Here is a 72,089-nt window from a genome sequence, read left to right on the forward strand (position 1 = left end):
TTTAATGATTTGGAATATATTTTAAATATTTATTTGAACAATTGTTTATTGGTTTTTAAAGGGACTTGGACACGATTTGATCTATAATTTTCAAATTTTATTTTTCCATTTTCAATGTTTATACTGATAAATATTGAAGTGTTTAATGCTATGTCAAAATTTGAAAGTCAAATATCAAGTTCTAAGCAAGATACAGAGTTCAAAATTCTTTGTTTTGTAAACAAAGCTCGAATATTTTCACTTTTTACATATGTGTTGTATTGGTGTAGATTTTAATCAATTGTATCTTTCTTTTGTTGATACTAGTATTTATGAAGATGTTGAGTTAGTTTAAAATGTTTTTTACATGTCATTTTGTCTAAGAAATGGTAAATCTCTACATTACATATTTTGCCAATAACTATAAGACTCGAGGTTTGTTTACATAACAACCAATTCTTACCTCTGTATCTCGCTTGTAACTTGACTTTAACATTCAATATTTTGGTCAATAATTTAAAATGTATCAGTAAACCATTTTATACATAAAGAATAAAAATCAAATTTTTGATCTCAAATCGTGTCCAAGTCCCTTTAAGTAGGAGTTGATTTTATTTCTGGAGTTGCATTGAAAAGATATATTGTTTTTTCTCTTGTGCTGATATTTGGAGCTATTTGCCCTTTATCATACAAAAAATTCAATATAAGCCTTCTTAAAGTAGTAAAAATCATAAATGTTGTTATCTATTCAAGCAGTTAACCTATTCATTAATGAAACATATGTAAAAACAAAATTCCATGCTATTATTATTTGTTAAGACTCATTTGATAGAGTTTTCTTGCTTGGAGTTTTCTGTCCTTTGCAAAAAAATGTATAGAAACAATTCTTATAAAGCCAAAATAAATTATCCTGATACATTGAATTCAAAGATTTTGAAATATTTAATCAATTTTTCATATATTTAATCAGAAAGGCATTGTTAAAGGAGATTTATGATCAAGTTATTGTAAAAAAAATATTTTATAAAAAATTTTGAGGGGATGGGAAGGTGTTAAATTAACAAAATTTGGAAGTAAAATTAACAAAAACGAAAAAGATACCCGCTCTTGTTTTTACAAATAATATTTTATATAAATATGATGTTTTATATTTTACAATTGATTTTTTTTTCTTTGAAGGCAATTTTTGAGAGACTTTCAAAAATACAGGGTGAAGTTTGAAATATCAAAATTTAGAAGTTTTGGCCATCTTTGGCCACCTTTAAAATGATTAAGGATATTACGATTTTTTTCACTTGCATCATGTACATCTATATTTGCACTATGTATATCAATTGTGAAATATTTTGAAAATGTATAAATAACCCTGTCCTGTGACTGTGAGTTTACCTTATTTCCCAACTTGAAAACTGTGTATTGGGGTCCTAAATGAATGAAATTGGTTACAGCTAGCGACTCTGCCATCGATCGGTTACCCGAGTCTCGTAATGCATCTAAATATAGAGAGGGACACAGTTTTGAAACAAACAACTAAAATAAGGTCAAATAGCTTCATCTTTATGAAATGAAAATGTACATATGAATAAAAACATTTGGGAATTCTATGTGGAATCATCATTACGCACTGCATGTATCAGTTAGTGCAAGAAGCTCTTTCATAACTTCCTACACATGCACACTCCCACAAAAATTGACCGAACTGCAACAATTGTTTCTGTAAATACTGACTATAAATTACGAAACCATCAAATTGAATACTTCGAAATGATTCGGAATTAAATACTTCACAACTTTGCCTTAATAATGCATTAGAAAGTTTTATTTTTATTCCTTTACAAGTTATTGACAAAAACTTTTTGACGCCTCAAACTCCCTTTTTCTGTATACCGAATGAAATGTGGTCTTAGTCAGACCAAAAGCTTTTAAAATACATCTTATAACAAATATTATCAGGTAGAAAACTATAACGGAAAATACGTGATTTTTTTTCATTTTTTTTCATACCTTTGTTTCAACACCTATACAACTTTTTTATTTGCATTTAAATATTCAATGTATCAGCTTCCAAACCAGCAAATCTTTGAGACTCTGCAAGTCATCGTTAAAGCTACACCCTCCGGACAAAAGAAGTCGTAAAATTTTACTAAAAGGGGAATAATTCACAACCGGATGGAGATTTTCATCCAGTAAATTATGAAACGACAACATCGCACGGCATGTTACACTACTGGCTCTAAAAACCCCTGTCCGTATGAAAATCCCCTGTCTTCCCCTGTCACCCCCTGTGTTTTCACTGTCATCCCCTGTACATCCCCTGTGTGCCACTGTACAGAGCCCCTGTATACCCTGTCATCCCCTGTGCGCTCCTGTACACAACCCCTGTGTGCCACTGTAAGCCCCTGTCACCCCCTGTACGCCCCTGTCATCCCCTGTAAGCCACTGTATACCCCTGTGCATGCCCCTGACATCCCCTATACGGCTTTTGACTGGGTTTTTTTTTCAATATCACTTTCTTAATTCAACTATTGAAATCACATGTGTTATATTTTGAGCTATTAGTCAATATATGCACTCAACAGCGCCGAATCACAAAACACACTGTTATCGTAATTTTAGAAATCACATGTTTTAGTTGATAATTTATTGATACTTCAAAAATCATGCTAACAACTAAAGGTTTGAGATTCACCGGGTGGTAAACCTCAGGTGAGGGCGGGAATTATGTTTTATATTAGGTGTGCAAGCCCTCAGAGCATGTAGTCCTTTGGAGCTCGGGAACATCGCTACTCCCTAATATTTGAAAAACAGACATAAAAATACAACATAGAGTGAATTACTCAGTTTTTAAAATTGTCTACAGATGTATGTACATTTTACTTATGAATATCTTAAGCCTGTGAATCATATGATTCTTGGTAATAAGCAACACACTAGAAACTAAGATCAAGCGCGGCACATGGTTTTGTATATATCTAAACATATAGGAGCGCACTAAAACCAATAAATCAATCAGAATATAGAATTTATAATCAGTTATGTAACGATAGAGTACACCTTTCTTCTTTTTTCTAACCAAGTTCTTGGTTTTACCTTTATTAATTTCCCGTGAATAGCAAAATAAAGCTTCAATAGCTTATATATGTTTGTCTAAGAAATATTTTAGTATGTTTGTTCAATACGTTTCTGACCGGCCTATTAGACTCTTGAATTGAATTTAACTGATGTTTTAATCTCATAATCAATTTCATTAATTTCCAAAATATAATTGTCATATCTCTTTTTACTGCAAAGTGGAAGATATCAAAGATAATTAAATTAATTGCCAGTGAACAGAAATCTGCCGCAAAGGTCAGAAAATGTAAATGTGTTTTCTATACATGTAGGAGGTTTTATAGATATTGAGATATTTTTAAAAAACCCTGATTAGTCATGAGAGAGAGAGAGAGAGAGAGAGAGAGAGAGAGAAGGAGAGAGAGTTTGCATTGACTTTGAATTAAATTTATTAATTATATAGTTTACCCGGGAATTAATTTCCTAATAAGTAAACATGCAATCCTAATTTTTATTACCTTTTCTTTATCATTCCGCAGCCCTGGTCAGAACATACACAACATAAATGTAAATGTAGAACTAGTTTTTTTTTTTCTATACATGTAGCCTATGGAGTTTATACAGAGAGAGAGAGAGAGAGAGAGAGAGAGAGAGAGAGAAAGAGAGAGGGAGAGAGAGAGATATTGCATTGATTTTTAAGTAAATGTTACTAATAGTTTAACCGGGAATTATTTTCTTATTAAGGAAACATGCAATCCTTATTAACTTTCAAAACCAATTTTCTATACTTATTTAGATTAACTTAGAGCTGTCAAATTGATTTTTAATTCATCAATGTTTTATACTACTCCAGAACAATTGATCAAAAAACTTGAAGACACATAATTAACAACTAGCTGATTGAAGCTACAGTTTTCAAAGGAGATGATGTTGACATTATTTCACTCGGTCAGTGATTATATAATAGCTACTGTACACAGCCCTTCTTGACAATTTGCAGTTCACGGTAGCAAGATAGGGAAAAAGAGATGATAGACACACATGTACACATATATATACACACACTTTCTCAGATCTGAAAGGTCGGTCAGTGATTATATAATAGCTATATACTGTATACAGCCCTTCTTGACAATTTGCAGTGCACGGCAGCGAGACTGGGAACAATGAGGTGACAGACACACGTGTACTTGTATATACACACACGTCCTCAGGTCTGGATGCTCGGTAATGCTACACAATAATGCAATATGTTGTTTAAACACCCCTTATGACCTTTTCCCCAGTCTGTCAAGTAAAGAAAACAAGAAATTGAAAATTTGAATTTTTCAGTTCTGAGAATTTCAAACATGAAAAGATTAAAGCGCTTTAAATTCAGAACATTATTTAGCACAGTGATATGAATTAAAACTGTACATTGCTCTTTTATATTTTTCCAATGAAATAAAATTTGAGTAAATGCCTGATATTGTTCTGATCCGAAATCCGGACCATTGTTTAATATAATGCATGTGTGTATAATTAAATGGTACCCCGTTACCGGCATTTGCATACAGTCATGCATTAAATCATTTATTAACGGTATCATTGCTCTACAGTGTATATGCATGTGGACAATTCTATACAATAATGCATACAAATAACTCAATGGACCGGTCTAACCCCCCTTTCCGAAAAAAATCAACTCTCTCTCTCTCTCTCTCTCTCTCTCTCTCTCTCTCTCTCTCTCTCATGATTTATAAGAAAAACAATACTGACAGCAATTATCAGCGATTTACATGAACTTCATAAAGGCTGTTTAATTTTGTGCATCATTACACTGGTCAAAACAGTCAAAATATAGGTGATCATTTCATCATTTCGATCGGTGTGTGGTTATCTGCACGTGCTGACCAACTTGCGTTATTATGCTTTATCTCAGTCAGGTTACATTTACAAATTACAGAAAATGGTCATTTGTTTAAATGCATGTAATAAAATAAGCGGTTTATCGGTATTCAAGTTTATCTTGATTTGTGTCAATGTTATGTCAAAATTATTCACGCTTGTTATGATATATGCAAAGAAAACAAGCACCGTCTAAAACATGAATGCTATATATAAATTTTTAAAAATCCGAATTAATTAAAAGCAATTTATTTACTTAGCGAGCAGTTAACGACCGTACAGGGGATATCAGGGGCATGGACAGAGACAGACAGTGGCTTACAGGGGATGACAGGGGCGTACAGGGGGTGACAGGGGCTTACAGTGGCACACAGGGGTTGTGTACAGGGGCGCACAGGGGATGACAGGGTATACAGGGGCTCTGTACAGTGGCACACAGGGGATGTACAGGGGATGACAGTGAAAACACAGGGGGTGACAGGGGAAGACAGGGTATTTTCATACGGTCAGGGGTTTTTAGAGCCAGTAGTGTTATCAGACCTGAAAATTTCAAATCAATGAGTGAACAAACGAGCGTTATATTAAGGATCAAAGTTGGCGTCTAAAAGAAAAAAAAATAAGAAGAAATCTGAAAAATTTTCAAAATAATAGTAAGGTCTTCCGGATCCGAGCGGGAGACCTCAATTATGACACTTGAAATAACTTTACAACAGTAAAATAATGTATATTCTTTAAAGAAATTCATCAAATCATTTGTTCACCCGATTTGTTCTTGTTTATCCTCACATTGATATTGTACATAGTACAAATATTTAAATATATCATTTTTGTTCAGGTACTTCATGAAACATTGATGGTTTGGAGCGAAATAAACTGAATTGTTCCTCAATCAAACTTTCAACATGATGCAACGATTAAATGTTCATTTGCTTTCTATCCTACTTTCGTTTTATGAAGTACCTAAACACATGCATCCATTAACATTTAAAAACTAATGATTTACCTGCCTTTGCTGTTTACGATTTGTTCTTGAGATCGATATATTGTTTTGTCGTTAAACGAAAACCGATATCAACAAGTATGAATCCACAATGTGTCAAGATCACAACTTCAGAGAATGGATTTTTTTATCACCTCGACCCACAACTACGCAAATTTTAAATATATGGGGAGCCAGTGACGGTATTTGGAGCAGAATATCTAACCTACTTTTAACGATAATGTAGAAAACGTTCGACAACTGCAGTTAAACCGGAAGGATCTTAAACATTAGCCACTGTTTGAGCTTAATCATTTTCTAATTGATAGAGTGGGAAAAGACACATTACTCTTTGCCTATAATACTATATTATTTAAACAAACCTTAATTTTCTCTGTGTAAGGGGTTGTATCAAGCTCTAAACAAGCCAAAAGCTATAAGATCAACCCCTAATGATACAAACATTTCTATCACTAAGCAATGCAATCGCACTGTTAATGATATAATAATATATCGGTATGTAGAAATCTGACCATTTTTTTTTAATATCTAGGAAAGAAAGACAATGATGGATAACAGGACAAATAGACATACAGAAGGAAGAAAGTTTCTTTCAAAATTCGCCTGTAAATTAAAAAGTTGTTTCAATCTCATGAAAATACACATATACTATCTTAAATACTTATGTATAATACACAAGAAGTAGCACGTTAAACACTTTTACTTGGTTTCAGGCAATAATTAAGACTTTGACAATTTAGGATATTTTAAATATTTAGTCAAAAGTGATGAACAATGGCGCATTTTCTCGTTGTTGTTTTTTTTAAAGATGAAAGTGTGCCTGCAGCCGTCGCCCACAACAAAATCAATATGTTTTAATGTGACATCACATAATAAAGTTATAATGTGAGTTTCATCGTTGGCAACAGCTGCGGACACCGTTTTCTATTCAAAAACAAATACAAAAAAGAAAAACAAAACAAGAGGTCCAATGGGCCACATCGCTCACCTGAGCAACACTGGCTTTATATTGTCGTTCAAGGGATATTGTGCCATGTGGCTCCTCGGTAGATTAACCAAAAATTATTATTCGAGTTTTACACTTATTTTAGCATATACTTAATCTCTGACATATTCACCTTTATGGAATATCATGTTAACCGAAAATAATATTATATGCAATATAATTAACTAGATTTTCAGTTGGTGTTCACGGTTAACTTCCAGCATAAAGATACATTTTCTCCCTCCACTATTTACTAGTTATTGTATTTTATTTTTATATAGAATTACTTGAAAATGTGCTCAATTCCTCCAACTAAAACACTGAAAAATTTAATTGGCCTTCTCCATTATAAACGATTGTCATTTACCAGGAATGACAATAAATTTATTTCGTATGACGTTTCATATCCTTACTCACTTCATTGAAAAATAAAATTAACTGAAAAATGATGTCACATATTTTAATTATAAAAGATCTATTATGTAAATCAATGTATTGGTAGGTATGTCGCTCTATTGTACCAAGGTCCACTCATTATTTTCATCTTTATTAAAAAACAACTATATAAGATTCAAGCCTAAAGAATCTGGGATGGTGTCTAACACATGTCAAAAGAGGTTAAGAGACAACTTTGCTCTTAGAAGACATCGTCAATCATACAAAGGCACATTCACTATGGAAATGTGCACAAAATGAAATGGCGTTTTTTAGCATTTGAAATGTCATTCCATTAACCGTAAAGCCAATAAAGCAAAAGAATCATTTGCAACGTTTCATTTTCAGAGAAAAAATCTATGCACATAAAAAGGAAGCACACTACAACTACATTGTACCCATCGTGGTTGTGGAAAAAGCTTTTTGTACCAATATTCCTTTGGGAGACATTCAAAAGCGAACTACAAAAACGCGGAAAAGATGGTCTAATAATAAGTTATCTTCCTGGTGGTACTTTTTGCTATATCAAGAAGATATTAATTTTTCATAGATTTACATTTAGATAATTTAAATTCGTATTTGTTGATCAATCTCAGCGAGAGATTTATAACTGTTGAGTTGCTAGTTTCAAATGTATATCATATGCATTCAGTATACTGAAACATGTATTATGTATACATTTTATGAGGATGTCACCTATGTTAAAGCATGAGTAATTGTTTTATTTTCGTCATGTTTCATTTATTATGACGCCTCAAACTCCCTTTTTCTGTATACCGAATGAAATGTGGTCTTAATCAGACCAAAAGCTTTTAAAATACATCTTATAACAAATATTATCAGGTAGAAAATTATAACGGAAAATACGTTTTTTTTCCAATTTTTTCATACCTTTGTTTCAACACCTATACAACTTTTTTATTTGCATTTAAATATTCAATGTATCAGCTTCCAAACCAGCAAATCTTTGAGACTCTGCAAGTCATCGTTAAAGCTACACCCTCCGGACAAAAGAAGTCGTAAAATTTTACTAAAAGGGGAATAATTCACAACCGGATGGAGATTTTCATCCAGTAAATTATGAAACGACAACATCGCACGGCATGTTATCAGACCTGAAAATTTCAAATCAATGAGTGAACAAACGAGCGTTATATTAAGGATCAAAGTTGGCGTCTAAAAGAAAAAAATAAGAAGAAATCTGAAATTTTTTCAAAATAATAGTAAGGTCTTCCGGATCCGAGCGGGAGACCTCAATTATGACACTTGAAATAACTTTACAACAGTAAAATAATGTATATTCTTTAAAGAAATTCATCAAATCATTTGTTCACCCGATTTGTTCTTGTTTATCCTCACATTGATATTGTACATAGTACACATATTTAAATATATCATTTTTGTTCAGGTACTTCATGAAACATTGATGGTTTGGAGCGAAATAAACTGAATTGTTCCTCAATCAAACTTTCAACATGATGCAACGATTAAATGTTCATTTGCTTTCTATCCTACTTTCGTTTTATGAAGTACCTAAACACATGCATCCATTAACATTTAAAAACTAATGATTTACCTGCCTTTGTTGTTTACGATTTGTTCTTGAGATCGATATATTGTTTTGTCGTTAAACGAAAACCGATATCAACAAGTATGAATCCACAATGTATCAAGATCACAACTTCAGAGAATGGATTTTTTTATCACCTCGACCCACAACTACGCAAATTTTAAATATATGGGGAGCCAGTGACGGTATTTGGAGCAGAATATCTAACCTACTTTTAACGATAATGTAGAAAACGTTCGACAACTGCAGTTAAACCGGAAGGATCTTAAACATTAGCCACTGTTTGAGCTTAATCATTTTCTAATTGATAGAGTGGGAAAAGACACATTACTCTTTGCCTATAATACTATATTATTTAAACAAACCTTAATTTTCTCTGTGTAAGGGGTTGTATCAAGCTCTAAACAAGCCAAAAGCTATAAGATCAACCCCTAATGATACAAACATTTCTATCACTAAGCAATGCAATCGCACTGTTAATGATATAATAATATATCGGTATGTAGAAATCTGACCATTTTTTTTAATATCTAGGAAAGAAAGACAATGATGGATAACAGGACAAATAGACATACAGAAGGAAGAAAGTTTCTTTCAAAATTCGCCTGTAAATTAAAAAGTTGTTTCAATCTCATGAAAATACACATATACTATCTTAAATACTTATGTATAATACACAAGAAGTAGCACGTTAAACACTTTTACTTGGTTTCAAGCAATAATTAAGATTTTGACAATTTAGGATATTTTGAATATTTAGTCAAAAGTGATGAACAATGGCGCATTTTCTCGTTGTTTTTTTTTTTAAAGATGAAAGTGTGCCTGCAGCCGTCGCCCACAACAAAATCAATATGTTTTAATGTGACATCACATAATAAAGTTATAATGTGAGTTTCATCGTTGGCAACAGCTGTGGACACCGTTTTTTATTCAAAAACAAATACAAAAAAGAAAAACAAAACAAGAGGCCCAATGGGCCACATCGCTCACCTAAGCAACACTGGCTTTATATTGTCGTTCAAGGGATATTGTGCCATGTGGCTCCTCGGTAGATTAACCAAAAATTATTTTTCGAGTTTTACACTTATTTTAGCATATACTTAATCTTTGACATATTCACCTTTATGGAATATCATGTTAACCGAAAATAATATTATATGCAATATAATTAACTAGATTTTCAGTTGGTGTTCACGGTTAACTTCCAGCATAAAGATACATTTTCTCCCTCCACTATTTACTAGTTATTGTATTTTATTTTCAGATAGAATTACTTGAAAATGTGCTCAATTCCTCCAACTAAAAACATTGAAAAATTTAATTGGCCTTCTCCATTATAAACGATTGTCATTTACCAGGAATGACAATGAATTTATTTCGTATGACGTTTCATATCCTTACTCACTTCATTGAAAAATAAAATTAACTGAAAAATGATGTCACATATTTTAATTATAAAAGATCTATTATGTAAATCAATGTATTGGTAGGTATGTCGCTCTATTGTACCAAGGTCCACTCATTATTTTCATCTTTATTAAAAAACAACTATATAAGATTCAAGCCTAAAGAATCTGGGATGGTGTCTAACACATGTCAAAAGAGGTTAAGAGACAACTTTGCTCTTAGAAGACATCGTCAATCATACAAAGGCACATTCACTATGGAAATGTGCACAAAATGAAATGGCGTTTTTTAGCATTTGAAATGTCATTCCATTAACCGTAAAGCCAATAAAGCAAAAGAATCATTTGCAACGTTTCATTTTCAGAGAAAAAATCTATGCACATAAAAAGGAAGCACACTACAACTACATTGTACCCATCGTGGTTGTGGAAAAAGCTTTTTGTACCAATATTCCTTTGGGAGACATTCAAAAGCGAACTACAAAAACGCGGAAAAGATGGTCTAATAATAAGTTATCTTCCTGGTGGTACTTTTTGCTATATCAAGAAAATATTAATTTTTCATAGATTTACATTTAGATAATTTAAATTCGTATTTGTTGATCAATGTATATCATATGCATTCAGTATACTGAAACATGTATTATGTATACATTTTATGAGGATGTCACCTATGTTAAAGCATGAGTTATTGTTTTATTTTCGTCATGTTTCATTTATTATGACGCCTCAAACTCCCTTTTTCTGTATACCGAATGAAATGTGGTCTTAATCAGACCAAAAGCTTTTAAAATACATCTTATAACAAATATTATCAGGTAGAAAATTATAACGGAAAATACGTGATTTTTTTCCATTTTTTTCATACCTTTGTTTCAACACCTATACAACTTTTTTATTTGCATTTAAATATTCAATGTATCAGCTTCCAAACCAGCAAATCTTTGAGACTCTGCAAGTCATCGTTAAAGCTACACCTTCCGGACAAAAGAAGTCGTAAAATTTTACTAAAAGGGAAATAATTCACAACCGGATGGAGACTTTCATCCAGTAAATTATGAAACGACAACATCGCACGGCATGTTATCAGACCTGAAAATTTCAAATCAATGAGTGAACAAACGAGCGTTATATTAAGGATCAAAGTTGGCGTCTAAAAGAAAAAAAATAAGAAGAAATCTGAAATTTTTTCAAAATAATAGTAAGGTCTTCCGGATCCGAGCGGGAGACCTCAATTATGACACTTGAAATAACTTTACAACAGTAAAATAATGTATATTCTTTAAAGAAATTCATCAAATCATTTGTTCACCCGATTTGTTCTTGTTTATCCTCACATTGATATTGTACATAGTACACATATTTAAATATATCATTTTTGTTCAGGTACTTCATGAAACATTGATGGTTTGGAGCGAAATAAACTGAATTGTTCCTCAATCAAACTTTCAACATGATGCAACGATTAAATGTTCATTTGCTTTCTATCCTACTTTCGTTTTATGAAGTACCTAAACACATGCATCCATTAACATTTAAAAACTAATGATTTACCTGCCTTTGTTGTTTACGATTTGTTCTTGAGATCGATATATTGTTTTGTCGTTAAACGAAAACCGATATCAACAAGTATGAATCCACAATGTATCAAGATCACAACTTCAGAGAATGGATTTTTTTATCACCTCGACCCACAACTACGCAAATTTTAAATATATGGGGAGCCAGTGACGGTATTTGGAGCAGAATATCTAACCTACTTTTAACGATAATGTAGAAAACGTTCGACAACTGCAGTTAAACCGGAAGGATCTTAAACATTAGCCACTGTTTGAGCTTAATCATTTTCTAATTGATAGAGTGGGAAAAGACACATTACTCTTTGCCTATAATACTATATTATTTAAACAAACCTTAATTTTCTCTGTGTAAGGGGTTGTATCAAGCTCTAAACAAGCCAAAAGCTATAAAATCAACCCCTAATGATACAAACATTTCTATCACTAAGCAATGCAATCGCACTGTTAATGATATAATAATATATCGGTATGTAGAAATCTGACCATTTTTTTTAATATCTAGGAAAGAAAGACAATGATGGATAACAGGACAAATAGACATACAGAAGGAAGAAAGTTTCTTTCAAAATTCGCCTGTAAATTAAAAAGTTGTTTCAATCTCATGAAAATACACATATACTATCTTAAATACTTATGTATAATACACAAGAAGTAGCACGTTAAACACTTTTACTTGGTTTCAAGCAATAATTAAGACTTTGACAATTTAGGATATTTTAAATATTTAGTCAAAAGTGATGAACAATGGCGCATTTTCTCGTTGTTGTTTTTTTTAAAGATGAAAGTGTGCCTGCAGCCGTCGCCCACAACAAAATCAATATGTTTTAATGTGACATCACATAATAAAGTTATAATGTGAGTTTCATCGTTGGCAACAGCTGTGGACACCGTTTTCTATTCAAAAACAAATACAAAAAAGAAAAACAAAACAAGAGGCCCAATGGGCCACATCGCTCACCTAAGCAACACTGGCTTTATATTGTCGTTCAAGGGATATTGTGCCATGTGGCTCCTCGGTAGATTAACCAAAAATTATTATTCGAGTTTTACACTTATTTTAGCATATACTTAATCTTTGACATATTCACCTTTATGGAATATCATGTTAACCGAAAATAATATTATATGCAATATAATTAACTAGATTTTCAGTTGGTGTTCACGGTTAACTTCCAGCATAAAGATACATTTTCTCCCTCCACTATTTACTAGTTATTGTATTTTATTTTTAGATAGAATTACTTGAAAATGTGCTCAATTCCTCCAACTAAAAACATTGAAAAATTTAATTGGCCTTCTCCATTATAAACGATTGTCATTTACCAGGAATGACAATGAATTTATTTCGTATGACGTTTCATATCCTTACTCACTTCATTGAAAAATAAAATTAACTGAAAAATGATGTCACATATTTTAATTATAAAAGATCTATTATGTAAATCAATGTATTGGTAGGTATGTCGCTCTATTGTACCAAGGTCCACTCATTATTTTCATCTTTATTAAAAAACAACTATATAAGATTCAAGCCTAAAGAATCTGGGATGGTGTCTAACACATGTCAAAAGAGGTTAAGAGACAACTTTGCTCTTAGAAGACATCGTCAATCATACAAAGGCACATTCACTATGGAAATGTGCACAAAATGAAATGGCGTTTTTTAGCATTTGAAATGTCATTCCATTAACCGTAAAGCCAATAAAGCAAAAGAATCATTTGCAACGTTTCATTTTCAGAGAAAAAATCTATGCACATAAAAAGGAAGCACACTACAACTACATTGTACCTATCGTGGTTGTGGAAAAAGCTTTTTGTACCAATATTCCTTTGGGAGACATTCAAAAGCGAACTACAAAAACGCGGAAAAGATGGTCTAATAATAAGTTATCTTCCTGGTGGTACTTTTTGCTATATCAAGAAGATATTAATTTTTCATAGATTTACATTTAGATAATTTAAATTCGTATTTGTTGATCAATCTCAGCGAGAGATTTATAACTGTTGAGTTGCTAGTTTCAAATGTATATCATATGCATTCAGTATACTGAAACATGTATTATGTATACATTTTATGAGGATGTCAACTATGTTAAAGCATGAGTTATTGTTTTATTTTCGTCATGTTTCATTTATTATGACAATTTTTTTTTTATTTCAGGAATGTTTGAAAACAAAAAATTACATTAAAATTGTACAAATGGTCTTTTTTTCAAGTTTACAAAGATTGTATTGAGTCTTAGATATTAATATCAACTCTTTTTGTGGCTAGGATGTTTGTCTTTTCAGTGCCACTGTCGTAGGACAGATCTAGAGCTCCCCTGGATGGCGCCATTGGTTCCAAAATATTACCAAACTTGAATTTTCGTTTCACTGGTTGGCGTCCACAGTCAAATTTATGATCTCTACAAAAGATTAAGAACATTTTAACGTTTGATTTTTGTGCATACATAAAACCTTGTCCTAAAAGTCGGACATAGCCAAACTAGAATAGCCGCGTTTCGAGTTCATCCGGTACAACGTTTTATTCGTTGTTTAATCACGCCAGGTCAAAAATGTTCAGCAAGTAAACTTCCGGTTTTACGGCGTCTCATAACTATGACAGAACGAATTCATATTTACGGGTTTCAAGTACCAGATCTAAAGAAGTATCTGCAAGACAGGGGTATAAGTTGCAGTATAGGCAAGAACATAGACCTTGTGCGCTTGTGTGAGTTTGCAGAGGAACTTCGTCTTGAGGTATTAATAAATCGTTCGTTCACTGAACTGACTGAAGCCTGATTAAAAGCTATAATTTTGACATTCGTAGTCAGAGCGACGAAAATAATAGTACCTATCATACGTTTTATAAATAATTCAAATTTATATTTTTCATGGATGTTTTGTGGTGTAGTATAACCGGGTTAAACACATAATTATTCTGTGCAATGATGGCTTTAGGTTTTGACATGTACAAATGACGAAGAAGAGTACTTTGTGTTTGATGCAAGGCGCAGGACGGTGGCAGTGGGGAACGACAAAATTATTTTAGACCCTGTAAATGCCGTGACCGAGTAGTTAGACTTTCATTTTCACATTTTTTATAAAATTGTTTCTATTGACCATGTTGACAAAGCTTTTTAGTATTTATACATCAAACTAAACAAAATGGGGTTAACACACACTTAAACCCGCTTTAGTTTTCACAAAGTGAACTGAGCATTTTCATAGCATTGGAAATTTAAATACTATCTATATAGTGTATACTGCTTTTGCAGGAGTATGGATTTGGCCAGTGTACCAGACTTTGAATCATGTGATGTGCTGGTATACTTAATGAGATGGTGTGGGTGGACTCACGAACGACTAAGACTTTATAAGCAGGATGATGGGTATCGCTTACACATGGCTTGCCATGTTGATGGTGTCAAGGCTGCCTATCATCTCCATCAGGAATATATATACTTGAGGGCAACCTGCATGCCTGAGACCAGACAAAATGCCCAGCCTAATGATGTCTGGATATTGGCAAACAAGACAACTGGGGAAATTTTGTCAGGCGGATGCACTTGTGTGGCGTAAGTATATTCCAGATTGAGGTAACCTTATGTTACAGGGTTGTCTCTAAGACCCATGGAATTTCCTTCCCTATACTGACATAATACCCCAATTATTCTGGTATTCCCATTCACCCTCCTGCAAGGTGAGGAGCCCCAGACACCCTTCTAGGCTTCTACTTTTTTAAATGTTCCCTGCCATTTCAATTGTTAAGGGACAACCCTGCATTTCATTCATGGTATTCTCTGTTTCCATGAAAGCATAATCTCACAAAACTGATACAGTATAGAGAGGAATTTGTAGTTACATTCTTATTATTGAATAATTCAGGTTCATATCGCATGTATTAGTAATAAGTTATAAATGAAAAATAATTTAATTCTGATATTTTTTTTTTCAGGGACAATGGAACTTGCAAGCACTGTGTTGCTTTTATATTCTCCCTATCAAGTTTTTGTAAGAGACACAGAGACCGAGGAACAGAAGTAGGCACCGACATGCAGTGTATCTGGGATAAACCTAGGAAAAAATCCAATCCCCAGAAGATCTCGGACATTGATATGAGGGTGGACCAGACGCAATCCCAACCAACATCCGCAACTACCTACTCATACAACCCAATCGTTCCCATTCAAGGTCCCATGGCCAACCATGAGAGGTGCAAGTGCAAGTGTTGTGGTGAAGGATTACTTGAGATAAAATGTTCCTTCTTGTATCAAAATAAAATGCCCAAAGATGCTTGTATTGATGACCATTATCATGTTGTCTTAGACGAAAATGAAAATATAAGACTAAAATTTAATTCTCCTTGCTATGTACAAATTCAAGGCCAGCTAGGTGTGGCCCAAAAACAGTGGTGTGATTTTGTATTTTACACAAAAAAGGGCTTTATTGTTGATCGTATCTTTTTTGATGAACTCGTCTTTCAGAGAATTGTTGAAAAATCTCAGATGTTTTTTGAGAAATACCTCTTTAGAGCACTAAGAAAATTGTAAAAATAATTATATCTCAGCAGGAATGTGTTTTTAATGTCTTGCACATAAGTTTTCAACTCTTGTAAGAATGAGACATGTACAATTTTCTTAGATTTTATTTGATTATCATTCAAGAAATGTATGTTACGTGTTACATTGAAGTTCTATTACAAGTATTTTATATACAAAGTGAACACAATAAAAAATATTTCTGAACACAGATGTCATCTATAAGTAAAGTAAATCATTCCACCATGGAACATCAATTCCTTACTTTTTAATCAAAGGCTTTTGAAGATTACAAAGAAATGCACATATGACAAGCATTTGATCAGCAAGGGGTTTTAAATTTGTAGGCATGGTATTGGACAGCATATGAAATGTTTTTAATCTTCCTATAGCCCTCTCTACATGGATGCGGAATTTTGCAATGTTTCTTGTTTTTAGAATTTCAGAGGCAGACAGATATTTACCTTTACCCCAGGAACACTTCCTTGTGAATGGGGGTATTATAAGTTTAGCTCTGCGATGACGCAAAAGATCCCTGATCAAAATCCCCCTGTCTGCCATTATCTCATCTCCAGGTTGTATGTTGTCCAGGCAGGAATCCACTTTTCTTAGTGATGTACCCATCAGAAACATTGCCTCCCCACAAATTTGATATAAATGAAAATGCACCAGAAGGTGACACACCAACCAATGCTTTATAAGTATTATGTTGTTTATAAGAGCTAAATGTCTGAGACTGAGCAGTTGGATTTCTTGGTTTCTTAATGAAAAATAATTCAGTACAGTCAATAATACAATTTACATTTGGAAACTTAGCTCTGAAAGATGAAGGCATGGATTTTTCAATACATTTCTGGAAAGCCATTTTAATAAAGGTTTGAAGATTGTAAACATGAAATTGATCCAAGTGGTGAAGACTTGAGAAACGCTGGAGGTGGATACGCCAAATAAATCTGCCATGACAAATGTAGTCAAAGCTAGTCGCAATCTAACTAGAGTTAAAACAAACTCCTGAAACATGCTGAGCTTCCTTTTTGGGCCTGACTTTGCATTTAGACTGTCTTTCTGATATTTTTTCTTTGCAGCACTCCCTTGTCCTGACCAATACTTCAATGTTGGTGAAGCCTTTTCCAAGATATCTTAATATAGAGGAAAATTATTTATAAGAAAATGTTACCTTATCATAGAACATTAGATTATGATTAAGTTTTGTGCTATATTAAATAATAAACTACGATCAACTTTTTTTTCATGTTGTAAAAATAAAATAAAAATAAGTATTAACATTTTTAATATCACTGAATTTATTGTGCACCAGTCCATACCATATACACCATTTAGGATTGTCTTCGATGGTAGTCCAGTATACATTCGTACATATTTGTCATCTTTCACAACTTTGTTGACAAACAGTTCTCTCATGAGTTTCTCAGGATCCTCAAGTTTGGTTGATTTCTCCTCCAGAACCTTGATATCTGCAGTAGTGGGTGTTGTTTAGATTCCTATATCTCTGGTTGACATGTCATTACTGCAAAAGCTGCCACTGATGTAACAGTGGTCCATTTCTACATGAGTACCTACAGTATATTTTCAATGGAAGTTTTTGTGTAATAAGCTTACCTCTATTTAAAAAGCCAGAGTCTAAAAAAAAATGTTATTTTTTCAAATCAAAATGTTCACCTGTGACAGAAAGAGATGCAACTGTTGGACACTCATGAACAGTCACTTCAATTTCTTGATTAACTGGCCAACTTCCATTCAATTCTCCACTGACTCCAGCAACAAACAATGAATTATCATTATTGATCAGTGATTGCTGAAAAACAATGATACTTTAATGAAAAAATATATGAAATCATGCTTTCAAAAGTACATTTTATATAATCAGAAATACTAGTATTTTCATTGATCTACAATGAAAAATATTTGTGCACAAGTTTTTCTACTTAATTTATATCAGCAAATAATCTTACATACAAGTACACTTTCACTGGCAGCCAGGGAATTCACTGGGGGAGGAACTGAGATATCAAACTGAGTGTCTGTTACCATACACACTGGATGAAAAATCAAGTTTCAGCAAAACTGAAACTATATGGAAACCTTGCTGAAACTTGAAGTTGAAGTTTCATGTATAGTTTCCGCAATGCGGAAACCATTATATCGATTCAGCAAGTATCCGTTAGGTTTCAGTCAGCAGAAACTTTAGTCTAAGATTCCTGATGGTTTCCGCAATGCGGAAACTTAATTTGAACCGTGTGAATAGTTGTGTAAATTATTATGGAAATATCAATCAGTTTCAGAACATTTCCACTAGGTTTCAGTCAGCAGAAACTTTAAGTTAAGATTCCTCATGGTTTCCGCAATGCGGAAACTAAATTTGAATCATGTGAAAAGTTATGTAAATTATTATGGAAATATCAATCAGTTTCAGAACATTTCCGCTAGGTTTCAGAATGCTGAAACTTTAAGTTAAGATTCCAAATTGTTTATGCATTGCTGAAACTATTACTAAAATTGATTTGAGTTTAATAGTGATATCATTTATTTTCAACAGGTTTAAGTTTAATTCTAGCCTAATGATAATGAATCCGTACATACTTAAATGTATAGTAAGGTTTCAGCGTGACTGAAACTATATGTATACATGTAACTATCTTCAAATGTGGCAAATAAGGCGATTAAGAACCTTACTAAGTAATAAATTGAATTTGAAAAGAAGAACTGATGTCTGATCTTGTTTAATGCATATGATGAAATCATTAATCCTAGGTACTCGGGCACGTGTATACATGTGTATACATTCTTTGTCCAGGTGACCTCCTCTGTGATTTTCCTGTATATTCTGTGGGGATTGCAGGGTTTTTTCTGTCAGGAGTGAACAAAAGACTGTTACATAACATATATACAGTACGAAGCGTGAGTTTATAACTGGAGCCCGGCGGGAATTTTTTTTCAATTTGTGTGTACCTGAGTTAGTAAAATAGATAAGTAAATTATAATTATTTAGTAAAATAAATTAATATACCTATTTTGTAAGACTCCTTCTTAAATCATTTAGTTATCATTTGAATGAACCTTGAGGTACAGTAACTAATTAAGCAAACAAATTAAGGTAATGTCGTTGTAAATTTTTACAAATCGTACCAAATATTCGTACAACCTGAAGTTTAGAGCTAATTCATTTCTTTTTTAATAGCACGCCAACACATGTACACAGGAATTGTTTTTTTAAAAATTCTACAGTTGATAATAACAAGTAAAACCCACTTGAAGTTTGAGTCTAATATCATAATTGTTTAATTATTTACATGCATTTCAGATTTTACTGCATGTATGACTGTATCATGATTCACTGGCGTCGGTCGCAAATTGAAAGTGGGGGGGGGGGGGGGGGCTAGACTAATCCTCAGAAATATTGAGGAAAAACCCTAAAAAACCCTAATTCCCAAAATCATGAAAATCCTAATCCGTGGAGAGGGGGGTGGGGGGTATACCTATACTATATACTTCCGAAAATAAATTTCCCTACCCAATTTTTTTCCCCCCAAAATCATGAAATTCCTAATCCGTGTCGGGGGGGGGGGGGGGGGGGTGCTAGTATGCCTATTACTCCAACTTCTCAATCTTTCAAGGTAAATTTAGGAACAATTACATTTCCGGCGAGAAAAAGTGGGCGGGGGGGGGGCTATATGCCTATTGGTTATGTCTAACTTTGCACTAAGACCCACCCCCCCCCCCCCCCCGGTTCAACGCCTATGTGATTCGTGCATTTCTTTACTTTGTATTTACTTTCTGTACTGTAAACACAGATATTGATACATGTTTATGAAACATGCACATGTTTCTGATATAAGATATAATAAGCATTATTTATAATTTTACTGAAGTTATACGTTATATTACAAAATCAGTTTAAAATCCAGCACTAGCCATGTGGTGCACGTGATTTTAATCCCATTTTTAAAATTTGATTATACATTCGTATACATTTGATGTAGAAAGTATACCAAATAATTAAAATTATATTTTGTTTATATATCAGTCCGACGTGTACGTCTTACTTCCCGGCATGTTTAACGCGTTTGTATTTTAATTTCATAAGTATTCTTAACGTACTGTTCATCGCAAGACCAATCAGTGCACATGTGTAACTGTAAAATAATTGCTATCAATTCATCGTAGTTGTAAATTCACCGTACGAGTGAACGCTGTAAACCGGACCCCGTTAATTGATCGGCATCTAATTATATTTGTGATTTCTGTGTGTTCATGCAGAACCTGATCTGTGATGAACATAATATTTTCACACCTCTATATTTTGAATAAGAATATGACCGTGCTTAGAATCGCGGTGAAAATTGGACAAGTCAATACTAACTTGTCAGTAAACTATATATGGCTCTATCATATTTAGTTTGGCAAAATCATCAGTACATGTATTAAAGACAAAATCTGATACATATGTCTCATGAAAACTTGTTTAATTTCATTAGACATTTGTAAACAAACGGTCGGCCATTTTTTTTTTGGTTAATCACGTGTTACAAATACAATTGTAACAAACACACACCAATACTTTGTCGTATTTAACCAGGAAATACTGACTCCGACAGTTCTTATTTAAAATAAGTATACATGTAAAAAGTATACTATTCGGTAAAAAATGATAATTTTGATTAAACATTATTTTAAACTATCCCAAGATGCACTTTTCAAAGATTTAGCGGGTTCTGATTGGTCAGTATTGGCGCACTTTATGATTCCGAGCGAAGGTTAAAATGGACAAGAAGGTGCTGTTATAAAATGGAGAATTGAGAAGCATTAAAAGCCTCTACAACAAGGAGATAATGCAGGAACGAAGGACTCATGTCAAGGTAACTTAATGCACAATATAGATACTCCCAATAACATTTTCAAGGCTCTAAATTTATCTCTCATTTGTAAACGAGATCTCGCGCCATCAACTCAAGATGGCGTCATTTTTTCAAACTTGGTTCGGCGTTTTGATTTTTAATACCGTATCTCTTTTGAATATACGTTTTGACCAAGATAACCATTAACCAACTTTATATGCATGATAATCAAGATTATCCACAGGGGCTCGTCACGAAGTTTTTTCAACCTTTTATATATACCACCTCTATACTATAAAATACACAAGGGAGGAATCAAAACTCGAAAAAATCGCTACCTCCCGATTTCGGTCGCCTCGTATTAATTCTTCTCGGACGTTAAACCCTGCACTCTAGGTATCATTAGATCGGGAAAGGACCATAGTTTTTAGGAATACCTGCAAAATTTAAACATCGGCAACAATTTTAGAAGTTTTCAAGCATTTTCTTCCAGTTTACTCTCCGGTGACACTTTCTTCGGCTAAGACGAGCCCCTGTGATTCGGGTGAATGTTTTGACCAGCTGTACGATGTGAACGCAAGGTATTGCTTTGAAATTGATTATTTTCACCATTAACTTATACATGTGTTGGGTTTTTATAATTTACTGTAGTAATTTTTGGGAAATCCAGGTCTAAGTTCTTGAAAAGGAGGTTGATGGGGGGAGGGGGGGGGAGGTGAAACACACTTATTGTTGATAAGTTTTTCCATTGTACAACAAACAATAATTGAATCAAAATGAAAATAACATAGCTTCAAACATAAAATGAAACATTTTAGACCAGATACTACTGTAGTCATTATATGACATAGTTTAAACAGCAACTGGCAACTGCATAGTAGCTTCTGTATTCAGAATTTTATTCAGAATGCTTTTATTACATGTTAGGCTGAATGACTTATGTTTATTGTTTAAAAATCTAAATGAAACTTTAGTATTCATGTTTAAGATAAATAGAACAGACATAAAGTACAGCCCAGTGAAAGGAACAAGTTCATCGCAAGAAGAAGAATTTTAATGCTACCACTGTCCAGAACTACTAAGTCTGCTGTAGCCATGATGTGATCATATGAGTGCTTCACCGGTCTGGACAATGCTCGAAAGTCCCCCAAAAAGGCCTATTTCCATAAACTACAACTCGGGTTACATCAACAACAGCCAAGGACACTCCTTATTGATTCGAATGGACACATCTCTACGACCCGACTAAACCTCTGCAGAACAAGACTTTTTAACTGTAAAGTATTCTCAATTCAAAAAACCTATAAACTATAAAAGTACTTTTTTATATGATCAAATACCAGTATATTACAATGTCTGTCTGTAAGCTAGAGTCTTAGAAAATCACATGGTTTTGACTTATTAAATGATTGAATAGACCTTGCAGATATTAACTTTCATTTTCTTTAATAATTTGTTATATTTGCAAATATTGCATAAAATATTAGACTCCATGTAACATATATCCTCACACCTCCAAGTTGATAAGTGTTAACTACTTTTTTTCCCATTTTCTTTGTTTAAACATTTATTGATAACTTAGTTTTTATTTGCAGCAATATATGAAAAATTAAGAAACCAATCTTAAATGTAAAAACACTGCATTAGGAGATGAATGCATGGGTCATAGAAATGATAAAATACACCAAACAATATTCAATTATGTCGTATATGAAAATATATAAAGACAACATATACCCCCATGTATTACAATTTTTATATAACAAAATTACTTGGATGGAAAGTTGTTTCCATGTGGGTTTCATTTTAATCTGTGTTATATAACTAATATATAATTGGAATTAGCTTTTATATCATAAGTAAAATACTGGTATTGATGAGAATTGTAAGGTTAATGATCTGTGTGATACTTTGTATTTTATACATTCATGCTACAAAAAGCAAGTACATGTACATGTAGTAATACTTGTCGTATATAAACAATGTATATTTTACTTCATGTCTTGGATTTAAAAATATTTATGTAGGTAAAGTAGTGAAATGTAGGTAGGTAAACCGTGTGTAAAGAAGAATATTCATCAGGAATGAAGTTTGTTGCAATCAGCATAATTAATTAAATGTGTACATCATATTTTTGCACATGATTTGACAGACTGCTCCATTGTTAGCTTTTTATCAGAAATACTAGTATTTTCATTGATCTACAATGAAAAATATTTGTGCACAAGTTTTTCTACTTAATTTATATCAGCAAATAATCTTACATACAAGTACACTTTCACTGGCAGCCAGGGAATTCACTGGGGGAGGAACTGAGATATCAAACTGAGTGTCTGTTACCATACACACTGGATGAAAAATCAAGTTTCAGCAAAACTGAAACTATATGGAAACCTTGCTGAAACTTGAAGTTGAAGTTTCATGTATAGTTTCCGCAATGCGGAAACCATTATATCGATTCAGCAAGTATCCGTTAGGTTTCAGTCAGCAGAAACTTTAGTCTAAGATTCCTGATGGTTTCCGCAATGCGGAAACTTAATTTGAATCGTGTGAATAGTTGTGTAAATTATTATGGAAATATCAATCAGTTTCAGAACATTTCCACTAGGTTTCAGTCAGCAGAAACTTTAAGTTAAGATTCCTCATGGTTTCCGCAATGCGGAAACTAAATTTGAATCATGTGAAAAGTTGTGTAAATTATTATGGAAATATCAATCAGTTTCAGAACATTTCCGCTAGGTTTCAGTATGCTGAAACTTTAAGTTAAGATTCCAAATGGTTTACGCATTGCTGAAACTATTACTAAAATTGATTTGAGTTTAATAGTGATATTATTTATTTTCAACAGGTTTAAGTTTAATTCTAGCCTAATGATAATGAATCCGTACATACTAAAATGTATAGTAAGGTTTCAGCGTGACTGAAACTATATGTATACATGTAACTATCTTCAAATGTGGCAAATAAGGCGATTAAGAACCTTACTAAGTAATTAATTGAATTTGAAAAGAAGAACTGATGTCTGATCTTGTTTAATGCATATGATGAAATCATTAATCCTAGGTACTCGGGCACGTGTATACATGTGTATACATTCTTTGTCCAGGTGACCTCCTCTGAGGGGGGGGGGGGGGGTATACCTATACTATATACTTCCGAAAATAAATTTCCCTACCCAATTTTTTTCCCCCAAAATCATGAAATTCCTAATCCGTGTCGGGGGGGGGGGGGGGTGCTAGTATGCCTATTACTCCAACTTCTCAATCTTTCAAGGTAAATTTAGGAACAATTACATTTCCGGCGAGAAAAAGTGGGGGGGGGGCTATATGCCTATTGGTTATTTCTAACTTTGCACTAAGCCCCCCCCCACCCCCCGGTTCAACGCCTATGTGATTCGTGCATTTCTTTACTTGCATTACTTTCTGTACTGTAAACACAGATATTGATACATGTTTATGAAACATGCACATGTTTCTGTTAAAAGATATAATAAGCATTATTTATAATTTTACTGAAGTTATACGTTATATTACAAGTTCAGTTTAAAATCTAGCACTAGCCATGTGGTGCACGTGATTTTAATCCCATTTTTGAAATTTGATAATACATTCGTATACATTTGATGTACAAAGTATACCAAATAATTAAAATTATATTTTGTTTATATATCAGTCCGACGTGTACGTCTTACTTCCCGGCTTATTTAACGCGTTTGTATTTTAATTTCATAAGTATTCTTAACGTACTGTTCATAGCAAGACCAATCAGTGCACATGTGTAACTGTAAAATAATTGCTATCAATTCATTGTAGTTGTAAATTCACCGTACGAGTGAACGCTGTAAACCGGACCCCGTTAATTGATCGGCATCTAATTATATTTGTGATTTCTGTGTGTTCATGCAGAACCTGATCTGTGATGAACATAATATTTTCACACCTCTATATTTTGAATAAGAATATGACCGTGCTTAGAATCGCGGTGAAAATTGGACAAGTCAATACTAACTTGTCAGTAAACTATATATGGCTCTATCATATTTAGTTTGGCAAAATCATCAGTACATGTAAATAAAATAAATATAGTTAAAGACGAAATCTGATACATATGTCTCATTAAAACTTGTTTAATTTCATTAGACATTTGTAAACAAACGGTCGGCCATGTTGTTTTTGGTTAATCACGTGTTACAAATACAATTGTAACAAACACACACCAATACTTTGTCGTATTTAACCAGGAAATACTGACTCCGACAGTTCTTATTTAAAATAAATATACATGTAAAAAGTATACTATTCGGTAAAAAATATAATTTTGATTAAACATTATTTTAAACTATCCCAAGATGCACTTTTCCAAGATTTAGCGGGTTCTGATTGGTCAGTATTGGCGCACTTTATGATTCCGAGCGAAGGTTAAAATGGACAAGAAGGTGCTGTTATAAAATGGAGAATTGAGAAGCATTAAAAGCCTCTACAACAAGGAGATAATGCAGGAACGAAGGACTCATGTCAAGGTAACTTAATGCACAATATAGATACTCCCAATAACATTTTCAAGGCTCTAAATTTATCTCTCATTTGTAAACGAGATCTCGCGCCATTAAATCAAGATGGCGTCATTTTTTCAAACTTGGTTCGGCGTTTTGATTTTTATTACCATATCTCTTTTAAATATACGTTTTGACCAAGATAACCATTAACCAACTTTATATGCATGATAATCAAGATTATCCACAGGGGCTAGTCACGAAGTTTTTTTAACCTTTTATATATACCACCTCTATACTATAAAATACACAAGGGAGGAATCAAAACTCGAAAAAATCGCTACCTCCCGATTTCGGTCGCCTCGTATTAATTCTTCTCGGACGTTAAACCCTGCACTCTAGGTATCATTAGATCGGGAAAGGACCATAGTTTTTAGGAATACCTGCAAAATTTAAACATCGGCAACAATTTTAGAAGTTTTCAAGCATTTTCTTCCAGTTTACTCTCCGGTGACACTTTCTTCGATCAGATGTCGCGCACCAAATTTATTCATGCGCTCTCATTGGTTAATTTTGTTGATCAAGATAAATTGTAGGTTGACTCGTATTTTAGAGGGATATTCAAATGATGAGTGAAGAAGTTCTTATTACGTGGTGAGTATATGTATTAATTTTCATATTTTTGTAGAAATATTTTAACCATACCTCGGACATTCGGTAGGACGTGACTATGTATTTCTTGCATCAAAGCAAGTTTGAATATCGTTTGAAAATCCCTATAAAATACAAGACCGCGTACGAGTTATCTTGAGCAACATTGAATTGACCAATGAGAGCGCGACATCTGATCGAGCCCCTGTGATTCGGGTGAATGTTTTGACCAGCTGGACGATGTGAACGCAAGGTATTGCTTTGAAATTGATTATTTTCACCATTAACTTATACATGTGTTGGATGTTTATAATTTACTGTAGTACTTTTTGGGAAATCCAGGTCTAAGTTCTTGAAAAGGAGGTTGATGGGGGGGGGGGGGGGGGGGTGGGGGGGAGGTGAAACACACTTATTGTTGATAAGTTTTTCCATTGTACAACAAACAATAATTGAATCAAAATGAAAATAACATAGCTTAAAACATAAAATGAAACATTTTAGACCAGATACTACTGTAGTCATTATATGACATAGTTTAAACAGCAACTGGCAACTGCATAGTAGCTTCTGTATTCAGAATTTTATTCAGAATGTTTTTATTACATGTTAGGCTGAATGACTTATGTTTATTGTTTAAAAATCTAAATGAAACTTTATTATTCATGTTTAAGATAAATAAAACAGACATAAAGTACAGCCCAGTGAAAGGAACAAGTTCATTGCAAGAAGAAGAATTTTAATGCTACCACTGTCCAGAACTACTAAGTCTGCTGTAGCCATGATGTGATCATATGAGTGCTTCACCGGTCTGGACAATGCTCGAAAGTCCCCCCAAAAGGCCTATTTCCATAAACTACAACTCGGGTTACATCAACAACAGCCAAGGACACTCCTTATTGATTCGAATGGACACATTTCTACGACCCGACTAAACCTCTGCAGAACAAGACTTTTTAACTGTAAAGTATTCTCAATTCAAAAAACCTATAAACTATAAAAGTACTTTTTTTATATGATCAAATACCAGTATATTACAATGTCTGTCTGTAAGCTAGGGTCTTAGAAAATCACATGGTTTTGACTTATTAAATGATTGAATAGACCTTGCAGATATTAACTTTCATGTTCTTGAATAATTTGTTATATTTGCAAATATTGCATAAAATATTAGACTCCATGTAACATATATCCTCACACCTCCAAGTTGATAAGTGTTAACTACTTTTTTTCCCATTTTCTTTGTTTAAACATTTATTGATAACTTTTTATAGTTTTTATTTGCAGCAATATATGAAAAATTAAGAAACCAATCTTAAATCTTAAATGTAAAAACACTGCATTAGGAGATGAATGCATGGGTCAAAGAAATGATAAAATACACCAAACAATATTCAATTATGTCGTATATGAAAATATATAAAGAAAACATATACCCCATGTATTACAATTTTTATATAACAAAATTACTTGGATGGAAAGTTGTTTCCATGTGGGTTTCATTTTAATCTGTGTTATATAACTAATATATAATTGGAATTAGCTTTTATATCATAAGTAAAATGCTGGTATTGATGAGAATTGTAAGGTGAATGATTTGTGTGATACTTTGTATTTTATACATTCATGCTACAAAAAGCAAGTACATGTACATGTAGTAATACTTGTCGTATATAAACAATGTATATTTTACTTCATGTCTTGGATTTAAAAATATTTATGTAGGTAAAGTAGTGAAATGTAGGAAGGTAAACCGTGTGTAAAGAAGAATATTCATCAGGAATGAAGTGTGTTACAATCAGCATAATTAATTAAATGTGTACATCATATTTTTGCACATGATTTGACAGACTGCTCCATTGTTAGCTTTTTATTGGCCAACAAGCTTTTCATATCTCCCTATGGGTCATCTATTAAATACTGACAGGCTTATGATATTAAAATCTGATCAGTTGGTACATCATGGGTGGAAATGAAAAGTTCACTTTGGACTTAATGGATTATCAAAAAAATGATATCAAATCCTGTTCTATTGTAAAACATTAGATTATATTACTAACAAAGAAAAAGGTTTATCCCAACTTGTAAGTGGGTCACTTTGACCTCATTTTGGAATTTATTGACATATTCAAATCAAATCTGGGTCATACCTCTATAGTCAACTACTATCTTGTAGTGTATTTTTTTTTTAAATGGATACTTTAGACTTTCCAAAATATTTTATGGTGTACATATTCATTGTAGTTCAAAACAAATTGAGACAAGTGTATCATGTTCATGTAACAGTGAAGTTTTCTTTGTTTATTCGTGTACGTGCAGTTATTTTGTAAATTGCATTCATATTTTTAAAAAAGTAAGATCTTTGTTGCATTTTTAAAGGGAGATTTGATAGGCATTTAATCGAGATGAAAAAAAATACAAATGTAAAGATTTCTATGGGAGTTTTTTTTCTTCTGCAATTTTATCATTTTTTAAATAAAAGTCCCTAATAAGGGAATTGCCATATGGATGTTTCTCCATTATTGTATCTTGGCTGTATTTTATTTATTATTGGAAACAATTTCAGATTTTTGAACAAAATAAATTTGGAACTGTTTGAAATTGTTTTGTTTTTACATAAAGTAGAAACCTTGCTCAGGTTTTGTGAAAGCAAAAATATAAAAAGTTTCAGTAAGTTTCAGTTGCGGAAACCCTTTGTAAACAATATGTTTCCCATGGTATATGGAGGTTAAAACTATGCAGAAACTTCAAGTTTCAGTAAGTTTCCGTCGCAGAAACCATTTGTAAACAATATGTATCCCAAACGTATATGGAGATTGAAACTATGCAGAAACTTCAAGTTTCAGTAAGTTTCCGTTGCGGAAACCATTTGGATTCATGGACAGCCTAAGTTTCAGCACTGCGGAAACTTAATGAAACTTGAAGTTTCCGTGCTGAAACCTGTCGGAAACTTAAAGTAACCTTAAGTTTCCGCAGAGTTTCGCAGGGCTGAAACCAGATATTTCATCCAGTGACACTGTTCCCTCTTAGATATTGAAGTTGTTGAACGCATCTTAGTATAACAAATTATAAGCAATCAAGACTAGCATATGTGTCTCTAAATTGTAAATACTCAACACCTTATTAAAATGTTCAAAGCTCAAACAGTTCTCAATTTTGTGTTTAATCCTACAATATATCATAAATAATTAGCATTTTCCATCTAATTTGATGCAGGTTTTTTTTGGACTATATATCTTGATATTAACACAGGACACTCGATATACATTCATGAAATTGATGAATCATGATACCAACGTTTGGATGTTTTGGCAATCAAAACCAAAACAAACCTTCAGACTTTCCTTAAAATTATTATATGCAAAGAGCTCTGGGTATGGATGATTTTCTGTTGGTCTGCCTTCCTTAAAATGAAGAGAGCATACTCTGTGGTTTCTCTTTGGTTCGTAATTTTCCCTTCTCAAGAGGTCCAGCCAGCGTTTTCTTAGTGCAGGCGCTTTTTTCTGGGTTGGAAAGGGGTCAAATCTTACATCTTTTATGTAACCATATCTTCCTCTTTTTCTCTCATCAGAATTACATCCCTCCGCAACACAAAAATAGGATTTTGTTTCAAACGACATTTAGTAACTATTGTAAACAATTTTTACCGAAAGTACGCCTGCTGAACATTTTCTGTATATCACGTGATCGGTGCGATAAAAAGCAAATAAAAACGGACGTTCCGGATGAACTCGAAACGCGGCTATTGAATTTAAATATGAAAAAATAATGAAATATAATACATTTGAATTATTTTCTTTTCAATCGAAGAAAATGTTTTTAACTCTTTGTTTAGTAATGTGCTGCGCTTTCTCCTTCGTGCTCGGGATAAATTCCACTGTTTCCTGAATTCCTCATACAGAATCTCTTTTTTAAACATAAAGATAATGGATAAAATTGTTTATGCATTTACAATGCCTCGATCAAGTGTAACTTTTTCATATGTTGAATGTACCTGTTTTGATTCAATTCACAAGTCATAACTTCCACAACACCTTACACCAATCAAAGAACAACATTGGCCTTGACTGATACTTGATTGTTTGGGTACAGTGCCTGATACTCTACCTACTGTGGTTCCGCTGCAAGATTTTCAATTGAACGGATGTCAAACAATTGTGAACATTTTTAACTTTGTGTCGCTATCCATTAAAATCCCCTCATAGGCAATTATTGGAAAGCCTTTAATCTATCTACCAACAGAGGGGGGAACAGAAAAATTAGCTCCATCCATTTATAAATTCCTCATTTCCCCTTAAGAACACGCTGTTTATCGATCAAATCTTCAACTAAATGAACTTTTAAAATTGTTTCGTTTGATTTTGCGCAAGCTCTCCTAGCTAGCGTCGGATGAAACTCCATATACACTCGTGGTGCAGGTTCGCACTCGCAAGTGGGTGAAATTATGAGAACAGACAATCCCTTTTGTTAACAAAGCGCCCCCTTTTTCATTGTACTCGGGGTCCATGGTCCGGGAGCCATGGTTCAACTTGCCGGTCAACTCCCTAAGTTTCTCTTGGACAGGGAATAGGTGCTTCCAGCTGTCACTTTTTAAACACTGATGGAAATTTATATGATGTATTAGCACAGCGCAAAACAGCTTTCGGATATTTATTTTATTTGCTAGTCATTTTCTTTAATGCAATTTTACTTAGAGATAATGGTAATTTCAGTTTTACACGTGGCTTTACTTCCAAATCATTTAATTCTACAGAACAAATTTCAAGAACACCACACACAAACTGTATCTTGTTATCTTTTTTCCAAGACCTCTTTAGTAGTCGGAATATTTGTTCAATGCCTTCTTTCATTCATTCATAAACAGCATTGCGTTCTGGTCCTACTTTTTTAGGTGATACATTTTGTAACAATACATCAAGGACGAATTCAATAGTACCTGTTTCCCATTTCTGTTAAGACTTCTTGTTTTGCTTTAATAAAGGATAGCTGCAGCATACTGTAGAGTTAATTCAAATGTTCTTTCAATAGGAGTGTCAGTTAGGTCCTCAGCTACATTCGTCTCTGTTTTGTCAACATTGGTAAAGTTAATATGTCCGCTAAATCTGTATTGAGTTTAAATCAAAATATAGAGTATATAAACTTTTGGTTTGTAAACAGGTTTCAAATCTTGTTGCTACTTATACATAGTTGATATTGGCATAACTTAAACCAGATAATTGTCATTGATATTATCAATTATGAAAAAAATCAGTTTATATTTTTACCAAAAATTATTTAATCAAAGATATAATAGTGATTTCTTTTTAACACAATATTTGTTAACAAAAGCAAGACACCATGCTTTTATTCTAAACAAAAAACATTTACTCCTATACCCGAGCGCGCTTATACATGTAATTTGCTTTCGACATATGTAACACTAATATTTTGCTCAATCAATCAAAATGCCAAAGTAAACCATTTCCTTCAAAAAATCATAAAATAGATTTTTTAAAGGTTTGATTTTAAATCGTTTATAGTTCCCATAAAAAAATGCTCACCCTTTTGCTCCTTTTAGTATTTTTTTTAAAGTTTAATATCTATGGCAATTGACCTGAATGAATTTTCATACATATTTTAAAATAAATATATGTTAATTCTGTGAAACATAGTGTTAGTTAATAATGGATGATTTGATACACCTTTAATGCATTTCCTATTTGCCATCATGTACATTGTACGTAGAAGATATCCTGTTTTCTTTGACAGTAGGAGACTATTTTGCTCATTCTAGTTTGTATTGGACGTAATAAAGTAGATAATTCAGTAAGAGTCAGTGTTTTCAATTACACGTGTATTTAATGGTTTTTTAAAGTCTTACAATAAGGCAAACATTTACGTTTTATTTACGATGAAGTCTTAAGTGCTTTTGTCAAGGAGTTAAATAAAAGAACAATGATTTCTAGATTTCTTTTTTTTGAGTTGATTTTATCAACTCTCCAATGCATTTACTCTGGCAAACCGAAACTGAAACAGTGTTTGGACCCAAGCACAAATCATTACCGCTGACAAGAGTTAGTTCTTGAAAATAATCGATAAAGATGTAATGTATGCTGAAGCATTGTTTTTTCTTTTAAGGAAAACTTCTTCATAAATACATTGAAAATTTTCAGATTTAAAATAGTACTAACAATTTAGATATTTTTACCAGTCGTATGTATTCCTACGCCAGAGCTCAATCTATTTTCGTTCAACCATTGGCTGTCTCCGTATATCTCCGACAAGCAGAGAGTTATTCTATTTTTAGAGGTCGTGTCATTAAGCTGTCACATTCACGGTGTACACATTGGCAGAGAGTATCTCTTGCTTGTCGGAGATTATCGGAGACAGCCGAGCATATAGTTGAACGAGACTAGAGTTCATTATTGCTTGGGTCCATACAATTTTTGGAATATTTTGATTACTTTATTCATTGTTTGATGGAATTAATTTTATCTTTAAATATTACACAACATGATTTATATACGGTTTTCTCGAAATTATTCTCGGAAAAGTCCGAGAATTCATATTATAAAAATGTGCGTAATTCAAATACGGATTATAAACAACTTGTCATGCAGAAAATCATATCCTTGATTTTAAAATAAATGATAATCGATAAAATTACCTCCCGTCAGTACTTCAGTTCTTTGATTGTTATCCCTTATCAAAATATAAGGCCTCTGGCAAACAGTGGCCGCAAATTTGCGGGGATTTTGCTGCCAATTTGCAACAAACAATTGCCGAAAATTTGCGGCAAGTTCAGAATTCGTAGGCAAATTGGCTTCTGGCAGACTGTTTACGGCACAGTTGCGGCAAGTTCAGAATTCGTATGCAAATTAGCTTCTTGGAAACTGTTTGCCGCAAATTTGCCTTAAGTTCAGAATTCGTATGCAAATTGGCTTCTGGCAAACTGTTTGCGGCAAATTTGCCGCAAGCTTACAGATAAACATAGCAACTTTAAGATATTACCACATAAGAAAAACAAATTAATAAACTATAGTAATCATTTTATAATGAGTTTCTAATACATGTACTATGCTTTTCAATCAATTTACAAATCACTTCTACTGGTGATTAACAAAGATGTTTAACTTAAGGTAATTATCCATACGTCACAAAACAACGTCTGACGTAATTCACGCGTTATTACGTCTATTGCGTGCCCGATCTAATTGAGAGCTAACGTTAAAAGGTGTAATTTAACGAGGCTGGCTTAAATTTGTTCTGAAATTAAGCTGACCTAGAAATTGATTCAAAACAAATCTATTAAAATTCCTGACAACTGCAATCAATTAGGCCTATTGATCAGCGAAATGAAAAGTGGACTGGGTTGTGTCGATTGCGTACTCGTTTTGAAATTAGACCTCTTACTGTTTTCCTGCATAAACATCAATGCATTATAAGGTTGATTTTAATCCAAACATTTGAACAATAATCCCCGAAAGTCCACAAACATCCAAAATGAAATCCTGACCGAGATCTATTTCAGTGCATAAGGGAGATAAATACACAAGGGAAAATAATTTGACCAATATCATCTTTATCCTTTTCGCTTAGCAACGAGCATATATATATTATGCACAAAAAAAAAATGTTTTTAGAATTAAAATAATCATACGCTGAAGAAAAGTTATTTCATTTTAAGAACAGTCTTTAACCAGTTAAAAAATGGTTGAAAAGAGGTTTGTCTTGAAAGCATATCAGGTAGTTAGCATTATCCACGCGTGTGGCTGCAATTTTTAAATACCGATCTCGATCCATAATACTTACCGATTCCAAAAGAAACCATCTATTGCTATTCAAATAATACAGATTTATCAACAGTTTGTTTAAATCATGTTTTCTATTTAACAATAAACTAAACATATTTTTTAGAGTGATGAAATGATAAACCTATGCACAATTTCATTTTTACGGATCTTTTTTCAAAATATATATTTTAATATTTTTTACCAAATATACGCCCATTGTAATCCTGAAAAGGCCGGTCCTTTGAGTAATTTTATTTCCAATTGATTAAGGACGTTAAGGGGCAAATAATATGAATATTTGAGATAATTCTGTACGTTAATAAAATTACAATAGCTTAAATTCGCTTTGAAAATTTTATATCATTTCATCTCATTTGTAAGCAGATTTATCCATATTTTAATAATTAACCAATTGAACAAAATATTAATTGTTTTGAATTTCAAAATGATAATTCCTACGTTTTACATAGGATACAAGTCAAAAAATGATTTTGTAAAAGTTAAATTTCAGGCTTAGGCTTACATTCTTAATGTATGAAAAAAGCGCCGTTTTCCGCAATCGGTTCTATTTTTAGCTACGGCCATAGCCTTAATAATACCGATGGACCAGCCAACTGAGTAAAATTTGATAAGAACACATGATCATATACATGTTTGAAAAATATGGAAAAAATCTGTACGCATTTTACTTATCAAGTGGGGTATGGTCCTTTACCTTAAACAGTTGCAGCAAAATTAGAGATAAAGGACACAAGTTAAAATTGTTAACCTTAAATTTTACACATTTCATAAATTTCAAAAATAAACACAAAAATGATGAACAAACCATAATAAAATTTGACAAATAGTACTCAACCAATCGGTGATGATTGTTTGCCGCAGATCAATAAACTTGAATGCAGTTTGATCCCAACATGCATGCACACATTGACTTGGAAAAAAGTTCACAATGTGCCAAGTTCAAACCATATCGTTCACAATTAAGGCCTGCACGGTCACTGGTCATATTACAAATAATCACGGCATTCTTTAAGCCATTCTCGATGTCTTTTTTACGACAGTCTTCTGTATGTGCTCTCCGATTTAATTTCACACATAAACAATATCACACAAATAGCCGAATATCACAATAATGTCCACAATGAAATGGTCAATAGACGTCAGCACTGTTGTTTATATGCTTTTTTACGTAGTCTTACACAAATTCTGTGTTCACTCTTTTTTGGTTGCATCATTTGAACATAAAATCAGTGAGTTAGTTGTTCATGCATGGTTTTCTTTAGGTCTGTCTAACCCGGTCACCAGGGCAGACACATATACTTACTCAATCTATTAATCTGTATAAAGTTACAAATGTGCACTACTAACTCTGACTATGTGAGTAGAACATGAATTCTTTTATTTTAGTAATAAAAATGTAAATCATATAAAATGTACTTATACCCTAAGTGATGATAATTTCCTAAATTGGCGTTATTTAAATAAATTTTAAATTTACATTATTTGTTCAGGCATCACAACGATGTCAATAACGAGCGTTTTGCTTGATTCGACACCCGGCATTGTCATAGGGACGGCCTTAAACTGTTGAACTCATTATTAAAGATCACAGTCTTTCGTTTCATATTCCAATAACTGTTTCAACTGCCATTCAACGAATATATTTTCCTTACTTCACTTACTTTTTCAAAAACGTGCTCATGATCATGCAAATGGTGCATGCAGTGGCCTTGGGTGTTGAGACTAGATTCTATCACTTATATTCGTCCTCTGTTTAGCCGTGGATTTTCCAAAAGTAAACACTCCATTCATTTGACAATGTTTCTTTTACCTTGTGCACCGCCTTATTCCCTTCTCCTTCGGTAAGTTCCAAAAATGTCAATCAGTTTTTACTAAATGTGGTATCCTCGGTGTCCGTTTTTCTACTTGAGAAAGGTTTGTTAAATCGTTACTGCGATAAACGCATCGTTTGCAGAAATGTTTGGAACTTCTGTACATGCATGTGCAATCAAACGTGTTGCTAATATTCGTTATATTCGATAACGCTTACAAATAACGGGCACAAGTTTTTACCTCGTATTAAACGTAGTCTCGTTATATACGATCTCGTTTTAGCTGGATTTAATTTTTTTGAAAATATTAAATATATATTTTTGTACCAAAAAGTCACTTCGTTGTAAGCTTGGCTCCTTATTTTCGAGCTTGTTATACCTTGTGGTCACTGTGCTTATATTTGATTAATTTTATCTTTAAGTTACTTGTTCCATCAAATGTTACATGTAGCATTTTCCAACCCATGACATCAGTTCTACCCAACGTAGTTCATATTTGAAGACTAAACAATGAGAAACTTAATATTATTTTAACACAGCTTGAATGGATAATAAAAAATGTCATGTTTTAATCCCCCCCCCCCAAAAAAAGAATCTGTATTGTAAGCTATTTCAAGCATATTTAAAATCAACAGTTCGGGATTGTTTTACAAGTGATACCTTGAGACCCGGGAAAGGATCGATTGTAACATAAAGTATTTGAAGCTATCTTTGCGCAGTATTTAATTTAAAATTTTATTATCTGAAAAATGGCTAGCAATATTTTCTTAAGAGGAAGAGGAACGTTTTCACATTTCTCTAGTTCAAAGTTTAGCAGCAATCTTTTTGCCAGTTTTTCCCTATACGATTGGAAGATTTAAACAATCCTTTTCTTTTTAACACACCTGACCTGAAAGCTGAAGTGAGCTTTTATGATTACATTTTGTCCGTCGTCCGTCTGTTATCTTTTTACATTTTTAACTTCTTCTCTAAACTGCTGGTCCAGTTTCAACCAAATTTGGCACAACAAATCCAGCATCCTAATAGGAAGGCAAAAATAGTTTGCATTCAAATATAAAAAAAACTACAAAACTGTAAAAAGGGAGGGCATTTTTAAAATTCTTCTTTTCAAGAACTATTGGGTCCAATTCAACGTAATTTAGCAAAACCATCCTTATGAAAATGAAAACATAAATTTAAAAATTAAGGGCTAATTTTGTTTCAAATCTGAGTTAATACAAGACCCAATCGTTGCTTTACTCCAGTTCTGTTTTTTATTATTTACAGTGGTTTAGAATTGCATTAAATTTGAGAGGCATCCATATAGTTACAAGCAAGATACAGAGCTTTTTGTCACTAATAAGTACTGGAGAGATTGTATCTTTGGTGAAAATATCGCTCAATGTTTTTTTTTAAAGAAAACTGCTTGTAAACAAGCCGTTTTATGCTAAAAATGCGATTTTAGCGGGAAAAGGTGGACTTTATGATGTCATATTTTTATATTGTGGAGACCTAAAAGAAAATGGAAATAATGGTAAAAACTTGAAAGATATAATTATCTGTACGAATAAAGCAAAGAATTACAGTAAAATGACCATGTTCATTTAATGGGGCCATTTTAGGCTCAAACCTATACTGTCCTTTACAAGAATACAACAGACTTGAAATAGTTTGAAGCTCAAGTACTGCAAAGTATGAGGACATTGAGAAAGGATTTCAAAGTTTTTAATTCTTTCATTTACCCTCTCCACATGGATGCGTGATTTGGCAATTTTTCTGCACATCTCTACTACAGTGGGTGTATATTTTCCATCGGTTTTTTTAAGAGGGAATGTTAAGATGAATGCCTGCTGGCACTCTGTCTGGAGGGTGAATTGTAAATCCTTTATCCGCAGGAATCATGTCACCTGGTTCCAGTTAAGAGAGTTTATTACTGTGTTCAACAATAGAACCTCGTAAGTTGTTCGAACTTGTGTTCGAACTATTTGTATATGTTTATGCAATAAAATGTTCAAACCAAATATCCAATATAATTTTCCACTTAATAATAATGATTTATGAAGATGTTATATTGGACTGTGGTTTAAATTGTCACTGAGTTCTGTTGGAACTGCTTTCTTTAACAAAATATTTCACATTGCACATTCATAAATTGTATACAAACACTTTTTTTCGAAGGCGGAAGTTAAGTAAGGATTTACAGAATGTTTTATTATGATTAGTTTTGATAATGTTGATTTTTGGGAGTTGATTTTAATCAACTCTCCTATGCAGTTACTATGGCAAACCGAAAGTGAAACAGTGTCTGGACCTAAGCACAAGACTTAGTTCTTGAAAATAATTGAAAAGTTCAAAGTAATGTATGCTAAACCATTGTTTTTTAAGGAAACTTATCAATAAACACTTTGAAAAAAGTCAGATTTTATATAATACGAAAAACTAAGATATTTTTATAGTCTCGTGTATTCCTACGCCAGAGTTTAATATAGCCTCGTTAAACCAAGCGCTCAGCTGTCTCCGTAAATCTACGAGAAGCAGAAAGGCTCTCTTGCTTGTCGGAGATTAACGGAGACAGCCGAGAGTCTGATTGAACGAGACTAGAGTTCGATATCAATAGTGTTTGGACCCCTAACATTTTTAGAATTGCTTTAATTACTTATACATAGTTTGAAATCTATCTTTAAATATTACACAACATGATTCATATGAGGTTTCTCGAAATTCTTGTCAGAAAAGTCTAAAATTCATATAATAGAAAACTGTGTAATTCAAATACAGCCTAGAAACTAATTGTCATGCAAGATAAGTTGATTTTAGAAAAAATGATAATCGATAAAATCAACTCCCGTTAGTACTTCAGTACTTTGATTTATTGTAACTTTTATTCTTAATCAGAAAAACTGCTAAATGCAAATTTTTTCGCCATGCGACATGTTCATGTGAGTAATGTGTCACATTTATCCTATGGTGTGTTCCCGTTTTCCACACACTTGAAAATTTTGAATAAAAATGTGTGCAAAAACGGGAATTTGACCAGGTGAGATAATTGCTTAATTGCTAAAGTTTGTTTTATAAAACGTGTACAGGGAATTCAATTTAAATTTCACGATATTTCAAAGAAGAGGCCAAGAGCTGTTTTGTTGCCCTTTTTTGAGAAACTGTAAGCATTCCAGATATTTTTCACTAGTCAATAAAATGACAATTGTTCTTAATTTTTAAATTTTTATTTTTGGTACTTTTATTAATATTTCATATAAAATGACATCTTAAAACATGATTTTTATTGTATTTACCGAGAAGTTAAGCTTCGATGCACCCTACCAAACAAAGCTAATTTACAAAGTAATTGACGCATTCATGCCTCATAATGGTTTATGGATTTTTGCTGGTAAATAAATATAGGATCTCTCATGATTTGCGATGGTATATGATTTTTATCCAACAAGTTGTGTGTTTTCTATAGAAAACACACAACGAGTTAGATAAAAATGACTACAAGTTTATAACATTTGATATAAAAATTCTTTCAAGGATGCTTCATTACAATAGCTTTGTTTGATATGGTGTACCGGGGCTTAAATATTTGGTAAACACAATGAAAATCATGTTTTAAACTGTCTTTTTCCTGAAATCACGGTTCAGAATATCAGCTGCAGCTGATTTTATACACAGATTATATTAATTTCTTAATGCAGGTTTCCTGAATTTATGACAATCCAGTGGTTACAGACACCATTATAAATCAGTGCCGAGGTTGGAAAATAATATTGCGACGGATACATTTAACTGTATCTATTTTAAGTAAGACGTAGTTCCCTTTCTAACACGGTTGATGACAAAAAAGTACACAGTTGAATACAAAAGATATAAAAACTTTTTTAACAATGCTTTGATGAAGCAATTCATATTTATTTAACCATAAAAACTACAAAATATTTACAATCTGCTTACAGTTCCTTTTCACAAACAAAGTTATTTGTGTCAGAATAACCTCCGTCGATCCATAAACCGTTTGTACACAGCATCACACCCCCCTCACTGGCAAAATTAGTGGGATCCCCAAGATTCCAGAGTCCCGGAATCATAGTCTTATTGTTCAGCCACCGGAACACCCAGTCCTGATATTCATCACTGGCTCCGATCCATAGATTACAAATATCTACAATAAACCAAATCAAATATTAATACTATATCACCATTTTCTGAATTTTTAATTTAACAAGTGTATTTTGGTTGATACAACTCGTTGTTAGTTGAACTAATAAAATAAAATTGTTTTTTTATCTTTTCGGGGGGGGGGGGGGGGTTGTAAATGTATCAATGATTTTAAAAGGAAAAATATTGGTGTTTAAGATACATTGGCTTTCAATTTATTTTATTGTTAACGTTGTTGCACAGTATAAATATAATAATGAGAAGTAACCATTTTAAAAACCTTAGTTTTTTACTATCCTTTTCGGTTTTTTTAATGTTTCAATGTTTTTTAAAACCAAAACTATTGGTCATTTAAAACACATTGGCTTTCAAACTAGTTTTATTGTTTTTGCACAAGATATATTTATTAATGACAAATATACATTTACAAACGTTAGTGTCATTAAATTTTTTTTTTTTAAACACGTTAAACTTAAAAGAAAATGAATTAATATATTTTTGAAAAAAGAAGTACATGTACGTGTTAAAGCAACTGTCCTTAAAAATCTTTAATATGTCTTATCTCAATATGTATAATATGCATCACTGTTACAATTGGCTTTTTACTAAATGCGGAATCATATGTAATAAAACTAATCAAAAAAATTTAGTGTAATTAAATGATGAGAAAAATTTATAATCATACAAAAAAAATGATTGAAATGAAAATATCGATATTGATATTATTGAAGTATCCATGCCAAATTGACGTTTGCCCCTGTCTATGTTGTTTCTATATGTCTAATTTATCTAGTTGTTATATATATATATATATATATATATATATATATATATATATATATATATATATATGTGTGTGTGTGTGTGTGTGTGTGTGTGTGTGTGTGTGTGTGTGTGTGTGTGTTATTATTGTCATTAATGATAATGGTGATAATAATGATGATGATAATGGTGTTGATGGTGATGATGATGATGATGATGATGATGATGATGAATTACCGTGCTCTAGCAGTGGTAAAAACGCCTCTTTTAACCATGTATTCTCTTCCTCTGTTTCTATTATGACTAAATGCCCGTTACGTATCTGACAATCTCTCTGAAGATAAAGTAAGAAAAAGCATTTGATGCATAATTATGAAAGAATCAACAAGTTTGAATTTAATTTTAAATCGGCGTCTTGTTTTTAATAACATCAATACCTTTGCGTCAGTCCAAGACATGCCAGTTTCTCTGTAAAGGTAACAATGACCTCCAAGAGATGCCACCCTTGATCACAAGCTCTAAAATAATCAAAAGTCCTATTCAATGAGCAAATAATTATATTATCTTTATTTGAGTTGTGGGTGACAAAGACAAATACTTTCTTAATAATTTTAAAGATTGGCATAAGGCCAAGTCTCCCTCACTGATTACGGACCATTTCTGGCATACCCTTATAAAAAACACTGCAAGTACTTGTGCTTAAATATAGCTCCCCTAATAATTATAACAAACTGGTGGCTACAATCGGTTTTAGTTTTATACATGATGTATACCTTTATTTTGAAGGAAATATTAACATAATTAAATAATACGTTGAAAGTCGGTATGGGAAAAGCACTCAATGAAAGATGATAGATTCAGATAGCCTTGTAACAAAGTATCAATGTAAGAGCAAATATTTTACAATTTTTTTTTTTTTAGCAAACTATCTTATTTCAGATATTAAAATTGCCATATAAAATAATTTCCAGAGGTTTTGTCAAAAGGATTTAAACTTTTTTTGTATGTTGTGGGTTTTTTCTTTCAGGAGAGAGAGAGAGGGGTTGGATTTTTTAAAAGGTTTTCAGAGTCAGAGGTTTAATGAAAAGTGCTACATATACAAAAGTGTAATAATGGCTGAAGTTCAATATATTTACTATAGAACTAAATACAGATTTCTAGAGCAAAAAAAAATTACAGTTTTTACTTATTATTACTGTATATTTCTACCACATATCAAACGACGAGATACAAAAAATGCACATGTATGATATCAAGTTTTATGATTTGCTAAGGAATATATAAAGTGAACATTATACCACAATTACCTACAAATACAAATGTATATAGATTATCTTGTTTAAAGTGAATAAATTTAGACAATGAATTGAGTTATCGTTCCCTGTACCTCCCAAGTATCATACTGGACGCAATTAAGCGGAAGTATAATGAAATTCGTTACTTGCAATAATTGACATTATATATTTAAGCTTGGTAAGGTCTTGAGGAGTAACATACACATTATTACCATTTTGGCTTGTGATGAAAAGTTCCCATCCAGCCTTCACGATAGTTTTGTCAACAGAATGCTCATAAAGTCGAGATTTCAGAACATGACAAGTCCTTGTAAGGTGGTTGTATAGCAGACCAGCACATTCTGAACCCTTTGATGAACATCTTGCTCCACAATGGGATCGACTTACTATACCATCATTTGTTTCCATATAGTAAACAGCACTGTTAATCGGCAAACGTTCGTTGAAAGCGACATCTTTGACAAATGAATGATTGCTTGAACCTGAGACAAGGCCGGAGAAAGCGATAAAAAACAGACCAAATGTACACAAACGGCAATGAATCCAGAATACAGGCATGATTACCAATCCCACCTAAAATAAGTAAATGAAATTAATTCCTTGATGTTTAAGAAATTAGCCTTGCTCTACTTAAAGTAAAAGTGGGGTTTTTTTTTTTTGAAAACCGAACTAATATAAATAATGCATCTTAAATTAATTATTATTAATCAGTTTTAGTTGAAATGGTTACTTTATAGATGATTTCACTTGATATTATATTTTATATAATTTCTCCATGGTGTATTTAGTACTGAAAATAGGTGTTATCAATTGTTGGATATAATTTAAAGAAAACATTTACATTATTATTATTTTCACTGTAATGACGTTAAAGTGAAAAAAAGGTTTCCAAATGACTCATTGTTTGGGGCAAGCAAGTTTGCCAAATTATAAGAAATTAAAACAATGTCAAAAATTCAATAAATTCATATTAAAGATGGTATGTGACGCTTGTTGATATTAATGTGGAAAAAAATTACATAATTAAAAATACATTACATGTATAATAAAAACTCTTTCGATGGTAAAGAAATAGAATTTCATTTGCAAAGGCATAGAGCATATATTGTGATTTTTAAGTCATGATTTCGATATCCGCTGAAGGTTGTATGAAGTTTACTTTTTTATAATTTTGAAACGTATTTTTTCGGTCAAATATTGTAAAATTCGGAAAATTCTAAACCAGTAAAATTATTCTGGTTGTAATTTTCTTTTGTTTACATTCATATTGAGAGGTGTACCCATCTACCTTAAGCAAACCTATTTATGTGCATATTATATTGTACCAAATCAACGATACTGAATAATTGGTGGGCATATTTTAATTTTTTCTTTTTCATTTGCGTCTCTACTTAATTGCTTACTCAGTATGTATTACCAATTGCTATTTATTACGATTTGTATAGTCACAGGTAGAAAAAATTATGCATTGCGTACATTATGTACATTGGATATACGACAATATGGTTTTCAATGAGGGTATTACCGATATTTCTTTAATGCATTATTATGTGTAATGCTTTGATTTCTTTTTAATTTCAGGGTTTTGGACAATAACATTATTTGTTAAACTCAGGCAGTTTGTAATAGTAATCTTAAGTTTATTAGGAACCAAAGACACCATTTATCCATTAAAAAATGCAAGGATTCAAGCAAATATAACTCAAGAAATACGCAATCGCGGTAAACGTTTTAGAAAATGTTTATTTAGAGAGATCTTACAAATATCTAAAATCAAATTGACCGGCATTGTAGTTACCAAATGAAATGAAGGGATATGCCCTCTTTCGATGAGTGGTAAAAAAAATCACAAAAGAGTCGGCAATAAAAAATAAACCTTAAGAAAAAATATTTTGCCACAAAAGCTGTAACATGTGTCAAATCATCAAAAACGAGAGTAAACATTTTAGCAAAATGAATAAATAGAGAAAAATTAATTTTAATTTTATACTTTTCCTTGCAATGTTACTGTTTTACAACTACTTTGACAAGCTTTCTTGTGAAAAATTAGGGTACCTTACAAGCCATTTGTGCGAAATGCTACAGTATGCAATTTCCTATTACATAATATAATATTATTGAAATTGAACATTCCAAAATGTAATAGAGCACAGGAAGGGACATACCGGTAATCGCACACAATTCCTGAAACCGATTTCAGATAAACTTTGGATGATTTTTATTGGAACTCTTTGTTACAAGGAGATAAAAAACGATGCTTAATTTAGGAACGTGTCATTTGACCCTAATTAGATATAAGAGTTTAATAAAAAGATACATTCACAGGAAACAATCGTCATTAAACTTTCGGAAACAAATAATAAATTACTATACTGTGGAGTCATATAAATTCGTGGGGGCTAATTTTCGTGAATTGTTTGTTTTAACTTATTCGTGGGGATTTAATTCTGTGGGTACGTCAGTTTTTACTTCAGTAAAAAAGAATAATCTTTCTAAAAAAAATTTCGTTGAGGATATAAATTCGTGGGGAAGGGCTACCCATGAATACCACAAAAATTGACCATCACAAATTCCAATGATTCTACCCATGCTTTTAGGAATTGCATATTTTTATGGCAACTTATATTTCTAATTTTTAAATTGTGTAATGCAAAGTCATTACAGCGGGTAGACAATTCAAAATTCCGATTTTCCGACATTTTTTCAAATTTCTGTTTAGAAACATGTACTGTTTACTATGCAAACAGTTTGACGTTAAAAGTGAAAAAATAAAGATTCAAGTTAAGCAGAATGATAAATCATTGACGGGCATTAAATTCAAAGCCTTTGTTTACCGTCAGCTTAACTGAGTAGAACCTTATGGAAAAGAAGAAAGACGCATTATACATTTTCTAGAAACCTGTGAAAAAGAAGAAAGACGCATCATACATTTAGAAAACTCCCATGAAAATAAGAACTTTGTACCACAGTAGGTTGGTACATAAATAGGGACAAATATATGAAAATATCAAGTTGTTTCCTATAGCAAGCGAGAGCTATTTCCTGCGTAACCAATGTTGAACCCTCGTATGGAATAAATTATTTCAAATAGTCACGTGGGTTCAATCCATTTGTCAGTTGTGCTCATTGTAAACCACTGACATGTTTTAACTCGCTTCCTATCGACTTTGTATGGTTAGGAATGTTTGTTTAATCATTATGCTAATATGCAACTTCCAAGCTTTATTCGATTTTTGCCAAACATAAAATAAAGCATTAAATTGAATTCATCAAACGTGCCAATTGATTCATCAGCAAAATAATGTGTAATTGAGTCTAATTAATTAATTTTTTAAAAGTATTTGGAAGTAATTTGAAATTGAGTCTCCTTTCAACTACCAGTAAGTGAATGTATTTAAATACATTCCAAAAATAACATGTATTTTCAATTACTTTTCAATTACATTTCAATTACTTTTTTCAAGCTAAAAGTTTTAAAAGGTGTTATAATAGTTCAGTTCTTTATTAACTTTAAGCTTTAAGCGGTACATTTTATCAGTATAAATAAATGTAAACAAATATATGCATGGGCAGGTATATAAGGTTAACAGGAGAATGAGAGACAGAAATTTCATAATTATCTTTACGTTGCATACCTGTTTTAAATGGGCTTGTGTTTATACACTAATTAAGTGACTCATTATGTTTGATGTGTTTACACAACATGACTCTCTAGGAAAGGTCTAATTTGTTCAGGCCTGAAGCCCTCTCATACCCAAGAACAAATGTAGTATGGACTTAAAGTTTAGTATGAAAAAATCTTGTTCAAAACCAACCATGAACCTAATGACACTGAATTAAGTACCCATTTTAATGTTTATATATTATGTTAAAGCAAAGTCTATAACTAATGATTAAATGGAACGCAAACTTTTAAAGACATTTCCATAAAAAAAGTGTTATGTGTCTCAGTGCTGTTTCTTCATGTATATGTTCTTAAGATATTAAAAGTAATTGAAATGTATTTAATTACATTTGTCAAAGTAATTGAAAGTAATTAATTACGTTTGAAAAAATCAATGTAATGCTCATTGCAAGTAATTGACAAAATTATTGATGTATTTGAAAGTAATTAATTACATTTCAAAGTAATTGACCCAAACCCTGGTCGATTTAAATGTCTCCTCCCTCTGATTTAAATAGAAATTATTCAAATTGGTTCGGTATGATTTTTCCGGATTCAGAAAATAACCCACTTATTCAGCCAATCAAATGTCCCGAATTCTCGCTAAGAATGAAGTCTTCTTTGTAAAAATTATTATTTTTCTCGAACACTGAAGATTTTTTGATTGGTAGAAACTTTGAAAAGGTGCGTTTCGGAACCTGCGTTGCGTGACTTCATGTATACCCCCCCCCCCCCAATACATACACACACACACATCAAAGAAAAGCTGCCAGCAAAATATACTATTTGAGATCACAATGAATTTGTGAAAGATTCACTCATTTCATTTTTTCCATCTTAAATTGCAAACACAGTTGTCTTGAATATCAGATATTAGATATGTCTTTAAAACTGCTTGGGCATAGTTTTTGTCGCATTGATATTCATTAAAGAGAGAAAACGGGTTTTTCATGTATTTGGTTACCTTGTACAGATTTGAGGTATATTTTAAATCATATGTGTAGATTAAGTAACTTAACACAATTTCAATATCCCATTTAATCAAAAACAATATCCTTTAAGTCATATTAATTCTAACATGACTTGGTTGAGTGTCCATGTTAAAATACACGTGTTCGATTTTCACGTAAAGAAATACATCGGGCTCTATACATGTCAATTAAGACACGGCAATATTTGGACACAATAGGGAGCGATGTATTTTCCTCAGATCTTTGATTTTATTGGTTTGGGTTCTAAGTCAGTAAGATCATACGCTTCGCTTCGCTCCGCTCCGCCCATTCTTCATGACGAGGATTTCTCTTCATATGATCTTACTATTACTTAAAGCTGACATGAATTCATAAAAGCATTTCGTCGCCATATTAGTTTCGACCGCTCCTCTACTGCCACTGGGGTATATATACCGGGCGAGAAAGTTACGGTCAGTTGCTTTCCGATCGATGCAATCAGGTTGCACGGACTTCTAAATGCATATACTGTACATTGTAGTAAAATGTTACAATAAAGAAAACAAATATCAATGAAATACAAAATATATTTATTCTTTGAAAGGATTTCCGAGGTTTCCGTATTATTTTGCGCAGACAGTGCTGCCTTACTTCGCATTCACATCGAACACGTGTGTCATTCATACAGAGTGCATAACGTCTGCATCTTCTTGAAAAACCCTTGCGGCCCTACATCCAACACATTAGCTAAAGGAGAGTAAAATCTAAGAACGTAACAATGTAACATCGTTTCCATCCGTTCCTACAAAAACGCCCCATTTCTAAAATCCATGCGATAATTGACATTGCTCGATCTGCAACAGTGTATGGTTCGCGCATGTGCGATGTTATAACATACACAGGGAAACAGTCTACAATTATCGAGAAATTGTTTAAGTATCTGCGCCTGGATTTCAGTCTGTCTTGTTTCGTCGTTTATTGTATATTCCTTGCCAGTGCAGTGGTGCAGGTTGTCATATTATTTTTGTTCAAAATGCGTTTCTACACGTCTTTTCGTCCAAGATAATGTGATCGGGTGTATGAAATACCTGAATGCGGTGAAGCATGACTAGTGCTCTCGGTCTTATATAGGGGGTGTGTAGCGATGAGCAGAACAATAGAAATCGACAACTAATATGGCGGTAGTCGGAGATAAAAGGGAAATAATGCGTATTTATGAATTCATGTCAGCTTTAAGTTGTCGATCTTACTTTTAAAAATCCCCATTATCGAACCTCAAAGAAGCATTGACCCGATCATATATCTAATTGTGCTGTAATACAAAAGCATATAGTTCAATTATAATTCCAACAGTACAATAGCTTAACCAACACACCTTTTATTCATGGACGAGTGAACAGGTGCGCATCTTATAGAAAATCATTCCGCTGTACTGAGGAGATATAGATTTAGATGATGAATTAGTTAACGCAAAGTGTAGAGGTCCAAAGTTCTTGGAAAGACACGTATACCGTTTGAATGATATTTTAGACTTGTAAGAGGAAAGGAAAAATTATAATTTTGACGTAAATCAGACGATGATTTCTTTAAAAAAAATTAATATAAGTCTAATGAAGTCATTGTGCGACAATTAAATATTCCCTATATTGTTAAAACTAATGTAAAGGAGTGATATGGTTCAAGGTTCAAAGAGGAAGTCAAAATGAGTTTATGGAATTGATTTATGTGATCCCAAATCTATCAAAATTAAGCAAAGGAGATATTGGTACTGAAATTTCATTTGTAGCTTAATTATCGGATATCCATGCATGGATGACAATATTATGTGTTATAAATTTGGATTCATGTTGAAAATACACATTTCAACATTTTGTTTTTTAAATTTGTTTTATGCACTGTTGGATATTTGAAAATCATACTGATGGGCGGTTGGATATTAAGAATATTTCAATTTCTCATAGCATAGCATAAAAATTTCATAGCATAGCATACAAATCTCATAGCATATCATTAAACTTGAATACCATAGCATAGCATAAATTTGTAAAAGATATGCATGAAATGACTGTAATTATCCGCAGAAATGCGCAATATTGTTTGCTAAGCACTTTTATTTCAATATTAACGAAAAAGCATTGTCTGAGCACTTCTTTATCAATATTTATGTTAATGAGAAAGCATCGAAAAATTAATTGCAAAATAATGATTTTTTGTCATCACCATAATTTATTCTGCAATACTTGGTGGAAAGTACATGTTTTATTTCAGATGATTTAATTGTTTTCTCATTTCACTTAATTTTTATGGTAAAAAGTATTGTGTTTTGTCATATGTATATCCTCAATGTTTTGTCAGGTGTATATCTTCATGACAAAGATTGCTTCTTTACACGGGTTCTTCTGTATATAGCTGAAAGCTACAGGATCCGACCTTTTGGGCTATTACAGTATCAAATAATTCTCCATGCAAACTAAATATCAATGGAAGTTGTAAGCTTTCGCCTATTTACACCTGTAGAATTATTCTACTGTCAATTTTAGAAATAGTTAAAATTGATATAAATAATTCTTTATAGGAACATACTAAAAACAAACAATGCGTCATGGACTTGCTTTTAAAAGGGGGCCATTTTGTTTTCGTTTCCCCATTGATTAGGTTTATCAGACTTCATGATTGTAAGTGGACAAAAAGTAAACAACGGGTTTATTTTTTGATATGCAAAAACATAATGACCTTATTTATAAGCAATATTAAAGCTGTGATACAGTCATACCGCCTCGACGTCGGAATACGAGGCGAAATAACGCACTATTCGATTACGTCAAATTTGTTGTTTGACCATTTTGTACATCTTTTACTCATTGAAACTCATTGAAACATCGCTTGACTTACTTTAATTATACCCATTCTTACCATAACCATCGTTTAAAAGCGTTCATGCAAATGAACATAAATGATATAAAATCGGACCCAGCAACTTGAAGGAATAAAATACGATTGCACGATAAAACTTACGTGCGGACAGACGTTTTTATACAAAAAGTCCAAAGAAACCTTAATTCACATATTTAAAACACACCTTTTCACATTTAACTACAAAACAAATATTACAATTTATCTAAAAATATACATAAGTCATGTTCTATATATATCATGAACCAAATTAAATCATTGTCGTAAAGTCTATGAAATGATAAATGGGCATTTTACAACTTGACGTGCACAGATGTATTCATTTATATAGCACCTGGGGATGTACACAACTTTTAATATGGTTCCGTTTGGTTATCTAGAATATGAAACAAAACGTGAGGGAGACGACAACACACGAAGGAATGTACACTATATGAGTAGCTTTTTTCTGTAGAGGAAAAGACTACTATTACTCAGGTGACCTATAGTGATTGTTGTTCGTGCGTCGTTCATCATGCGGCGTCCGTTGTTGCTTTTATTTAACTATTTATTTTATAGTTGATCAAACATTATTTAAAAAAGATATCTATAAATAATGAAAAATAAAAATGCAATGCGTCAAGAGCATCAATTCTTACCTCAGAAATACCGTCCTTGTGGAAACTAATCTGATGAGTTTAAATGATGATTTATTTCAAACAAGTTATCAATACTTGTAAATTACTTTAAACGTATTATTACGCTTCGAAAAACAATTTAATGTTTAATGAAACATTAAACATGGCATGAAATCGATAGAATTGACAATTTGTGATAGGTTATGAATTATTCCTTCTTATCGCCAGTTTATTCTCTTAAAAAAATTAATTTTTATAATTGCATTTTTAAGATGAAAACAGCGATCCGCCGGAAGAAAAAATGGGTAAAAAAGTGTCATGGCACGGTATAAAGTTTCTCTAATTTCACTCAATTAGAACGAGGCCAGGTCTAATTTGTTCTGCCCTAAATTTTTTAATGATTTTTTTTACATGAATTTCTATTGAATTAATTATTATTTTCATATAAAAAATCACACATATACTACATCGTTTGTTTAGGGGGTCATCTCAAATTTGATTAATTTTTAACATAAGACCCTATAAAATTATGCTTGAAATATATCAATTTTGCTTATTTTTCACTTTTTTATCACTTTTGCCCCAGGGATATCTTTTATCTGTTATACAGTTAATGCTAAAAGGCATCAAATGGTCAAATACAAAAAAAAACTTTTACCTCCTGGTTTGTTCCTGTGTTTTGGGGGTTTTTTTGGGGGGTTTTTTGTCAGAAAATCTTTTATTAACAAAGGCAGAAATTGTGAACTTTATAGTACATGTATTATTAAAATATAAGGACATATTTAAGTAATAAATAAATATATAACATCACATATTAAGGGTCATTTATATAAAAATACATGGTTACTATCTTGAAGTACATGTATTACATGTAACCTATATTTAGGCGAGGTAAGAAAACGTGACAAAGGGCTAGGCTTGCTAAACCCTCTTCACGTTTTCTTATTTGAAAAAGTAATGACAGTTAAATTGTAAATTGACCTAAAGAATCAAATTGAGAGAAAGTACACAAAATACACATTCACTGGTTTGAAATAAATGCTATAAAAAAGCAATTTGTTTTTTTATTTCATTTTAAAAAATACTAGATGATAGCCCGCGCAAGCGGGGGAATTAACACTTTACACATTATTATGATATGATGCTTAATATGTTGAACTATTTTTTTTTGGCTCATTTGTGTTACACTTTGTGCGATTTTTTCCTTATCTTATTCTATAAAATCGAAATAAAAAACAAACTGCATAATGTATTTATTTCAAACCAGTGAATGGGTATTTAGTGTCTATCTCTCTAAATCTGGTTCTTTAGGGCAATTTTCAATATAATTATACCCTCGCGCAACTTGTTGCGAAGGGGATATAGCATAGCTACCGTGCGTGTGTGTTCGTATGTATGTATGTGTGTGTGTGCATTCCATTTCAATTTTCTAGTAAATTCCAAAAAACCTTCCAATAGAATTTCCTCAATCTTTGCACAAGTACGCTTCATTGTAAAAGATTAAAACAAATGCAATGTCATATTAATTGGTCAAAAACTTAGATAAAATTACACCATTGCAAAGGAGGGGGGAGGGGCATACATTATGACAAAATTCGTTCAAAACTAAAAATATTTATGCATGTGCCTTTCCAAACCATTAATACTATTACAAATTAGTATTACATTAAATCAATGTCATAATCAACCTTGTATATATATACGAGTTATCAATCGAAATTTCTGAGTAAGAGTTATCAATCATCCAGAGCGAGAGTAGCGTGACAGAACAACGTTACAGTGAGTTAATAGCTTAATGTGTGTTTGAATGTTTGTTATTACCCCCTCGTGCAACTTGTTGCAAAGGGGATATAAAATCGCTGCTGTACGTGTATGTGTGTGTGTTCAACTTTGAAGCAAGTTTAAAGAAAAACCATTGCACGGATATTTATCAAACTTCGTACAAGTATTTGGCACGGTAAAAGGATGAAGCCTGATAATTTTCAAGTCAATTAGTTGAGTACTTTTTAATATATCGTAAAAATAACACAGTTGTAAATAGAAATGTTATGTACGACTTGACAATAACTACTTCCGCTTCACTTCTGTTAAACCAGAGTGAAAGTAAGCTGTTCAAATCAACAACTTGATATTTTAGGATTTAGATCTAGTACAGGTGAAGAAACAGTAGTTTTTGTAGTAATAGAGGGTTAGTAGAATGTGATCTCCTCATTTACATAACTATATATTCCTAAATAATGCATTCCCCACACAATTACTCATGTCGCGAGGGGATGCTCCGCTTAGCGGTGCCCTTGCTTCTATTACATGTACTGTCCTAAATAAAAATATAGACATAGAATACAATTATCTGTTCATTAATCAATAATGTTTACAAATTAAAGTGTAAGGTTTACAACCAGTCTGACGTGGTATAAAAAAAGGTGTGAAATTCAAATACATGTACGCTAGATTATGCATTATTATCCATTTGCATGCATATTTTAAACCAAATTTGTCAGTTTCAAAGTATCTGCCCGATTGTAAATTTCCCTAGACTTTCCGCATTGATGTCAATTAGTCAACCCATTTCTGAGCACCCCGTTCTGGAAAGTTCTTTCCATTAATACTAAAATCGCATGAATTGTTCCAATTTATTTATCAACTTTTTGTATTAATCGAATGCCGATCAAAGGTATCTGCCTGTATGCATGATGAACTCATCCAACACTTTTCGTTAATTAGTTAATCCGCGTTCTTGGTTATTCCTTTCCGGAAAGTCCTATCCCATTTTCTCACCAGAGGTTGTGCTTCGCAAGCGAATGTGTCAAAACTAAAATCGCCCACTAAAGAAACGAATTGACTCATTTTATTTATTCACATATGTCAAAATTTTAACTTCTATGTATTCTCTAAATATGCCTACAGTAAAAATATTTACTATTTGCGTAATCATTTGATATCATTTCATTGCAAGTATATATTTTGATCGGGACCATCCCTGATTTGGATCCGCCAAAACATGTCCACCACCTTACTCTCATTTTTTTTTTGCTTTTTTGGGCTTGTTTATCAAAAATGAAAGTAGGTTTTTGATTAATTTCACAATAATAACTTATCAGTTAAAATTCAGTTATACCTTACGGACATCATCTCACACGTGTTAAAATACCAATGGTGTAAGCAATTACTCTGGTGCTGACATCTTTTAGTTTATTTGCAAATTGCCTCAATTTATAAGTATAGAAGTAGTGAGGGTAGTAGTCTGATGTCAGTATAGGGTCACCAATGACCTTGATACCTAGGTCAAGGTCAGGTCATATGAGGTCAAGGTCAGGTCATCTGGGCCACTAGGTCAGGGTCAAGGTCAGGTCACCTGGGTCACTAGGTCAGGGTCAAGGACAGGGTCATGTCAACTGAGGTCAGGTCACCTAGGTCACTAGGCCAGGGTCAAAGACAGGGTCATGTCAACTGAGGTCAAGTTCAGGTCACCTGCTAAGTTCAGGTCACCTTGAGGTTACCTTGATAAATGAGTTCAGGGTAAAGTCCGCCTGGATAACTTTTGAGGTCACTAACAGTCTGGAGTCATCCTGATAATTAGAACAGGCTGCTGTCTCCTTCAGAAGGTCACCTTGATATTTTCCTATATAAATATGTATGGTTTATACAACAATGTGTTTTAAAACAGCTATGGATGAATTTAAGAACTTTATATGCCTAAATCAATGTTTACGGTATATATACCAGAATGTACTACAAGTGAAAAATTGATGTAAGAGTAACTGAAGATTTTTCTCCTTCTGAAGGTACGTTTTATTTTTATCTAGATTTTACGCCAAGTCCAATAAGAGTTTATGATTATACGATGCTCCAGGAACATGAAACATTCTGGGCTGTGGTCAAAATCTGTCTTTGGTAATAACTTTATTTGGAGAAACACGACAAAAAATTCGTACTGTTTGTAATTATATTTTAATAGTGACTCAATACATGCATAAACAGGATTGTATATATGGTAAAACATATCTAGACTTTAAGTACATAAAAATTAAAGGTCAATACCTTTTTGTTCATTTCACAAGCAATATTTACAACAAGTTTCTTACTTATATAAACACTTTTCGATCTCATATCCATACTTGCCGGTGAGATCTCCTGATTATTTTTTCAAGCTGTTCTATATCCAGAAACATTTGTTTCTGGACACCCATTTAAACTTCGAATAGTAATTTTATATGTTTCACTGTATAAAAATTGATAATTGTTTTTTTTCATATCGCAAGCGATTGGGCTTATCGAAGGGAAATAAACTTAGCCCGCTTCTTCTCTGGTTCATCTCCGCCATATTTATTGGTGAGATAATTAACTATTATCTCACTTTGTTCCATGTCCTGCATTATTCTCTTCTGTAGAGCCTTTAAAACTTTAAATTCCCGCGTGGCAGTGACCCGTGGCTCTGTAAACCTCCGTTTAAGAGCTTCGTATTTCTTTGGACTCTTTTTTCCTAAAAAATACAAAAAATATGTTATAATTAATGTTATTTATCAGATAGAATATATATTTATTCATTGATATACCCAATTGTTCATTTAGTCATATGTGTAAGAGAGAGAGAGAGAGAGAGAGAGAGAGAGAGAGAGTTAACAATATATATATATATATATATATATATATATATATATATATATATATATATATATATATATATATATATATATATATATATATATGTGTGTATAGTCAAATCAATTAAATTACCAGAAAGTCGTCAGGATAGAATCCTCATCGTTGGTAAATGGTGCAGAACTGGCGGGTGGCCAGTTCTCATCCAGAGGCGGGGAGTATGTACAACTAGTGGTAGTGGTACTACTGAGGCTACTGGATGTGTATCTATTTAATAGAAAAATGATGAAAAAAAAATAATAATGCGTCAGAATTTTTCCAAGGATATTGGTATTAGCTTACAAAATAATCATAAATATTTTTTTAAAATAGTGAATATCATTACATTTTGAAAGTTATTTCTGTTTTCACTTCTCTGTCCTTTTTAATTTTTATTTCGCTAGCTGGTTGTGTATTGTTAAGCAGAGTTCTTAATACGGAAGTCTCCTCCGTCTTGGCTTCAGTTTTGGGAGTTGGACTTTCAGGACAAGGAGGCCTTTTAAAGAAATTGACCAAATTAAATAACCTACCTTAATATATACAGATTTAAAATGCATATATCAACATCTGAGTCACGGACTTTTCTTAATTACGGAAATACAATGATGGCGTAATTATAAAACTTTTAAATTTATACTTATAAATCAATAATCATCGTAAAAATGAATAAACCCTTCTTTAAAAAGTTGTTCCATACCTTGAAGAGGGAGGAACTTGTTTATCGATCTGTTCCAAGAAATCATCAGAGTCTGTGGATGTTGCAAAATCACTGTAAAATCAAAGAAAAAAAATGAAGAGAAATTTAGGACGTGCGTTTGCAAGACCATTAATCGCACGCGCACGCACACACACACCCACCCCCACACACTCACACCCCCCCCCCCCCCCACACACACACAGTGCGTGCGTTTATTCCCTTTTGGCATTACAAATAACTTAATTGTAAGAATTGATTTTATCGGAGTTAGTTTTTTTTAAAAAGCAAAACTAAACATATATATTTTAGATATTTAAATTAAAAATTGTATAATATGTGATAATTCTTACAAAATATTTATTTTAAAAGTTTACATGTTAAAAAATATGATCTAAATGCTAATTAAACTCTTGAATTGGTTTTTCTCAAATTAATTATAACAGTATTTTAAAAAACTATTTGACTTACAATAAATCAGAGAAAATCCGCCATGGTTACCTCTGCTTTTGGAAAGTCGAGTGGTAAATTCTCTTAACAAATTTGGATTTTATACCCACTTTTAATTTATTTTAGTACATCTGTTTCTTATATATCCTTTGAAAAAAACACGTGGAGGGACGAGGAAGGGAAAAGTGATGATATAGCACTTTCTTTTTGGAGATCTTTTAATTTATTTAAGTACATCTTTTTCTTATATATCCTTTGACATAAAAACACGTGGAAGGACGTGGAAGGGAAAAGTGATGATATAGCATAATTAGTCGCATCCGTTTAATTATCAGCCGAATCCGTTTTATTAATTATCAGTAGAATCCCATCTGCCTTAAAACAACGAGAAAATGTTTGTAATTTTATACGTGAAGCAATTAACATAAGAAAATGATACTTATCTACTACCATTGTACAGTTGTAGATCTATATCCTCATGATTCATTGCAATTGATTTGTGTACTACGTGTAAGACGTGCCATATGTGGTTTATCATTAATTAATAAAAATAAAATACAAAGCGTTTTGCACTTTATAAAGTGTAATTTATTATTTATCTATGCATAAGCATGTGTTGTAATAATTCAATATTAGTGCTCGCTGTCCGTTTTGTTAATCTTTATAGCTTTTAGTTTCAAATGGTGTGTTTTTCCGAGCTCTGCCGGAAAGGCCCTTGAAGATGCGATTGACCACTCCACTGTAAAATAGCTAGTAATATATTCTGTTAGATCTAGTTAAGACTGTTGTTCAATGAAAGGAATTTTGACAGTATTAACTTATCAATATGTTGATATTATTTTTTTGTATACTATTTTAACAATTGAACATTAATCAAGGACTCACAAAGGGTATATAAGTACATTAAGTTCTAATTATAATCAACTAACAAAATCTTTCTTCGTCACGTGAAGTATGATTACACAGAGTGTATTTATTACAATATAATGACATGAAATTGTATGAGGGTACAACATAATCAAGCCTATAGTCATTATCCCCCTCCCCTGAAGGGCCTCAATTACATTGTACATACGGGTGTTAAAAAAAGAGAGGGAAATTATGGTCACATGGTCTTTGACAGCTCTGACAATGTGGCGCATGTTTGGCTTTCTCTTAATTTTTGTGATGGGTTATTATGCTGAAGATCAGCGCGGAATTAAATGGTATTTAAAATACACTCAGTGTCGGGAAGTTTACGTGGAATCGGGAAAATTTAGACAAGTTTTCGTCTCCAAATGCGCACATTCCATCGTGATTATCGAGGGCACATTAAAAGTGGCAATGCGCGACATGGAGGGACATCGATGTCGTAAGTAATACAATTATTACTTTCGTAGAAAATTATATATTAAACACTTTGTCAAATCTGAATTATTATAAGATATCATTTAGATCATGCATTTGCGAGAAATTTGACAATATGATATGTGTAACTATTCGAAATAAACATTTTTCATAGACACCAGAGGGATTTTCACGAAGCGTTTGCAATCTAATATAACCCCTCCCTCAATAACTCCACTTCCACATGTAGGTATCAACTCACGTTATATATTGATCCGCCCATGTGGATCATACAAGGGACAATCAGTAAATAAGATCGTGCACTGACATAGTTTAGATAAAGGTGTCATAGTTAATTTGACAGTCATTTATTTCACTAGAGACGTATAGTTATTAACTTGAAGGCCATGCGGGTGTGAATCTGTTTTGATAAGGTCAAAGCTGTCACTGTTATTTCATAAATATTTTGAAAATACTGATCCAGAGTTATTGTTCTTGCCCTCACTTTGAATAAGCAGTAGCTATATATAGCGCTGATACACGATGGACGATGGAAAGTGTAGCACTGACCGCACTTATTATCAACAATCATGGGTGGGTGGATCAAGTACTGACTGTAAATGTGGTTGCTTATATCAAAAACTTGCTTCATAGTTTTTCGTCTATGAAAGAAATATGCAAGTAGTATTAAGACAATGAGAGAGGTTATGACTGTAAAGTATAGAGATCACACGAAAACATACATAACAGTACAGTTTATTGTGACGTTTGATTGTGTTTTGTTTTAGAATCAATCAGGGTACCAGTATCTCCAGAACGCACTACAGGAAAGCCACCAACAGGTACATGTAATTAATCTTTTGTGATAATTCTTGCAAACACTATTATATACAGGAACTTGTTTACATAGACATAAACTACACCATGAAATTGATAAGGAAAAGTAGTCAATAATTTATTTCTGTAGCATTCTCAGTTTTAAATTCTGAAGTTGGCAATTTTTTGTTGTTTTTTTCTTGTAATGTGAATTTGTTGTATTATTTTATTAATTAGATGTCTGATAAAACCAATAAATAAAGACTTAAAAGTGACTACAGTAGGTCATCAATGTATTTTACATATTTCAGTAGAATCATCTCACATGAAGGGAACCCCCATCACAACCACAACTACAAAGTCGGTCAGAGAAATATCTTCTACCACGAGGGAGAAAACCCCCACCACAGCCACAAAGTCGGTCAGAGAAATATCTTCTGCCACGATCAGGGAGAAAACCCCCGTCACAACCACAAAGTCGGTCAGAGAAATATCTTCTTCCACCACAACCACAAAGTCTGTCAGAGAAATATCGTCTGCCACGAGGGAGAAAACCCCCGTCACAACCACAAAGTCGGTCAGAGAAATATCGTCTGCCACGAGGGAGAAAACCCCCACCACAACCACAAAGTCTGTCATAGAAATATCTTCTGCCACAAGGGAGAAAACCCCCGTCACAACCACAAAGTCTGTCAGAGAAATATCTTCTAGCACGAGGTAGAAAACCCCCACCACAACCACAAAGTCTGTCAGAGAAATATCTGGTTTCTTCTTTCTTGGTGTAGGTTTATGCTTTGAAAAAACCATGGTTAAAACTGGCTCAGTCTGAATTTTTTAGCCTCTTGGTGTATGCCACTGTTGAGGCACACTTGTACATGGAAGTTCAGCAGGGACCTCATTCAATCCAAGGCGTTTATAATGCTGTACAGTGTATACCAACGCTGTAGCATGAGCGCAAGTCCCAGAAAGTCTACTCGTGAACAAAGATATTGTTTAACTAGTAATAACTACCCATTTTTCATGTCAGCATGATTAATATACAGTAAGATGTAGATAAAGATACGAATAATGAACATTTATTAACATAGATCACTTTAATTATCCATTTTAATTGAATAACAAAGTTGACATCTTTGTTCGAGTTCGCCACGATTTGCGGATACTGATCGCTTTTTAATAAATCAACTATACAAAAATCAATTGTTTGTCACCAATAAAACAATTTTCACTCACCCTGCTTGACAAGAGCAATGGCTATCGTCAAAAGTACATTTATCACAATCTATGGTCATGTTCACTTTGTGTGGGTCTTCGCTCTTTTTCATAGACCGGTAACATTTTGCCGTAATTTCTACGGTTTTTTTTACAGCATGAACATAACCGTTGATGAAAAAATTTTACCCTCTTTCCTACGCACGAGACGACAATGTAACATTTTTTAATTCAATCGAAATATCGGGTGAAATAATATTGAGAGCGTTTGTTGCAGCCGCCATTGTTTACTCTTTTGTCCGAGGCTCCCTCGTTGCTATGACGTAACTACGGTGGGCGGAGCTTATGCTTCAGCTATGGAACGGTGTAATAAAGCGCAGGCACGCATATGGCGTTATATATTTATTTCAATATGTTAAAAATATCGCCCTAACATCAAAATACAGTGTACAGTTATGTAGGTTGTTTAAAGAAAACAAAAATAACACCAGGTGTTTGTGTAATGAGGGATTTCACCCAACCCCCAGCCCTTAGATACACATTTGTACAATAAGCTTTGTTGTATTTCCTTTCATTCCTAAAAATAAAAAAAATATTACTCCGCGCATAAGGTAATGTAAGAAAAATTACCTATCACAGTTTTTTTTTTTACATCTATAATTACGATGAAACGATTACATTGAGGAAAAATCAATGTTTAAAGTGCTAATAGATACATTGTGTACTAATAAGCAATAACATTGGATTTACAGTGTATTCATTCAAACTTTCTTGATTACCCGTGTTGTTTATCTTTGTAATTGTGTACACAAATAGAGTCATCTGTCCGAAAAAATGAAGAAAAAAAATCTGAAGTTATCGTTTATCGTTTTATAACTTGAAGAAATTTCATTCAAATATAGGAAATCGTTGGTGCACAATTGATTTTAGCGCTCAAGGACAGTTGCGCCAGAGGCGGTAAAATCTAAATCTCTCTTACAATAGAAATACTTTACACAAAAAAGGAAACAATTGGTCTTGTAATTTTCAAAAAGTTAAAAATGTAAAATGTTAACGCAAGAAAGACCGCGCACGACAACAGACGAAGACCAATATTAATTGAAAAGTTAAGGGACTCAGGTGACCTTAAAAAAAGCATACCAAATAACCTTTTTTTACTGCTTTTTGAATGCAAATGTTGCCTTAACTGTCATGCATTATACTAACAATCAATTTTCATCTGTATTTACTCTCTATGTACAAAATGTAAATCACATAAAAAGGAACCTGTCATAGTACTCTTCCAATCAACAGAAATGCCAGATGTGATCAGTCCAAAAATGCACAGGCAGCTGATTTATGATAATATATAAATAGTGCCTGTTTGATAGAGTAACAGTTGAAATTGACACCCCGAGGAAACCATTGTCAACCGACGCGAAGAGGAGGTTGACAATGGTTTTCGAGGGGTGTCAATTTCAACTGTTATTCTCCCAAACAGGCACTATTTATTTTATTATACTGAATGTCTCAATTTTAGAGAATTTTTATATTGCTTTTATATAGAAATGACGTGAATTCTACGGCGAACCGTACGCGCATAATTTACGCGCATGTAACAATTCGTTGTGTTACCCGTTGCTTAGTGTGTTGCTAACGCTGGGGGTAATAGAACGGATTATCAACTGCGTCTAAACCAATCAGATTTCAGTATTTAAGGTTTCTCCACCCTCGATGTTTTTATGGTTTAATCTGTGTAATTTTTGTTTAAATTTGATGATTAATATGCAAACAATCAAATTGAAGTTAAATATTGGTATGTTGCAAATATTTTGTTCATGCTGTAGGAGCTAACACAGGTACACTATCAGGACAGTTATAGCAACGACTGCTCTCTTATCAAACATCACATTTATTTTAACTAATTTCGATATAATAAAGCAATTTTTTAAAGAACTTAATCGCAATCCTTTATTTTAAGTATTTTAACATTTTAAGGCCATTTAAAAATTGCCAGTATGAAAGCTATCACATTTACAGTGCATTTTGATACGATTTTTCAACCATGAATAAGTACAGTTTAGCAACATAAAACGTCTATAACTTTTGAAATAATGGTTCAAACTCACTGAAAATTGGTACATTTGTAATTCATTATATATCCTATCGAAATCTGCAAAGAAATATTTACCTTGCCTGGTAAAAAATTATGAATTGTGGTCTCTGTCAAGTTTGCCTATATACTGTTTTATCAGTTTTTCATTGAATTCAGCGATTTCAACTCAAACTACTCTCTATGAATTGTTAAACATTGGTGTCATTTCACTTTACATAGCTTAAAATGTGTTAAACACAAGTATAAATCAAGAAATATTGGCAAAACTATGCACCACATAACACTATTATTATAACCGATAACGGTAAAATATTCCGGAATACTCACAATGACGTCACACGACAATCGAAAGACCTTAACATGAAAGTATAATAAAAACAAATGATGCAGTTAAATGAACATCAAATGACCTTCGTTTATGTGAGACGAGTGTCAGAATAGAAGGCTAGATTTGTTCGTTTAAACAATATACCATCCACATATTTATACGTCTTTTTTTTTAATTTTCAACATAATTTTATTACAGCAGTATGCGCTGTATTTTTTTTTTGAGATTTTATTTTGCTGCAAAAATCTGCTACTGTGATAAGTCTGCATGTAACTTAAGCTTTTATGATAAATAGGATTTGACAACATCATTAATTTTTGTCAAAAGAAAGATTTCTCTTCTAAGGAATATATAGCAGATCAATTTTTGTATAGGACGACAATAATTCAATTTTGTTCCAATTAAGGCTTCTTGACGGCTTATTCCACAAAAATATGGCTTTCAGTTATTAAGAAACCCTGATATTTTTGTCATTTTAGAAGAAAATAACATTTTTGTAAATAACAAACTCAACATGAAAATTGCAGCTCATATTGCTTTAATAAACAAATGCAGGTGATAGCGAGGCATTGTCTCCGCAGAGACCCTCTGAATATGTTGACCTGAGGTGTGGGGCCCTTTGAAACGGATATGATGTCATAGTTTTGTATCATGTAAATAAAAATTTATAAATCAATTTCTAATTATTCTTAGTTTCGATTTAAGAAAGAAAAGAATTCATTCAATTGCACATATTAAATGATGCTTGAATAACAGTTTAGAATTATGCATAGATTACAAAGTCAGCTGTGTATAGCAAAACACTTTTCAGTAATGAATATACATATATTTCTAGAACATACATGTACAATGTAAACACAACGAATTGAAGTTAAACAATTGGCAACTATGCGACAGAACTTCAGCGGTCTGAATTTGCTTACCGCATCCATGTGCAGAGGGCAAGTTCTCCATCTAAGTTTCACACTTACAACACAATTTACAAGTTTTCATCAGTTATCATTAAATCATTTCAAGAATGCTTAATTTTGAATTTATACATTTTGACTTATTAAAAGTAAGATACAATTGCATTGGCGCATTTTTTTAAAGTGCATAGTTACAAATGTACCTTCATATAAAACATGAATATTTAACCCTGCATTTTATTTCATATTTGTAAATTTTTCATGCTATAGATGAAAAACATTGATATCTAAGATAAACTTATATTTGCTGTTATAAACGATTAACTATCTTTTTGCATGTAACACCTATTTGTAGTAACAGTTTAGAGGGACGCGATTTGAGCTCAAATTTTTCAAAATGTATTTTGTTTTTCATTTTTAATGTCCCGAATGGTCAAATTGGATGTTGTAATTTCTTTGTCAAAACTTTAGAGTCAAATATCGAGTTATAAGCGAGTTCATAATTATGTTTACCAGGAAGTGCTCTACTAAAATTTTTATGCACAGGATAAATCTCGGCCATTCAGTCAACTGAATGTTAACTGAGTGGAAATGTGACTGATTGGCATAACTATGTCATTCAGTCACTTTTCAGTCACAAATCAGTTGACTGAATGGCAAAAATTCATCCTGTGATGGGTTTTGACTCTAGGGCAGGACCAAAAATTATCTTCTTTACTCCTGCCCCACTCACCTGAAAAAAAACACCTGAATTCATGATTTTTTAGACCAGATCTTTAAGTTTTTCACCAAAATATAGGTTTCATAGTTCTTTTTGAAAGATGTCAGGCAGGGAGGTGGTCATCATTACAAATTTATTATTTTTCTACTCCAGAATGAAACCTAATTATTTGCATGTATCAGACTCCTCGACAAGTTTGTGTATTAGTTATATGCTACTTAGGTGACCGTTAAAGCCAATTGACCTCTTGTTAGTAAGAGGTAGTTCCCTTTCTAACACGGTTGATGACAAAACACTACACGGTTGAATACAACAGATATAAAAACTTTTTTAACAATGCTTTGATAAAGTAATTCGTTTTATTAGACCATAACAACTACAACATATTTACAATCTGCTTAAAGTTCCTTTTCACAAACAAAGTTAGTTGTGTATGAATAACTTCCGTCGAACCATAAACCGGTTGTACACAGCAACACACACCCCTCACTGGCAAAATTAGTGGGTTCCCCAGGATTCCAGAGTTCTGGAATCATAGTCTTATTGTTCAGCCACCGGAACACACCGTCCTCATATTCATCACTGGCTCCGATCCATAAATTACAAATATCTATGTACAATGAACCGAATCAGATATTAATATTATATTACCATTTTTTGAATGTTTAATTTAACACGTGTATTGTGGTTGATACAACTCGTTGTTAGTTGAATTAATAAAAAAGGGGGTTCTTTTATCTTTTTCTTTTTTTAATGCTTCAATGATTTTAAAGGGGCATGGTCACGATTTTGGTCAAAAATTATTTTTTCGATTATAATGTTTAAAATGCTTCAGTAAGGCATTTTTAATAGGCAACCAAATTTTGAGTGTCATTTGTTGAGCTATTAGCGAGTTACAAGGCTGACACTTCCTCGCTATGTAAACACAGCTTTTGTTTACATTTTGAACGTTGAAGTGAAAATTCCAGTTTTAGACCTAACATGAATGTGTTAATCAATAAGAACTGTTTATTTATGCTTAAAATGAATAAAAATATAGACAAATCATCTTAAAAAAGATTGTTTACTGGTATATTGAACCTACGTAAACAAAAACAGGGCACGAGCTTTGTTTACATAACAAAGAATTGTGAGCCCTGTATCCTGCTGAATACTCATCGACGGGCACCCAAATTTCATTTGATCGTTAGAAATGCATTCATAAAGCAATGTAAATAATAAAAACAGAAAAATAAAATTTGACCAAAATCGTGACCATGCCCCTTTAAAACGAGTACGAAAACTATTGGTCGTTTAAGACACATTGGTTTTCAAACTAGTTTCATTGTTTTTGCACAAGATATATTTAATAATGAGAAATATTCATTTTAAAAACGTAAGGGTGATTACTTTTTCTCTTTATAACAGGTTGAACTTAAAAGAAAATAAACTAATATGCTTTTGAAAAAGAAATCATGTACGTGTTAAAGCAATTGTCCTTAAAAATCTCATATGTCTTATCTTACGTTGTCTAATATGCATCACTATTACTATTGGCTTATTACTAAATACGGACTCATATTTAATGAAAACTAATAAAAAAACCAAATAAATATAATTAAGTAATGAGAAAAATTTATAAACATACAAAAATGATTGAAATGAAAATATCGATATTGATATTGAAGTATGCATGTCGAATTGACATTTGTCCCTGTCTATGTTGTTTTTATATGTCTAATTTATCTAGTTCTTATATATAAACAGTGGAGCCTCAGTTATCCAGACGCTTTCGTTCCCAAGTCCAATCGTCCGGATAGGTGACGCGTCCGGATAAATGAAATGTGTCTATTGAATGATAATGTATTTGTATACAATGGCTCCCTGTGTTGATACTAGTTTTTGTTTGCCTTTCATACCGTATAGCAACACATGCTAGAGTTGTCTGTTGATATGAACGTTTTTAGATATAAAGAACTCTGCTTTATTTTATTATTTTGTCATGAAATATTAACCGGACAATAATGATAACTAAGTCTAGCTAAATTCTTTGTGTCCAAGTGTGATATGTGTGCTGTTTGCAATTCTCCAATTTTTGAAAGTGATTTGAGAAGTCAGTGTGTTTATACAAGCTACTAATGAGGGTCTAGCACGTAAAAAAGGTGTGAAACTTAATTGACAGGGGTAATCTTTTGAACTGAGCAGGGTATCATCAAATTTTACCGTCCGGTTAAATGAAGCATGATTAGTAGTAAATCAGTGTTTTGTGTTAAAAACAGACCGTCCGGATCCGGAACGCAGATTTCCGGATAAATGAGACAAAATAACGTATAAAAAATCTGTTCCCAAATAAAATCGTCCGTAAACTGAAGCGTCCGGTTATCTGGCATCCGGATATCTGAGGCCATATATAATATATATATATATATATATATATATATATATATATATATATATATATATATATATATATATATATATATATATATATATATATATATATATATATATATGTATGTGTATATATATATATATATATATATATATATATATATATATATATATAAATATATATATATATATATATATAATATATTAATATTATTATTGTCATAAATGATAATGGTGATAATAATGATGATGATAATGGTGTTGATGATGATGATGATGATGATGATGATGATGATGATGATGATGATGACTTACCGTGCTCTAGCAGTGGTAAAAACGCCTCTTTTAACCACGTATTCTCTTCCTCTGTTTCTATTATGACTAAATGCCCGTTACGTATCTGACAATCTATCTGAAGATAAAGTAAGGAAAAGCATTTGATGCATAATTATAAAGAATCAACAAGTTTGAATTTTTCTGGATTTGAATAATTTTAAAACGGCGTCTTGTTTTTTAATAACATCATTACCTTTGCTTCAGTCCAAGACATGCCAGTTTCTCTGTAAAGGTAACAATGACCTCCATAAAGATGCCAACCTTGGTCACAAGCTGTGTATACAAATAGGAATTATAATCAGAAGTCTTACTCAGTGAGCAAATTACTATATTATCTATATTTGCGTAGTTGGTGACTAAGACAAAGACTTTCTAAATAATTTTAAAAATTGGCATAAGGCCAAGTCTCCCTGACTGATTACGGACCATTTCTGGAATACCCTTATAACAAAAAACTACGTGCACTTGTTTGTAAATATACCTCCCCTAATAATTATAACAAACTGGTGGCTACAATTGGTTTTAGTTTTAGTTTTATACATGATGTATACCTTTATTTTGAAGGAAACATTAACATAATTAATAAGTTAAAAGTAGATATAGGAAAAGCACTCAATGAAAGAAGATAGCATTGTAACAAGGTATCGAGGTTAGAAAAAGTATCTTATTTCAGATATCAAAATTGCCCTATAAAATAATTTTCAGTGGTTTTGTTCAAAGAAATAAAACTTTTTTTGGGTACGGTTTTTGTAGGGTTTTCTTTCAATAGAGAGAGAGGTTAGATTTTTTTAAGGTTTTCAGAGTCAGAGGTTTGATGAAAGTGCTACATATACAAAAGTGTAATAATTGCTGAAGTTCAATAAATTACTATAGAAATTAATACAGATTTCTAGAGCAAAAGAATTTGAGTTTTAACTTATCACTGTAAATTTCTACCACATATCAAACGACGAGATAATAAAACTGCACATGTATGATATTCAGTTTTATGATTTGCTGAGGGATATATAGATTGAACATTATACCACAATTACCTACAAGTACAAATGTATAAAGATTATCTTGTTTAAAATAAGTAAATTTAGTCAATGAATTAAGTTATTGTTCTCTGTACCTCCCAAAAATCATATTGGACACACGATTAAGCGGAAGTATAATGGTATTCGTTACTTTTAATAATTGACATTATACATTTAAGCTTGGTTAGGTCTTTTGGAGTCACAAACACATTATTACCATTTTGGCTTGTGATGAAAAGTCCCCATCCAGCCTTCACGATAGTTTTGTCGACAGAACGCTCATAAAGTCGAGATTTCAGAACATGACAAGTCCGTGTAAGGTGGTTGTATAGCAGACCAGCACATTTTGAACCCTTTGATGAACATCTTGCTCCACAATGGGATCGACTTACTGTACCATCATTTGTTTCCATATAGTAAACAGCGCTGTTAATCGGCAAACGTTCGTTGAAAGCGACATCTTTGACAAATGAATGATTGCTTGAACCTGAGACAAGGCCGGAGAAAGCGATGAAAAACAGACCAAATGTACACAAACGGCAATGAATCCAGAATACAGGCATGATTACCAATCCCACCTAAAATAAGTAAATGAAATTAATTCCTTGATGTTTAATAAATCAGCCTTGCTCTACTTAAAGTAAAAGTGTGTAGTTTTGGAAACCAAACTAGTATTAATAATTCATCTTAAATTACATTAATTACTATTAATCATTTTTAAATAAAATGGTTACTTCATAGACGATATCACTTGATATTACATTATATATTCCTTCATGGTGTAATAAGTACTGAAAATGGGTGTCGTCAATTGTTTGATACAATTAAGACAACAAATTTACATTATTATTAATCTGACTGTAATGGCGTTAAAGTTAAAAAAGTTTCCCAATGACTCATTGTTTGGGGCAAGCAAGTTTGCCAAACTATAAGACATTAAAATAATGTAAAAAAAATTAATAAATTGATATTAAAGATGGTATGTAACGCTTGTTGATATTAATGTGGGAAAAAATTACAAAATTAAAAGTACATTATAATAAAAACTCTTACGACGGTAAAGAAATAGAATTTCATTCGCAAAGGCATAGAGCATATGTTGTGATTTTCAAGTCATGATATCGAATCCGCAGAAGGTTGTATGGAGTTTACTTTTTTTAAATTTTGAAACGTATTTTTTCGGTCAAATATTGTAAAATTTGGAAAATTCTAAATCAGTAAAATTATTCTGGATGTAGTTTTCTTTTGTCGACATTCATATTGAGGGGTGTACCCATCCACCTTAAGCAAACCTATTTGTGTGCATATTATATTGTACCAAATCAATGATTATGAATAATCGGTGGACATATATATCTAATGTTTCATTTGTGGTGTTGTGAAACGTTTCTCCTTAATTGCTTACTCAGTATTTATTTTCAATTGCTATTTATTACGATTTGTATAGTCACAGGTAGAAAAAATAATGCATTGCGTACATTTAAATGTACATTTGATATACGACAATATGGTTTTCAATGAGGGTATTGCCAATATTTTTAAAATGCATTATTGTGTGTAATGCTTTGATTTTTTTTTATTTCAGGATTTTGGACAATAATATTATTTGTCAAACTCAGGCAGTTTGTAATAGTCATCTTATGTTTATTAGGAACCAAAGACACCATTTATCCATTAAATAATGCAAGGATTCAAACAAATATTACTCAAGAAATATAAAAAAAAAATGCCTACGCGATCGCGGTAAACGTTTTAGAAATTCTTTATTTAGAAAGATCTCCTTACAAATATCTAAAATTAAAGTGACCGGCATTGCAGTTACCAAATGAATGAAGGGATATGCCCTCTTTCGAGGAGTGGTAATAAAAAATCACTAAAGAGTCAGCAATTAAAAGACAAACCTTCAGAAAAAAAATTCCACAAAAGCTCTAACATTTGTTAAATCATCAAAAACGAGAGTATACATTTTAGCAAAATGAATAAATAGAAAAAATTAATTTTTTAAAAGATTGTTTTAAAAAATATACCCAGAAAAACTAAAACATGGCAAAAACACCCTTAGATATTTATGGCGTATATTTGCATTCAAGTTTATTTAATTCATGATTCCGGAGGTGGGATTGGACCCATGAGGGTCGAATCTTTAAATAAGAATAAAGAAAGAAAGAAACTTTATAAATTTGTCTCATACACTGAAACAACAAAACCAATAGCATCGAATTCGACATTTGAATATCATCTCATTAAATATTCAAATATTTGTGATCTAACTGACAATACTTGGAAAATGATTGCTAGATTCCTAAAGATTTCAATTGATTTACATATGCATAGCCAGACATACTTTATTGCTTAAGGTCAGACGACACGTTCCTCAATTGTATACCTTTCCTTGGAATGTGTTACTGTTTTACTACTACTTTGACAAGCTTTCTTGGAAAAAAAAATTAAGGTAGTTTACAAGGAATTTGTGCGGAAAGCTATAGTATGCATTTCTTTTATTATCTTATTGAAATTAAAAATTCCCACATATAATAGAGCAGCATAAAAGGCATACCGGTAATCACACACCATTCTTGAAAACAATTTCAGATAAAATTAGGAACATTTTTATTGGAACTCTTTATTAAGAGGAGATACAAAAACGATGCTTAATTAAGAAAGGTGTCGCTTGGCCCGAATTAGATATAAGAGATTAATAAAAAGATACATTTACGGGAAACGATGGTCATTAAACTTTCGGAAACAAATAATAAAATAGTATACTGTGATATCATTTAAATTCCTGGGGGCCAATTTTCGTGGATTGTTGGTGTTTACATATTTGTAGGGATTTAATTTTGTGGGTACGTCAATTTTCACCGAAGTAAAAATGAATACTCTTTCTAATTTTTTTCGTTGAGGATGTAAGTTTGTGGGGAAGGGCTATTTACGAACACCACGAAAATCGAGCCATCACGAATTGCAATGATTCCACAGTATGCTTTTAGTAATCTATAGCGGGTAGAAAATGTTCAAAATTTCGATTTTCCGACTTTATAAAGAAATCAGTGTTTTCAAATTTCTTTTTAGTAACGTGTACTATATACTATACAAACCCTTTGACGTAATGCATTTCTAACAAAAAAATGTGTTTAAAAAATGACAAAGAATGAGTGCACTTATGGGCCCCGGTACAAAGTGTAAAAATAAACATAAGATTCAAGTTAAGCAGAATTATTTATCTCACATCATCTATTAATATTTTAACTATAAGAATCAACTAGAATGAAAAGCACGAAGCTTAACAACATCATAGGGGTCAGCCAACATTCGTTTTTTTAAATGATAAATCATGGACGGGCATTCAGTCAAAGCCTTTGTTTACCGTCAGCTTAACCGAGTACACACTTGTGGAAGAGAAGAAAGATGCACCATTTAGAAGACTCCCGTGAAAATAAGAATTTTGTACAACAGTAAATTGGTACTTAAATAGGGACAAATATATGAAAATATCAAGGTGTTTCCTATAGCAAGCGAGAGCTATTTCCTGCGTGACCAATGTTGAACCCTCGTATTTCGACTATGGTCAGGAATGTTTGTTTAATCACTATGCTAATATGCAACATCCAAGCTTTTTTTCGATTTTTACCAGACATAAAATTAAGCATTAAAATATAATTCATCAAACGCGCCAATTGATTCACCAACAGAATAATGTCGATTTAAATGTCTACTCCCTCTGATTTAAATAGAAACTATTCAAATTGGTTGGTATAGTTTTTCCGGATTCAGAACATAACCCAGTTTTTCAGCCAATCAATTTTCCAGAATTCTCGCTAAGAATGAAGCCTTTCTTTTTCTCGAACGGTGAAGAGTTTTTGATTGGTAGAAACTTTGAAAAGAGGCGTTTCGGAAACCCTTGGTTGCGTGACTTTATGTATAACCCCCCCCCCCCCCCACATACACACACACATTAAAGAAAAGCTGCAGGCAAAATATACTACTTAAAATCACAATGAATTTGTGCAAGATTCACACTTTTAATTTTTTTTCTTCATTTTCAATAAATTGCACAAATGTTTTTTTAACCTTAACATGTTCCGTCACATGATACATTTTTTGCATTTTTCTCGCAAACACAGTTGTCTTGAATAACAGATGTTAGATTAGTATTAAAAACTGCTTGGTCATAGTTTTCGACGCATTGGTATTCATTGAAGAGAGTAAACGGGATTTTCTTATAATGGTTACCTTTTACAGATTTCAGGTATATTTCAAATCATATGTGTAAATTAAACAACCTAAAACAATTTCTATATTCCATTTAATGAAAACCAATATCCTTTTATTCATATTCATTCTAACATGACTTGGTTGAAAGTCCACGTTAAAATAAACGTGTTCGATTTTCACGTAAAGAAATACATGGGCTCTATACATGTCAATTAAGGCACGGCAATATTTGGACACAATAGGGAGCTGATTACTATAAATCAGATAATTGATATAAATAATTCTTTATGAGAACACAAAAAACAAACAATGCGTCATGGACTTGCTTTTAAAAGGGGGCCATTTTGTTTTCGTTTCCCCATTGATTAGGTTTATTCAACATGTTATGCATCGGTTGTAAACAAAATAGACTTCATAATTGTAAGTGAACGAAAAGTAAACAACATGTATACTTTTTGATCTGCAAAAACATAATGACCTTATTTTAAGAAATATTAAAGCTGTGATACAGTCATACCCGCCTCGACGCCGGTGGCGAATTTTGATATGAGGCGAAATAACGCACTACCCTTATAAGTCAAGTTTGTTTGACCATATTGTACCTCTTTTA

General features: G+C 32.4%; 2 protein-coding genes and 1 pseudogene across 3 annotated transcripts in view; all 3 read right to left on the minus strand.

Moving 5' to 3' along the window:
• Positions 1-17,733: 17,733 nt before the first annotated feature.
• On the minus strand, positions 17,734-30,029 carry LOC128158031 (THAP domain-containing protein 1-like). Its single transcript, XM_052820703.1, has 5 exons — positions 29,742-30,029; positions 29,425-29,461; positions 23,538-23,617; positions 18,094-18,229; positions 17,734-17,990 (listed from the first exon to the last, which is right to left on the minus strand). The coding sequence occupies exons 1-5, from the start codon at positions 30,027-30,029 to the stop codon at positions 17,908-17,910; spliced, it is 624 nt and encodes a 207-aa protein (XP_052676663.1). The 3' UTR covers positions 17,734-17,907.
• A 9,727-nt stretch (positions 30,030-39,756) lies between these two features.
• LOC128158104 (collectin-12-like) lies at positions 39,757-42,769 on the minus strand (annotated as a pseudogene).
• A 20,288-nt stretch (positions 42,770-63,057) lies between these two features.
• Positions 63,058-72,089, minus strand: part of LOC128158103 (C-type lectin domain family 17, member A-like) — a 14,939-nt gene continuing 5,907 nt past the window's right edge. For both annotated transcript variants that reach the window (XM_052820810.1, XM_052820811.1), the window contains exons 2-5: positions 67,482-67,842; positions 66,439-66,518; positions 66,225-66,321; positions 63,058-64,149 (exon numbers count right to left, since the gene is read on the minus strand). In XM_052820810.1, coding sequence (XP_052676770.1) covers positions 63,938-64,149; positions 66,225-66,321; positions 66,439-66,518; positions 67,482-67,827 — 735 coding nt within the window. In that variant the 5' untranslated portion in view covers positions 67,828-67,842 and the 3' untranslated portion in view covers positions 63,058-63,937. The remainder of the gene's footprint in view (positions 64,150-66,224; positions 66,322-66,438; positions 66,519-67,481; positions 67,843-72,089) is intronic.

This window comes from Crassostrea angulata, chromosome 8, assembly GCF_025612915.1.
Source record: "Crassostrea angulata isolate pt1a10 chromosome 8, ASM2561291v2, whole genome shotgun sequence".
Taxonomy (NCBI): Eukaryota; Metazoa; Mollusca; class Bivalvia; order Ostreida; family Ostreidae; genus Magallana; species Magallana angulata.

Bases quoted from the DNA above. Each gene is read 5' to 3' on its own strand.
- LOC128158031 (XM_052820703.1), bottom strand. From the start codon at position 30,029: ATGTCGTTTGAAACAAAATCCTATTTTTGTGTTGCGGAGGGATGTAAT. The intron at 29,462-29,741 runs GTTTGTTTTGGT...TGTTATACTAAG, and splicing joins ATTTTAAGGAAAGTCTGAAG to ATGCGTTCAACAACTTCAAT. The intron at 17,991-18,093 runs GTGAACATTTTG...AATATACTGTAG, and splicing joins TGCATCTCTTTCTGTCACAG to GTACTCATGTAGAAATGGAC.